The 72089-nt window shown below is 39.5% G+C and overlaps 1 protein-coding gene across 13 annotated transcripts; it reads left to right on the top strand.

The window, feature by feature from the left end:
• The first annotated feature begins 32600 nt into the window (after positions 1-32600).
• LOC114265336 (uncharacterized) lies at positions 32601-66730 on the top strand. Of its 13 annotated transcripts, none has more exons than XR_014333485.1 (4): positions 32601-33736; positions 34650-34821; positions 37549-38278; positions 41404-42795. XR_014333485.1 is itself a non-coding variant. In XM_082875303.1 (4 exons), exons 1-4 carry the CDS (start codon positions 33850-33852, stop codon positions 41468-41470), a joined length of 375 nt encoding a protein of 124 aa, XP_082731429.1. In that variant the 5' UTR covers positions 33743-33849; the 3' UTR covers positions 41471-42795. The 13 variants fall into 13 exon arrangements, 2 of the variants coding, with proteins under 2 accessions (XP_082731429.1, XP_082731428.1); XR_014333483.1 differs by having other exon boundaries at positions 37519-38278; XR_014333482.1 differs by having other exon boundaries at positions 37110-38278.
• The last annotated feature ends 5359 nt before the right edge of the window (positions 66731-72089 follow it).

Genomic DNA, 72089 nt, shown 5'->3' with positions numbered 1-72089 from the left:
CGCCTTGCCTACGAACCAACGGACAAGGCATTAGCAAGGCTACAGACTTCACCGTTTGTTCCGGCGATTGAAAACGCGCCCCTACCATCAGGCTTCCTTCAGCCCAAATTCACTACATATGAAGGGAAAACAGATCCCTACTCACACTTGAGCCACTTTTGCCAAGTCATGGCTGTATACAGGCGAAACGAGGCCTTAATGTGCATACTCTTCCCATCAAGTCTTGGCGATCTAGGCTTGACTTGGTTCGAGAAACTTCCGGAAGGCAGCATAGCCTCTTGGGCACAATTGGCAGAAGCCTTCGTGACAAGGTTCCGAACAAACACTAAAACCCCGGTGGAGATCGATCAGCTACTCTCCATCGACATGGGTGATAAAGAGACCCTAAGATCTTACAACAGTTTTTACTGGGAGAAATTCAATTAGATTGGGGACTGCCCCACCAATCTCGCCATCGCACAGTATAAAAGAGGCCTTCCAGTTGGGAACAGACTAAGGGACTCGATCACCATGACGCCACCCCTCACTATGGAAGCCCTGATGGAAAGAGTGCATCAGCACATCAGGGTAGAAGAGGATGGCGCACGTGCCAAAGCAAAATCTAGTGCGACCGCAGTACCAGAAAAGAAGACCTCAGCAAAGGTCAATGCAGTAGATCGTCAGAGCAGAAACGGACGTGGCAGACGAGATAACGGAGAAGACCCGGATAAAAGATGGTTGAGAATCCGCACTGCCATAACCACGGTGTTCAAGAAATCGATATATCGGATTCTAAGCGAAATAAGAGATGAGCCTTTCGTCAAGTGGCCAGCCAAGCTAGGAGAAGCCCAGAAGGACTATGACGAAAGATCGCGGTGCACCTTCCACAAAGAAAAGGGACACCGCATGGAGAATTGCACACCATTGAGACAACACCTGGAAGAGTTGGTGGCAGCAGGCCACTTGGACAAGTACATTGAAGGAGGAACGCAGCCAGCCCCCCAGGATCACAATAACCCCAACGGAATGCCAATCGACGCCCCACCTCAAGGCATTATCAACGTGATACATGGAGTTTTTGAACCTGAGCGTGTATGCGAGCTCAGGGGATCAATCAAAAAAGCTGAGCACTTTAGAGAGGTGCTAAGTGCCCAACCTGCCATCAAGAAGGGGAAGACAGAGGCAACAAACGTCATGTCTTTTTTCAGATAAAGACTTAGAACGGATATACTGTCCTCACAATGATGCTCTGGTCGTCACTCTCCGAGTCAAGGATTTTGACGTCAAGCGAATTCTGATTGACCAGGGTAGTTCATGTGAGATCATGTACTACGAAACATTTAAACAACTGAAGCTACAAGACAAAGACTTGGCGCCTGCAGTATCTCCCCTAATTGGATTCAACTCCATGCCAGAATGGCCCGTCAGCAAAATAATTCTTCCAGTCAGAGCAGGAAGCGTGACGAAACAAGTGGAGTTCTGGGTATTGAAGGTCCCCTCCACTTACAACATCATCTTGGGCAGAACATGGCTGCATGCCATGCGATCGGTGGCGTCATCCTACCACCAAGTAATGCGGTTCCCCAACGACACCGGTATAATTGAAGAAGTCTATGGAGATCAGATCATGTCAAAGCAATGTTTCGCCACGGTGAATGGCAGCCGCGCAGCCAAAGGATACGTTCATTCAGTGGAAGAACCTGAAAGCAATGAACTATTCGCAGATGTCAGCAAAGAGGCTGATCAGAAAGCAGTGGAAGACTTGGTGGAGGTAAAACTAGATGAAAAGAACCCAGATAAGTTCTTCTTGCTCGGCTCGTCGCTGTCCAGCACTGAGAGATTAGAGGTCTTGGAATTCTTGACCTCTAACAGCGAAGTGTTCGCCTGGACACCCTACGACATGCCAGGCATTGATCCAAACTTCATCAGTCACCAACTCAATGTCCACCCATCCGCCAGGCCAGTCATTCGGCGCACACGCAGATCGACACTTCACCATGCCGAAATAGTGGCAGAGGAAGTAGGAAACCTGCTGGAGGCATGAGCAATTAGAGAAGTGCACTACCCAAGATGGATCTCCAACACGGTCGTAGTGCCAAAGAAGAATGGCAAATGGCGTGTCTGCGTTGACTACAAAACAGTCAACAAGGCATGCCCAAAAGACAGTTTTCCTCTACCACGGATAGATCAACTGGTGGACCTAACGGCGGGGCACAACCGACTTAGCTTTCTGGATGCATACAGAGGTTACCACCAAATCGCCATGCATGAGCCAGACCAGGAGGTCACATTTTTTACAACTCCAAGAAGACTATACTGTTACAAGGTCATGCCCTTTGGCCTGAAGAACGCAGGGGCAACATTCCAACGGATGGTCACCAAGATGTTTGAACCATTGTTAGGCAGAACAATGGAGGCATACATCGACGACATGGTGGTCAAAAGCAAGGATGAGAATGACCATCTCAAGGACTTAGGGGAGATGTTTGAAATCTTGAAGAAACACAAGTTGCGCCTCAACGCTTCCAAGTGCGCATTCGGAGTAGGATCTGGCAAATTCTTGGGCTTTTTGGTGACCAACCGAGGTATAGAAGCAGACCCCTTCCAGATCAAAGTAATCCAAGATTTGGAGAGACCCAACTCTGTGAAAGAAGTACAGCATCTCACCGGCATGGCGGCCGCACTCAACCGATTTATCAGCCGGTCGTCAGACAGACTACGACCATTTTTTCATGCCTTAAAAGCCAAGTTTGAGTGGGATGAAGAATGCGACCAAGCTCTGGAAAGCTTGAAGGAATATATGTCTTCCCCACCACTGCTTGTTACCCCAGTACCTGGTGAAGAACTCTTCTTATACCTGGCGGTCTCTCAGCACGCAGTTAGCGCAATATTGGTTCGTGCAGAAGGAATCCAACACTTGCCCATCTATTATGTCAGCAAGACGCTGCTGGGAGCCAAAACAAGGTATTTTCCACTAGAAAAACTGGCATTAGCCTTGATGATGGCCTCCAAGAAATTGGCACACTACTTTCACGCCCACACCATAGTCGTCCTCACAGCTTTCCCACTAAAAGCTTTGTTTGAGAGGGCGAACTTTTCTGGGCGACTTTTGAAGTGGGCAGTAGAGTTGGGACAATTTGACATCAAGTTCCAACCCAGGACCGCAATAAAAGCCCAATCTTTGGCAGACTTTATCGTAGAATTTACTCCTGGAAGTCATCATATCTGCCCAGTCGACCTAACTGACACAACCGAACTAGAGACGAAAGTTGACGCCGGAATAGCACAACCCCTAGTAGAAGGTACTCAGTCAGACCCCAAGGCAGACCAGTCTAAAGATAACAAGGAAAAAACAAACCAAGGTTCACCAACAGTACAATCAGATGGCGAGGGGCAGACAACAAGCATGGACCTTGAAGAAAACACCATTCTTGACCCCACGACATCATCTGACCTCTCCACTTGCTGGAAGTTATTCGTTGGTGAGATGTGGAAGCTCTTTGTGGATGGAGCATCCAACCGGCATGGTGCAGGACTCGGCATAGTCCTCATCTCACCAGACGGCCTGGTTGTAGAGCAAGCAATCAACCTTGGCTTCCCAACATCAAACAATGAAGCAGAGTACGAAGCGCTTCTCGCAGGACTCAAATCAGCATATTACATGAAGGCCACCGAACTAATGGTCTACAGCGACTCACAGCTGGTGGTAAATCAAATTTCTGGCGACTATGAAGCGAAGGATGATAGGATGGCCAAGTACCAAGAGTTGGTCAGAACAGAGATCAAGAAATTTGAAGTAGTAAGGATAGAACAAATTAGCAGAGAGGAAAACAGCAGAGCAGACGAACTAGCAGGCTTCGCCTCAATGGCAGATTCCTCTATACCTCATCCACTACTAATCGACTACCTACCTAGACCAAGTATTGAAGAACCAAAAGCAGAAGAGGTATGTTGCGCAGAACTAGGCCCCTCTTGGATGGATCCCATCATCTTGTTCTTAAAAGACGGCATCCTACCAGAAGGGAAAAAAGAAGCCAACAGAATAAGAGCGACGTCGTAGCGATTTTGGCTCTCCCCATCCTTGGCATTATACAAGAATTCATTCTCAGGACCTTACCTAAAGTGTGTTCACCCCAGCAAAATGGAAGCATTCTTGTTTGAAATACACGAAGGGGTGTGCGGAAGCCATCAAGGAGGAAGATCGCTAGCTTACAGGGCCATTTCACAAGGATACTGGTGGCCATACATACAGGCAGACTCAGAAAAATATGTGAAGAAGTGTGAGAAATGCCAAAAATTCGCACACCAAATACATCAACCAACCAGAGAACTCCTACCATTGACTAGCCCATGGCCTTTCGCAATGTGGGGCTTGGACATAGTAGGACCACTTCCAACAGCATCCGGCAACAGGAAGTTCTTTCTCGCGGCAACAGACTACTTCACAAAGTGGGTGGAAGCAGAAGCATTGGCATCAATCAAAGAAAAAGATGTGAAGAAGTTCGTTTGGCAGAATATCATCACTCGTTTTGGCATACCAAAAGCCTTAATTTCAGACAATGGCACTCAGTTCGACGGCAGAATCTTTAGAGGCTTTTGTGAAGAATACAAGATAGAGTTCTACAATTCTACACCGGCATATCCTCAAGTAAATGGCCAAGCAGAAGCATCAAATAAAGTCGTCTTGGATGGACTGAAAAAAAAGGTTAGAGAAGGCAAAAGGCAAGTGGGCAGACGAACTTCCTCATGTTTTATGGGCTTATCGCACCACACCTCGACGATCAACAGGAGAGACACCATTCTCCTTAGCCTATGGAATGGAAGCAGTAATCCCACTGGAAGTTGGCCTCCCCACAATTCGAAGCGAAAACTTTGATCCAGACTTAAATGGAGAAGCCATAACATTGGAACTCGACCTTGCAGAAGAAAGAAGAGAAAGAGCACTGGTTCATATTGCTTCATACCAACGAGAGTTAATTAGAAAATACAACAAAAAGGTGCATCCAAGACAATTCAAGATCGGCGATTGGGTACTGCGCAAAGTAATGGGAAATACCTTGGTACCAGGAGATGGAAAGTTAGGGCCAAACTGGGAAGGTCCTTACAAAGTGGTTGGGTTAGCAAGCAAAGGGGCATACCACCTAGAAGACAAGGACAGCAAAGCAATCCCTAGGCCATGGAACACGGCCAATCTCAAGTTATTTTACTTTTAAGTTTTTCTCTTTTAAACATGTGTAATTTTTTCTTTCTTCAATAAAACAAGCGATTCTTTTCAGCATGAGTTGTTCTCTGTAAAAAGTTAGCTTTAGTAAAAGTTAGGAACATTGCAAACACATTATTCTAAGTTAGCTGGAAAAAACTAACTTAGAGGTTGGCTGGAATAAACCAACACCCTTCCCAAGCCCAAGATAAGGATCCAGGCTGCAGGACGTTTGGTCGGAATAACCAAACCTTGTTCTAAGTTAGCTGGAAAAAACTAACTTAGTGGTTGGCTGATTTAAACCAACTCTTTATACTCTTCAGCCGAAGTATGGGTATGGCTGAAGAGTGGTTGGCTGGATTAAACCAACTCTTTGTACTCTTCAGCCGAAGTATGGGTATGGCTGAAGAGTGGTTGGCTGGATTAAACCAACTCTTTGAAACTCTTCAGCCGAAGTATAGGCATGGCTGAAGAGTGGTTGGCTGGATTAAACCAACTCTTCGTACTCTTCAGTCGAAGTATGGGCATGGCTGAAGAGTGGTTGGCTGGATTAAACCAACTCTACGTACTCTTCAGCCGAAGTATGGGTACGGCTGAAGAGTGGTTGGCTGGATTAAACCAACTCTTTGAAACTCTTCAGCCGAAGTATGGGTATGGCTGAAGAATGGTTGGCTGGATTAAACCAACTCTTTGTACTCTTCAGCCGAAGTATGGGTATGGCTGAAGAGTGGTTGGCTGGATTAAACCAACTCTTTGAACTCTTCAGCCGAAGTATGAGTATGGCTGAAGAGTGGTTGGCTGGATTAAACCAACTCTTTGAACTCTTCAGTCGAAGTATGAGTATGGCTGAAGAGTGGTTGGCTGGATTAAACCAACTCTTTGAACTCTTCAGCCGAAGTATGGGTATGGCTGAAGAGTGGTTGGCTGGATTAAAACCAACTCTGAGTATTCAGCCGAAGTAATTATGTCGGCTAAGGAGTGGTTGGCTGGTAAGCATAGTTAGTTTAACCATCTAAAAACCAGAATAGCAGTTGGAGTAATAGAAGACATTACAAGTGCAAGCATACACATTAAAACCGGAATAAGAGTTCAAGCAAAATTTTCATTCATTGAAAAGCAATTACAGAGGGGCATAGCCCGGTTACAAAGACAAAAGGTAACAAAAAAGAGAAAAAGTACAAAATCAAGAGAAAAGGTCTTCAATTTCGGCATCAAAAGCTGCATCGGCATCATCATGAAGACCGGTTTCAACCGGGAGCTCGCTCACGGTCTCAAGGGTGGTCTCGGTCGGAACCACGGTTTCCCCTGGACGTTCAATAGTCAGGTCTTACACCATGGGCTCCAACCGAACTGTCTAATCCGCATTGACAACCGGAGTATCCTCAGAGGCAGAGTCTTCATCAGAGTCTGAGCCTTCAAGAAACTGCTGTTGCATGGCATTAGCATACTCCACAAGGGAGTTCGGTATGAAGTAGGCTGGAGGGTTGAAAACCTCGGTCTGTGGATCATGACCGAGCTTCTCAACGGCTGCCCTCCAGCCGCACTTAAAGAACAGTTCCTTGGCGGCTTCACACTGCTTGACATATACATCCTCTGCCTTCTTGAAGCCTTTCTTTTCGGCTCCTTTTGCGCTCTCTTTCAGTTGGTTTATCTCGGTATCTTTCTTCTTTTCAAGCTTCACCAGCTCGCGCAGGTACTTGTCCTTTAGAGCAATGGCAGCCTTCTGTTTTTCTGCCTCCGCCGAACTAACCAATCCGGCCAGACGGCCGTTCTCGGCTCGGAGCTCGGCCATTTGCTTCCTAGCTTTTTCTAGCTTGGCCGCCTTCACTTCGGCTTCCGCCACGGCTTGCCTTGTTGTTTTCCTGAGCTCTAGCACTTTCCTGTGAGTGATGTGGTTTTTTTGAATGGCCTGACAAAACAAAGACCTCCATTGAGCCGAAGTAAAAGTTGAAAAAGAGTCGAAGTAAAAGTTGAAAAAACTACACAGAAAAACAGACAGAGCTACTTACTAAGATCATGGACTTTGTTGAAGACCGGATGGCCTTCAGTTCGGTGTTTAGTTGTTTTTGGTGGTGCTCCATATCTTTGGGGAGGCACACACTCTTGGCCAGGTTGAAGGCCAACTGATGATCTTTTTCAGCAACAACCGAATCCGAATCTTGGATATCTCGGTCGTTGAAGATAAGCTTTGGTGCCCAGCTGGCGGTAGTTCGGTTGGTAGGCTCCGGTTGGGGGCTCGGTGGCAGGCTTGGTGGAAGAGCAGTTTGTTCTTCATCAACCAAACTTGGTTCGGTTTCGGCGGTCCGTGTGCGCTTGGTTCGGTGGGATGAGGACGGTTGTTGAATAGGAAGGGCCACCACCGTTTCTTGGGTTTGCCTTTCTGGTGGTACTTCGGCCCTGTTGGTTTCGGTCAGGAGAGCCCTTACTCTGTTCTTTTTGGCCATCTCCTCTTCAGTAGTGAGTGGAATGAGTCTGATTTGGGGTAAGGTGGGGTCCGGTTCTGGGGCGTCTTCAAGCAGAAAATCAGTGACTCTGGCTTTTCGGCGACCACTATATCTGTAGGTCGGCTCGAACTTCAGCAATTTGGCCCAACTACGTTCTGGATACCGTAGTGCGGCGCGCAAAGTTGCTAAGTTTGGGTAGCTGTATAAGGAATGGAGGTGGGCAGAATCTGTGAAAATAGACAACTGTTAATTCGGCTGATGGATGAAAAAATCGAAATACAAAAAAGCAAGCAAGAAAACCAAAGTACAGTTACCGGGCTCTCCTTTTTTCCAATTTATACGTTGGCCAGGAATCCGGGCTTGGAGATCCTCGAAGTTCCCAGACACCCAAAAGAAGTCGTCGTCATTTAAGTCTTTATCCGGTGTATGTTTTATTATCTTCTCTCGGTGACGGCGTATTCTTAAATAATAGACCCATCCATCTTCTTTTGAACCAATAGAGTATTGGTGGAAGATTTCGGCCAGGCCAAGGTTTAGTCCGGCTTGGCGGTTCAGTTCGGCTATTCCCATTATGATGCGGTAGGAGTTGGTGGACAGTTGGGTTGGGCATAGTCTAGTTTGCCTAAGGAATTCACATATCAAGGGCTGGACTGAAAATCGTAGTCTGGTCTCGATTATGGATAAGAGGGTGAAGGGAACAAAGCCTTCATTATCCCAGGGAATGACATCATTTTCGGCTAAAGACAGGTGGACGTCATTAGGTATATTATAGTCCTTTCGGAATTCGGCTAGGCCGCCTAGAGTGTCTACAAGATACCTATACTTACCCATTTGTTGTATAATTTACGAATAAGTTATATCGGTGCAAAAATTGTGCTCAGTAGCTCGGTTGAGCGCACGAAGGAGTGCCTGGGAAACCTAAGTCTGCAAAGTAGAAAACAAAGGGGTTAAGCACAGATCATAGGACCGTGCTACAAATTAAAAGCAAGGTAAAAAAGCCCTACTTCGGTTTTGTGGAGAGGTTCTATCTCAGTTCGACAAAATGCTTGGTAGCTCGGTTTGAGCAGGGTTCTTATTAAGCCAGATCTGGGCAAGCATCTCGGCATACTGGCTTTGGAAACAATTTTGTTAGACCGGTTCATCGTCTAGGGGCAGCTTTCTGAGTTCGGTCTAAAGAACTCAGAAAGCTGGTTTAGCCCCACAGGCCTAAATCGGTTGAACTATGAGTTCTGTTACTTCGGTTGAGCCTCTAGGGGCAGCTTTCTGAGTTTGGTTCAGAAACTAGGAAAGCTGGCTTAGCCCCAAAGGCTTAGCTCGGTTGAAGACCGAGGTTCCTAGTTTAATGAGTTCAAACTTCGTTCGGTAAGTTTATCTCGGCTAGAGTGATTCAGGAGTTGGTAACCTACTGAAACTACTGTTATTTCTATGAGTTCTAGTTCGGTTATCGTCTGAATTAATCTACATATGTAGCAAAAACAGTACCCTAGCTCGGTTGCTACATGATTTTGGATCCAAGACTAGTTTTCTACAGAATAGTTTATACACGCATGAGTTCTGATTAAAGTTTTTCCGTGAAAGTACAGAAGCGAAACAGAAATGGAAGAAAATGTTTTGCAAAAATACAGTAAACAAAATGCATAGAACAAATACGAAAGCAAAAACAGGGGAAGGAAAATGGATTTGCTTACCAGATTAAAGAAAAGGGGACTGGAGATGGAAACAGTAGCAGCAAATGAAGAGCACGAGCTTGGCAGTTGAAGAAGTAGAGGCACAGAGAGAGAAGACGAAGAATAGTGTAGATGAATGATTCAAAGATGAAAGGGTTGTTTTGTGAAAAAGACGAAAGGCAAAAAGGGCGGGACTGTTCAAATTTTTCGTAGTATGAGGGCGGCGTGACAGCTGCCTCTAGCCTATCACAGCCTGCCACGTGTCATTGGAAAGGGAAGCGTTACAGTCACTGTGATTGAAGAGACGTTTTGACCGAACAAGTAGAGCACGGAGTGAAATAAGCTCGGCCGGAAGGCTAAAGAGTTTTTTAGCTCGGCTGGAGAAGCTAAAGGGTTTTTTTTTTAGCTCGGCTGGAGAGGCTAAACGGTTTTTTAGCTCGGCTGGAAAGGCTTAGAAAACTTCAGCTCGGCTGATAGACAGGTAATCCCAATCATGCTGTGCAGATGGAATTAATGGGCAATTGAGAGGGTAATTTTTGGTAAAAATTAGGCCGAGCTAGGAGATGGTCATAGTGGCCCACAATACAAAGGGCTGAGTAAAAAAGGCTGTAAAAGTTACTCCGGCCCAAAAGTGGTATGGAATTACTCTGGCCCAAGATACGTATAAAAGTTACTTCGGTCCGGAAGCAACTTGAAGTTAGACCGGTCTTGGAGTTATACCGGTCTTGGAGTTATACCGGTCGCGAATCGTTAGTTCGGTCTAAACACACCATGGTTCATACAAGGAAGAACCGAGATAAGGTGTAATGAAAGGAAGAACCGAACTAAGGATAGTTCGGCCTACTCTGTGGCTTAGCATAACCAGGTTTATCTCAGTGGTATGGTAGTTCGGCCATGACAAAAACCATCCCACTTGGTTTAAGCAGTGGGGGGGGGGGGTGTAAAAGGATAAGCAATATCCTTAGGAGTACGAATCCTAGGAGGACTCTGCATGGAGAAATAAATGTCCTACTAGGATTGTGCCATTCGAAACCTATAAAAGCTCACAAACATCACCTTGGAGGAGGTAACACAACACATAATTTTGTTTTCTGAATACATTGAGCTTTGTCTATTTGTCAAGTTTGCTTACTTAGGCATCAGAGAGGTTTCCGGCACACACCCGCCGGCTAGCTCACGTTTGTGTTTTCAAGCAACAGAGCAACGTCGTACGGAGGAGCGCGGACTTAGTCAACAGGATTATACGAGGAGAATTATTTCCTTTCCATACAACAACTAAATTTTAAAAAAATTGGAGGGGCTTGTAAGATCTACCACGGGTCACGTTTTAATGATTCAAACTATTCATTTTATAGGACACTCAATGTATGTCATTTATGAAAAAAATTAGATCGGTCTAATAATCATAATATTTTTATTTTATCATATTTGTCTCTACAAAATTGGGTGATCTATTTTTTAAAATATACTTGTCATTCATTTTTTCAGAAACAAATGCGATAAAAAAAAAAAAACATGATTATTGAATCAAACTAAATTTTTTTATGAATAATATAGATTGAGGACCCTACAAAATAACGATTCAGATCATTAAAATGAGACTCGTGGTGAACCCTGCCAGTCCCTCAAATTCTTTCAAATTGAGTTATGAACTTGAGAGAAGCCTAATGTTTTAGATAATCTACTAAGATTGCCATAATCTACTTTAATACAAAATTTGTTTGATCCATTGGTTTTGTTAGAATAAGTTCCCCTCCATATATTCATTTCTTCATACCCCTTTATACCCTCTTTTGTCGGTCCCAACATGGACCAATACTAGTAATTCAAACCGTTTACCTCGTCGGCCCCACAATAAAGATTAGCCATTTAAAAACGGTGGTGTGATATGCATCAATTAATGTATTAACTAGTGTACTAACTAGTGTTATGATATTATTACTGACCCTACCTATTATACAAATTACAAATACCCAAAACCTCTAAAATTATGCCACATCATTTATTGGTACACTAATTGGCACACTAATTAGTACATATATCAAATGCTAGAGACCCCAAAAATTCTACCAAATGTCTCATATGGGTGTGGGACCCACATTTCTCACACCAATGTGAGACATTTGATAGAACTTTTGATAGAATTTTTTAAAAAAATTAATTTCATAATAAGACATTTATAAACATAGGAATAAATTATATTTTATTTTATAAATAAACGGCAAATATGATTCTAAACTTAAACATTCATTTTATTTATTTTTTCTTGTGTTTATAGTTGTTTGATAAAATTGATTTTTTACATAATTAACATTTGCAAAACTTATGAAATAGACAGATCAGATCATTTATGTGTATCTAGGATAAGGCATACAAAAGAGGTATAGAAGAGTATTGAAAGATGATATATGGATGGGAGCTCATCCTTCACTATATAAATCAAACTTCCTTCAACTTATAAATGCAATGAACAAACAAATAAGTCAACAACTTCACTTCCATGACTTATTCAATGAATTGTTTTTTTCTCTCCTTGTTCATCCTTGCATTATATTTTGTTTCTACAACCTTGTATGTTGCAGGTGGTACTGATAAATATATTATTTTTATATTTTGTGAAGTTCCAAACAATCTCGAACCCTTGACATTGCGATGCCAATCTAGAGATGATGATCTTGGAACTCATATCCTCAACTTCGGTGAAGATTTTCAATGGAGTTTCAGAATCAATGTTTTCTATACTACTCGCTTCTTCTGTCATTTCTGGTGGGGTTCTAAGCAACAGAGTTTTTATGTGTTTTTTTACTATACATTAGGTGATTATTGCAAAAGCCCAACTGGAATATATACTTGTTACTGGAGAGTGAGACCAGAAGGATTCTATATCGCCAATGGTAATAATGCAACTTTGTTCAAACTACATGATTGGACTTGATCAATATTAATTGTGAGTTAAGAGCCTATGTGCCTCCTTTCTTTTGATGTGTCAATAAACTAAATATGAAGAATTTTATCGTCGTACTTTACTTTTCATATAATTGTTTTAATCTTTTGCAAATGCTACTCAGATTTTTTTTTTTTTTTTTTTATACTGTGTTGTGCGATCTTTTGAAGGGTCCAACTACACAATGAAACTAGTGATTTTAGGTTTATATTTAAAAAAAAAATGATAAATATAGTCATGGTAAGTAATGTTAATTTGGTTATAGTAATAATGTCTGGAACTATAACATAAAAATTTTAGAAATTAAATTTTTTTGTATTTGAAAATAAAAATTTTGTTGTAAAAGAATTAGGAGACCGGTTCCTATCATAATGAGTCATCACCAAAAATCATCTCAAAAAGTCAATACATTTAGCTTTAGCAACAATTTTTTAAAAATATCACTAATAAATATAATTTTATAGACAAAATAATTTCATGTCAAAAAAGTTTATTTTTTTAAACAAAAGTTTTGGTATAAGTATACCCCATTGTGCGGTAAGTAGAATCAAATTTAGTGAAAAGTATAAACCACTCAAATGACCTCATTTTCCCAATGGTGGTACTACATGCATCAATTAATGTACATATTAGTGTATCAGAGCCAAGTTTTAGTTATCACATAATAAAAGTATAAACATAATAAATTAGACATATATGATCACTAAACAACCATGTCAGAACAACAAGATAATACTGTAGAAATACCAGGAACTGAATCAGTTACCACAGTAGGCAACACAGTTTCCTCATTAGCCGAAGCCGCTGAATTAGTAGCCTATCAGGATGTTCAACAGGCCCTTGACAAGTGGACCATACCATCAGTAGATCCATACACTATTTACAGAAAAGGAAAATTCCAATTTCTAAGTAAAACCATAATCAAGACATTTGAACATGCATCTTGTATCTAGAATAATGATGAAATTATTAAACTAATTCATATAAATGACTTTGTTCCTTTCTTAAAAGAATACAAGTACATTCATATAGGATTAGTCCAAATTGCGTTCAAACCTTTGACCCTACTAGGTCAAAACACCAGTATTCAATGCACCCTTCGTGATGGGAGATGCCTTGATTGGCATGCCTCACTTATGGGAGCTATTGAGACAAGTTTGTCTCATGGACTAGTTTATTTGATATCTACCTGAATCTTAGCGTAGCATTATGTGACGCTAATCTATCTGATGTGTTAGAACTTAGGGTTCTTACTCATGGTTATAATTACAAACCAGGCACTCCACCTTTTTCAGTTCATTCCAGAATATACATTAAGGCTTTAACAACTTTAAATCCTTATGTTAAAAAGAAAACTGAAACAGGCCAAACAGTTTCAATTGAAACAAATCTTTACAGTAGTCAAGTTGCTGTCCCAAAGTTAATCCCATGGAAGGATATAACTTTTCCCGACAGATGGGAGATTCCTAATGCTGTTCCTCCCAAACCTCTTATCCAGCATAACATTGATGATGTTATCCAGACACAAGGAGGTCATGTTTATCTCCAATTTCAGAAACCTTTACTTACCCGTAGCAATTCTTCTAATGCCAGTTTCAGAACTGCACCTAGAAGTTTTTCGAATAACAGTTTTAGATCTGTCCCTCCTTATCAAGTGGACTATCCAGAATCTAGTCGACAATCAGTTGACAATTTACCCTCCAGAAGACAAATTGAAAACATTCTTCAACAGATACCTTCTAGGCCTCCTAGTCGACCACCTAGTGATCCTCAGGAAGATCCCATGGCATCAGAAATCCAAGGCGAAATCCAAGGAGTTCGTCTTTCTCAAAATCGAATTCCACATGGTGTTTACACTACACCAACTGCACCAACACCATCACCAGATAGCCCAACGGCCAGTGATATGAATTTTGATATTTAATGGATTTTACACCAGGAAGTGAAAATAGAAAAATAATAAACCAGGAATTTAACCAGACCAGATATAGAGAATTCAGGGATTGGTACTTTGCTAACCATACTCCTGAACAATTAGCAGAATATAAAACTCAATTTTATCAGCATCTAGAGTTACATCAGAAACTTATACCCTTTGTAGAATGGTACAATACAGTGACTCAACCACAAATCATTGCCATTGAAGATCAGTATAAAGCATGGACAACTACGGAAGGACAAGTTATCCATTCTCTCCATCCTCCTCCTCAATCCTTGGAGTTAGCCCCTAATGGAGAAACAACCAGACAACCTTTATCAGCCACTGCTTATATCGATGCTCAATCCGGAAAACTTTCCAAAACTGATTCCTTATTGGTTAAACAACATAATTATACCAATTTAATTTGTCAAACCATAGGAAAACAGTTAATCCGAATTGAAGAAGCTGTCTCTACCTTTAAGGATAGAACCTTAGCTCCATCCATAACAGGTATTTCAAACCTCCATCCCGTATCTATTAAACCACCGTTAGACATAACTAATTTTAAATTAAAATCGTCTAACACTGAGTTTATGGACACCCTTTTACAGAAAATGAAAACTCTTAATGTTCGCCCTCCAGAACCTCCTAAACCTCCAGGACCTTCTAGTGGTTCCATACAGATGTTAAGGGCTGATTTGAGTCCCAACCAGGATAATCAGGATCAATTATCTCCTGCACAGATTCATGAAATTCAAATGAATTTCCAAGAACCTGAATCCGTGAATAAATTACATTCTTATTCCTCTCGACCAGCTACTCTCCCCTATACCAGAAATTATTATTCCAGACCAACTCCTCCAGATATTCTCTATGAAGAGACTTATCTGAATGATCAGGGAAGTTACCATGGTAAAACCATCTATGAATGGAATATAGATGGAGAATCAGAATATGGCATCTACAAGAAGTTACATCAAATGATGATGTATGCCACTGTCTGCCGCCAATACAGTAATAATGACCAAGCCATAGCTAAATTTATTATTAATGGCTTTACCGGTGTTCTCAAAGGATGGTGGGATAATATCCTCACACCTATCCAACAAACTGAAATTCTTACTGCTGTTAAACTTGAAGTAGATCCCACTACTCAGCAGCAAATCCAACAACAGGATGCTGTTTACACCCTCATCCAAACCATCATACTTGGTTTTGTTGGTACCAGTACTTCTACTCAGGATCGTGGCCGCGAATTACTCCAAAACCTTCGTTGTCCCTCCTTGACCCATTTCCGTTGGTATAAGGATGTCTTTCTCCTTAAGGTCACTCAACGACCTGATGCTAACAGTACTCATTGGAAAGCCAAATTTATTGATGGCCTTCCTACCCTTTTTGCCGAACGCGTTAGGAAAAAACTTCGCGACCGCCATGACCGGATGTCTATTCCCTACGAACAGTACACTTATGGACAACTCTGTTCCATAATAACCGATGAAGGTCTTTCCCTGTGTAATGACCTTAAACTCCATCATCAGATGAAATAACAGAATTTAACAGGAAGAAAAGAATTAGGTGAATTCTGTGAACAGTTTGCCTATGAACCCGTAATCAAATATCCAGCGAAAACCAGAAAGATTTCCCATAAAAAATCCTCTAAACCTTTCAGAAAAAAGTCACATAAGACTAGCCATCCGAAAACTACAAAAAAGTTTTATCCGAAAAAATCATCCAGTAAACATAAAGGAAAATCTAAATCAGAAGTTAAATGCTACAAATGTGGCCAAACAGGACATTATGCTAATAGATGTAAATCAAAAGCTAAATCTAAGGTTAATGAATTAAATCTTGATCTAGATATTAAACAACAGCTAATTCACGCTCTTGAAGCTGAAGAAGTATGAACAGAAGAAGATGATCCCTCTGAAGATGAAATCAACCAGTTATATTCAAATTCATCTAGTGACGAAGAACCAGAAGAACCTTGTCCCTGTAGTAGAAATCAGGAACAAATATCAGAAATTAATTACTGGAAATCCATCGTCGAAATGAATGGTTTACACTTAGGAGAACCAAGCAGTATTAATGTTTTAACAGATACCCAAAAAGATATGCTCGCAGTCGCAGATCAAATCCAGGATCCAGAAGTAAAAATAAAATATTTAAAAATGTGTTATGAACACCAGCAAACAGTAACCGAAACTCCTCCTATTCCAGATTATTCTTATAATCTCCAAACTGTAATTAATAGAATCTAGACTAAATCTGTTGTGGAGTAACCAACTACTATACAGGATCTAAAAATGGAAATAAACATTTTAAAAACAGAAGTTAAACATTTGCAAACTGCAAGTGAAGCTGCAACTAAAGATATTAAGTATCTTAAACAACAGATATCTTCAAATCCTCACCAGGCAGGAAAAGAAACTGAACAAAAGCTTGATCTAAACAAGCAAGAACCTGAAACCTCTACCCCTTACCTTTTACTTGTTAACCAGGTCACCTTCCAGAAATGGTATATTAAAATTTCTTTTATGATTAAACCGGATTTTATCATTAAGGATGCAATTGCCTTAGTTGATAGTGGTGCAGATATGAACTGTATCCAAGAAGGTATAGTTCCTACCAGATATTTTGAAAAGACTACACAGAGTCTAACCAGTGCAAGTGGCAATTCTCTCCAGATCAGGTATAAAATCCCAGAAGCATATATTTGTAATGAAGATCTCTGTCTTCCAACATCTTTTGTTTTAGTCAGAAATCTTGCTACAAATATCATATTAGGCACACATTTTCTTTGTCTTTTAATGCCTATCCAGAAAATTGACTCAACAGGTATTTTTCTCCCAATTACAGGGAAAAACAGTTATTTTTGAATTTATTACTCAACCTTATACAAAAGAATTAGATCAAATTCGTGATTTAATTTCTGTAAAACAAAATCAGATAAATTTAATTCAGAAAGAAGTTCAATTTTTGACAACAGAACAAAGGTTACAGCAATCTGCTTTTCAGCAGAAAATTAAATTAATTGAAAAAGAATTTCAAATAGAAGTTTGTGGTACTGTTCCTAATGCTTTTTGGAATCGCAAAAAGTACACTGTAACTTTACCATATGAACCAGATTTTGATGAAAAATATATTCCAACTAGAGCTCGCCCTAGTCAGATGAAAAAGCAATATATGGAATTATGCAAAACAGAAATTCAAAGTCTTCTTGATAACAAACTCATCCGTTCCAGTCACTCCCCATGGAGTTGTACCGCTTTTTATGTTAATAAGAATGCTGAGTTAGAACGAGGTGTTCCACGCCTTGTAATTAACTATAAATCGTTAAATAATAAATTAAAATGGATTAGATATCCAATTCCGAATAAAAAAGATCTTTTAGATCGCCTCCAGGATGCTATAATATTTTCAAAATTTGATCTTAAATCAGGATATTGGCAGATTAAGATTGCTGAACAGGATCGCTACAAGACAGCCTTTACAGTACCCTTTGGGCACTACGAATGGAATGTCATGCCATTTGGTTTAAAAAATGCTCCATCAGAATTTCAACATATCATGAATGATATTTTCAATCCTTTTACAGAATTTACTTTATCATATATTGATGATGTTTTAATTTTTTCTTCATCAATTGACCAGCATATTAAACATCTTAATATTTTTAAGAATGTTATTATCAGGAATGGTTTAGTTATTTCTGCACCTAAAATGCAGTTATTCCAAACCACCATCAGATATTTAGGTCATAATATTTCCAATTGAAGTATTATCCCTATAAACAGAAGCATAGAGTTTGCCTCTAAATTCCCTGACGAAATTAAAGACAAAACTCAATTACAGAGATTTTTAGGAAGTCTTAACTATGTTAGAGACTATTATCATAATTTATCTGCTGATGCTAACATCTTATATACCAGGTTAAGGAAGAATCCTCCACCATGGTCTCCAGAACACACTTTAGCTGTTCAGAAAATTAAAGCTAAAGTCCAACAGTTACCTTGTTTACATTTACCCAATCCTGATTGGAAGAAAATTGTTGAAACCGATGCTTCCAATGAAGGATTTGGTGGTATTTTAAAACAGTTTAATCCCAAAACTCAGACAGAGGAATTATTACGGTTCCATTCTGGGCATTGGAATCAAGCTGCTTTAAATTATCCGACCATTAAACAAGAATGTGTAGCCATTGTAAAATGTGTTATTAAATTCCAGGATGATCTTTTAAATCAGCATTTTCTCATCAGAGTTGATTGCTCTGCTGCTAAACAGATGTTTAAACAAGACGCTAAAAATCTTGTTTCTAAACAAATATTCGTAAGCTAGCAGGGTTATTTATCCAATTTTGATTTTGATATTGAATATATTAAAGGAGAAACTAACTCTTTGCCTGACTTTTTGACTCGTGAATATTTGCAGAAATCCGCAAATGACCAGTAGAGGCCAAAGAGGTCGAGGTCGTGGCCGGGGTTCCAACCCTCGCTATGATCCATCCGAATTTCCTCCCCTGAGAGGACAAACCAGTAATCCCTCGGCAAAGGATGTCCTCCTGAGGCCGGAAGATCCATATACTCCTAACAGTCTTACCAAGGAGACAGTCCTCTGGATTGAACCATCTGATGAACAGTGGATGTCTGACCCGTGGGAGATCAAACGCCGTTATCTCACCACTCAACAGTTACTTCCACACTTTGACCAGTACAGATATATTTATGAACAGATCATGATTGAAACTGGCGCTGCTGAGATCAAGCATACGCTGCATGATGTCAATAAGGCTGCCAGTCCTATTCAATACAATAAACTCGTTATCCGTCATATCATGCCCATTTCTACTTGGGGCATTCATCCGCATACTACCTGGGATCTCGATCTCCGGAATAAACAGTGTAAATATTCATACTGGGATTATATTGATGCCTTTACCCAGGTATTTTACTACCAGAATCCAATCAAGAATCATTCTTGGTTCATCCGTGTTCTGTCCGATGTTCTCAAAAACGATGTTCCTAACTGGTTCCTCGTTTGGTGGGATAAGTTCGGACTTTCTCTTGACATCTTACCAGAATCCGTTAGAACCGAATATAATGAATGGCATGAGGCTTATTCCCGTGCTTATTCATTTTTAAATAAAAACAGAGAATTATCAATCAGTAAATCTATAGTCCATTTCTCTATCCGTTTTGGAATCCCATGGATTTAGAAATGGGACTTTGCTTGTGACTACCAGAATAAGGTTCCCCGTCTAAAAAGAATCTTCTTTGTTAAATGGTGGGATAAGATGGATCTTAAGGATCTCATTCCGAAAATTCAATAGCATACCAAAGCCTGCTGGGACTCTGTCAAACAACCAGCACTTCCAGCACCATCCTCTTCTCCAGTCTCTAATCCTTTTGTCCAAATCCAAAAGGAGTTAAAACAGAAATATCCCCATCTTTCAGACAATGAATTAATTGTCAAAAGTATGGATTATCTTAAGGAACAATTTCTCCAATCTGTTAATCCAGAAGATGACGTATCCATGAGATCAGGTACCAGTCAGTCTCCTTCTGAGCCAGCTTCAGATCCAGCCAAACACGTGTTGGCCGGAGAGTCCCAATCCGAAGATGATGAAGAACCCAATCTTGGCGACTTTTGGGATTCTCTTACAACAGTACTCGTGGAAAAGATGGCCAAAGACAAATCCAGTAAAGGCAAGGGCCCCGAGCTTTAAGCGTCGGCACAACAGGACAAGCAACTTTTGCGAAAAGCAGATATTTGCAACAGTTAAAGGAAGATGCTGTTCCCCATTCCGAAAAGTTGAAGATAAGTTGATATGGAGGAATTTTGTCGGTGCAATCGAAGAACGCCACCTGTCTTTATGTAATAATGTAATCTTATCTTCTTTCTAGTATTTAAGGGGATGCCCTCACCCTTGTTGAGGCTGACTAAGAAATTTTTAGATTTTCTTTTCAGTTTTCCTTCCCTTCTCTCTTGTAATCTCTTTCCAACCCCCTCTTGTACAATATTTTACTTCCTCAATAAAAGCTTGCACCTCGTGTTTAAATATGTATACCCTCTGTTAACTTATTAGAATCTTTAGTACAAGCCCAGCAGTTTTGGCTTACCCAAAAACAGTACTACCGTAGTTTACCGGCCGACCGGTATACGCAACAGTATATCTCTGAACGGATCACCACCTGTGAACAGTATCTCGAGGAGATCCAGGTGCTGATCAACGAACAGCTAGTGGCGTGGGCGGCCAGAAGGCCTCCGCCACCCCAACAGTAAGGTATATGAGATCATATATGTCCTAATTTGTTGTATTTATATTATTATTATGTGTGTATTAATTCTTGGGTTTGCGCTTTTGTAAGGTTAATTAAATGTTAGGGTTAGTGGGACGTCACCCAAGTCGCGTAGGGTTTTGGTCGTGTTGCAGAAAGTGCGTTTGACCGTTTGATGCCCGTAAGTCGTTGACAGACGTGCTAGCCTCCACCTTTAGTGAGCACCTTTCATGGTATCAGAGCCAAGTTTTAGTTATCACATAATAACAATTTCAGGTTGAGTGTAATCAGGATAATTACTAAGGTAACTAGTTGAAATATGATTTAACTTTTGTAGAATTTGATTTCCACTAAGACCATCAATATTCCGTTCATATAATTTTTTAGCAAAAACAGAAAATTGATTTCTAATATTAGTTTCTTCAAATTGAAGATCTGGGGTGTAGGTTTAGTATACTAATTTTTTGTAAGAGTAGTAGGATTAACCTTGGGATGTGTGATTCGATTAAGATTAGTGATTTGGAATTGTTGGGCTAATTGACTAATTTCATTATTTGATGTGTTTGAGTCATTAGTAATGTCAACAGGTGGCTGTTGTGTTAAGACAATAATTCCTTTTTCTGTAGAATAGTAGATATGTTAGTAAATAATTTTTCACTGGCTTCAACCGTAGTGGTATCTTGGGTAACTAGGCTTAATCGTTTCCTAGTACTAAGAAGATAAATAAGAGGTTTGTCTAAAGGTTACTTGTAGATGTATGACTAATTGAGTAATCTTCAAAAGAAGTTTCTATCTTATCTAATTGTTTGCCAATAGTTTTTAAATATTGATTAGTATAATTATTTTGTTCAATTATCTTTTTAATTTTAGATTCTTCGCCAGGAAGTTTGAAGGGAGAAGCATGGACTACGGTACCCTCTTCTTCAATGAGAATTGTTTCTAAAGGAGGATGACTAGAAGAAACAGAAGTATGCGGAGAAGTTTTCTATTTAGTTTTTGTAATAGTATTTACTTTTTGATAATAGTTTTCCAAGTAATCAAAGAAATTGATTTCAGTATTGATTTAATTCATAAGTTTGTACCATTTCTTGATAATTTTAGATTGTTGGTAAGTTTTATTTTATAATTTCAAGTTTGCTTCTGCTTCCGCATATCATATATAAATTGATATTTATATATTTATATATGTAGACATTGACATATATAAGATATTATAAAAGTAATATATGAAATCTTTTACAACAATATAATATAGATGATAATGAAAAGTTAATTATTCATAATTACGTAGTTAGTCATAATATAAATGTTTAGTGTTATATTTTTGTGCGTATGCACTATTTAATTAGATTATTAAATTCACATATAAATTGAAATGAATTTATGAATAATTTGTGTAAAGTTAGATATTAGTGAAGAAAGATTTTTAAAAAATAAATAAAATTATAGTGTTTGGTTTGGTTTGTTTTTTCAAACTTTTGTTTTGAATTTTTTGATTTTCATGTTTTTTTGTCTTTGACATTATTTTTTTTAATAGCCCTTTTATTTTCTTTTTAGATCCACTTAATTTAATACTTCTTTATTTTTTAATTTTACTTTTAGATTTAGATTCATTTAATCTAAATACACTTAGAAAATAATTCGTCATATATTCTTTTTGGGAAAAAATTATTAATATTAAATAATAATAATATATGATAATAAAAAATCAATACATGTTTGAATTTATAAATTGTTTTACCAATATTTTACTTTTTAATTCTATTTAAATTATTAGATATTAGATTGTCATGTCAAAGTATAATTTAAATATAAAATATGAAGATAGTATCTTTAATCACCAAAACTGAGAGAATATAAAAAATTAAAAATTGAAAAACAGATTTAAAAAATAAAACCAACGAAAGTTATTTTTTTTTTAATTTTGACATATATCTTAATTATTAAGTGTGGTGTGGAGTTTTGAAAATACTGTAGAGGTTCAAATTATGTGTTTGGTTTTAAAATTTGAAAATAATTTTTGAATTGAATTTTAAGTTATATGTTTGGTTACAATTTGAGTTTGGAGTTGTATTTTAAATTAAAATATTTACAAATAAAATTTAAAAATATTTAAATAAAAATTATATATTTAAAATAAGAAAAATTCTTAAATATTTTTAATATTTTAAAAAATAAATCTCAAAATACAACTCAAAATTCAAAAACTCAAAACTTAAAATACAACTTAAAACTTTTTTCAAAATTCATAACCAAATAAATTTTTTCTTTTCAAAACTCAACTCATAATTCCACACACAAATTATAATTCCAAAATTAGACACAAAACATAGACCATATAGTCACGGTGATGAGCTCAATGATTTTCTTACCATTTAAATTCATGGTATATGGTCCCACTATTATTCCGTCTAGGAATAAAAAATATCTATTGAAAAATTTGTTTAAGTATACATTAATTCAAATGGAAAAAGCTCAAATAGCTTCTAAATTAGATCAAGGAAAATATTAGGGATCTCACATATTTTATCAATATTTTTATTAAATGCTTCATATGGGTATGGAACTCACATTATGTGAATCTCATATGAGTCTCACACTCATGTGAGATATTTTATAAAAATATTAATAAAATATTTGAAGTCCCCTACGTTACTCTCACGAGGTTCTTCGAGATGGAGTAGGTGTAGATAAGTTCTGATATTGTTGTAGTGTTTGATATCCTTGTAAGCTTTAACATCTTTCTGGGGGATTCTGGAACCCCTTAGCTTAGTCTCTCAACTGTTGGTTGCTGTGTAACTATGAATGTTATGATTGAAAATTGAAGTCCTGTGGATGATTTTGAGTTTTACAATTGATGGCCTTTTTGTTTTAATAAATATTCTAAAATGTGAATTGGGGTTCTATAGAAAATATAATAATTTGCTGATCTAGCAATATTTCTGACTATTATATTGATGAGGAAAAAACTGTGATTTGGCAAAGATGGTTCGGACCACATTGCAAAAGTATACACCAAATACCCAAAACCTCTAAAATTATGCCACATCATTTATTAGTACACTAATTGGCACACTAATTAGTACATATATCAAATGCTAGAGACCCCAAAAATTCTACCAAATGTCTCATATGGGTGTGAGACCCACATTTCTCACACCCATGTGAGACATTTGATAGAACTTTTGATAGAATTTTTTTTAAAAATTAATTTCATAATAAGACATTTATAAACATAGGAATAAATTATATTTTATTTTATAAATAAACGGCAAATATGATTCTAAACTTAAACATTCATTTTATTTATTTTTTCTTGTGTTTATAGTTGTTTGATAAAATTGATTTTTTACATAATTAACATTTGCAAAACTTATGAAATAGACAGATCAGATCATTTATGTGTATCTAGGATAAGGCATACAAAAGAGGTATAGAAGAGTATTGAAAGATGATATATGGATGGGAGCTCATCCTTCACTATATAAATCAAACTTCCTTCAACTTATAAATGCAATGAACAAACAAATAAGTCAACAACTTCACTTCCATGGCCCTATTTGGTACAGCTTAATTTCAGCTTATTTCAGCTTTCAGCTTAATTTAAGCTATTTTGATGTGTTTGGTTTAGCTTATAGCTTATAGCTTATAGCTTTGTGGAAGTCAGAAAACAGCTTATTCTTTGAGTGAGGCAGGAGATGCTTTAAGAATAAGCTGGAAATCAGCTTAAGCTGAAAGTTATAAGCTATAAGCTGTTTAGGCATAAGCTATAAGCACTTTCCCACGGCTCTACCAAACAGGGCCCATGACTTATTCAATGAATTGTTTTTTTCTCTCCTTGTTCATCCTTGCATTATATTTTGTTTCTACAACCTTGTATGTTGCAGGTGGTACTGATAAATATATTATTTTTATATTTTGTGAAGTTCCAAACAATCTCGAACCCTTGACGTTGCGATGCCAATCTAGAGATGATGATCTTGGAACTCATATCCTCAACTTCGGTGAAGATTTTCAATGGAGTTTCAGAATCAATGTTTTCTATACTACTCGCTTCTTCTGTCATTTCTGGTGGGGTTCTAAGCAACAGAGTTTTTATGTGTTTTTTTACTATACATTAGGTGATTATTGCAAAAGCCCAACTGGAATATATACTTGTTACTGGAGAGTGAGACCAGAAGGATTCTATATCGCCAATGGTAATAATGCAACTTTGTTCAAACTACATGATTGGACTTGATCAATATTAATTGTGAGTTAAGAGCCTATGTGCCTCCTTTCTTTTGATGTGTCAATAAACTAAATATGAAGAATTTTATCGTCGTACTTTACTTTTCATATAATTGTTTTAATCTTTTGCAAATGCTACTCAGATTTTTTTTTTTTTTTTTTTTATACTGTGTTGTGCGATCTTTTGAAGGGTCCAACTACACAATGAAACTAGTGATTTTAGGTTTATATTTAAAAAAAAAATGATAAATATAGTCATGGTAAGTAATGTTAATTTGGTTATAGTAATAATGTCTGGAACTATAACATAAAAATTTTAGAAATTAAATTTTTTTGTATTTGAAAATAAAAATTTTGTTGTAAAAGAATTAGGAGACCGGTTCCTATCATAATGAGTCATCACCAAAAATCATCTCAAAAAGTCAATACATTTAGCTTTAGCAACAATTTTTTAAAAATATCACTAATAAATATAATTTTATAGACAAAATAATTTCATGTCAAAAAAGTTTATTTTTTTAAACAAAAGTTTTGGTATAAGTATACCCCATTGTGCGGTAAGTAGAATCAAATTTAGTGAAAAGTATAAACCACTCAAATGACCTCATTTTCCCAATGGTGGTACTACATGCATCAATTAATGTACATATTAGTGTATCAATTAGTGTTATGCCATTATTACTGACCTCCATCTATTATACAGATTAAAAATACCCAAAAGCTCTAAAATTATGTCACATCATTTGTTAGTACACTAATTAGTACATTAATTGGTACATATAGCATTATTCTTTTCCCAATTAGAAAAACAACCTCCCTTTTGAATTCTGTGGTGCTACATGTACTAATTGGTACTAATTAATGAACCAACATATATTATGACATTATTATTGACACCACTCATTATATAAATTATAAATATTCAAAACTCAAAATTTGTGTCACATCATGTAGGTGTGGGTCCCACACCCATGTGAGACATTTGATAAAAATTTTAATAAAATTTTAAGATCTCTAATATTTTTGTTCGTTGATACACTAATTGATATACCAATTAATACATATAATATTATTATTTTATAGTTGGTTCTCCATTTACTCTTTACTAATTAATGACTAGATTCTTCTGTTATTCACATTTAATGATTGATAATGGCTTTGAGCAATGTTATTTGCAATTCGAACCGTTGAGCGAGTTGGGAAAAATATCAGATTAATGTTCTTGCAATAGATGAGGGGGTGCCTGGTTAAGAGAGAGTTGTATTTTCCTGATCATAGTGAAAACTACAACAGCCGTGGACGTAGTCATATTCGGGGGTGAACCACGTAAATCCTTGTATTCTTCTGTGTGTGTGATTTGTTTGATTTGTTCTTCTTCTTTGTTTGTTATTTCGTGTCTCACCGATCTTGGTTAGGAATGGTCAATTCCTAACAACTGGTATCAGAGTATTGGTTCAAGTGGGAGCGATGGCTACAGACGAAAAGGTTAGAATTAATAAATTCAATGGCACATATTTTGGATTTTGAAAGATGCAGATTGAAGACTCTCTGTATCAGAAAAAACTGTATGAGCCCCTTTCAGGGATGAAACTAGAAAAGATGAAAGATGATGAGTAGACTCTTCTTGATCGCCAAGCGCTAGGTGTTATTTAGCTAACGTTGTCTCGTAACGTTGCGTTTAACATAGCGAAGGAGAAGACTACATTGGGTCTCATTGTGGCACTCTTAAACATGTATGGAAAATCCTCTACCTCAAACAAAGTTTATTTGATGCGTAGATTGTTTAATCTGAGGATGACAAAAAGTGCTTCGGTAGCTAAGCATCTGAATGAATTCAATATTGTGGTAGCACAATTAAGTTTTGTATATATCAAATTTGATGATGGGGTTGGGGCTTTGATTCTTCTATCTAGTTTGCCAGAAAGTTGGAATGGTACTGTAACGGCAGTGAGTAATTCTTCGGGAAAAGAAAAGTTAAATTACAATGATATTCGAGATTTAATTCTAAATGAAGAAATTCGCAGAAGGAAATTAGGGGTAACATCAGGTTCTACCCTAAATACAGAAGCCAGAAGAAGATCAGTAGGAAAAAAACCCTAATTGTAACATATCAAAATCCAAACACAGAAGCAAGTCAAGAACTGGAGAGGGACGAAGTTGCTGGAACTGTGGAAAGAAGGGACATCTAAAAGGAGATTGTCCGACATTGAATAAGAACAAAGGTGATCAAAATTAGAAGTCTGCTAATGCTGTAACGGAGGAGATTTATGATGCTTTAATCTTGAGTATTAACAGCCCTAATGAATCTTGGATTTTAGATTCTGGGGCATCATTCCATTCTACTTCACAGAGAGAAATCATGGACAATTACATTGGTGGTGATTTTCAAGAAGGTTTATTTGGTTGATGATGAACCTTTGAAAATTGTAGGTAAATGGGATGTTACAATCAAGTTGCCAAACGGATCTGTTTGGAAGATAAAGAATGTCAGACATGTGCCTGGTTTGAAAAGAAACTTGATTTTTGTTAGACAACTTGATGATGAAGGTCATGTTGTAACCTTCATGGGTGGTTTGTGAAAAATCACCAAAGGAGCCATGATTGTTGCTCATGGTCAAAAAGAAGGAACCCTTTACATGACTACAAACAATAGGGATGCAGTAACAATTGCTGGTAAGAGGGAAGACACAAATCTGTGGCACCAAAGGCTTGGGCATATGAGTCAAAAAGGGATGAAGGTACTTGCATCTAAGGAGAAACTGTCGGATTTGAAATCGGTGGACATTGAATTTTGTGAGAATTGCATCTTCGGCAAACAAAAGAGGGTTCATTTTTCAAAGGATGGCAGGAAACCGAAGTCATAAAAATTGGAGTTGGTTCATATAGATGTGTGGGGACTTGCACCAGTTTCATCTCTTAGAGGATCGTCAAACTATGTTACCTTTATCGACGACTTAACGAGAAAGGTATGGGTTTATTTTCTGAAAGATAAATTTGAAGTTTATACTACTTTTAAGAAGTAGAAAGCCTTGGTAGAGACTGAAACAGGTCTAAAAATTAACAGCTTGAGATTAGATAATAAAGGGGAATATGAGGACAATGAGTTCAAGAAATATTGTGCCGAAAGTGGAATTAGAATGGAGAAGACTGTTCGAAAGACACCTCAACAGAATGGCGTTGCAGAACGCATGAATAGAACTCTAAATGAACATGCTAGAAGTATAAGGATACTGGCTGGATTACCAAAGATGTTTTGGACGGATGCAGTTAACACTACAACATATTTGATTAACCGTGGTCTATCTGTTCCATTGGATGGAGAGTTACCAGAAGAAGTTTGGAGCGATAAAGAGGTAAATCTTTCTTTTTTGAAGGTATTTGGTTGTGTTTCATATGTGCATATAGATTCTGCTGATAGAAGTGGACTTGATCCAAAATCTGTTAAATGTACTTTTATTGGGTATAGCATTGATCAATTTGGTTATTGGTTTTGGGATGATACAAATCAAAAAATAATCAGAAGTAGAGGTGTCATATTTAATGAGAAAATAATGTATAAAGATAGGGATAAGCCTGATGTGAATCTGAATCTGAATCTGAATCTGTTACTTGTCATGAGCATGTTGAGTTAGAGAAGATTAGTGAGAGTGATTTGAATAGTAAGATTCAGAATAATCCCGAAAAACTTATTCCACAAACTAAGCCACATACTCCTACTCCTAAGTTGAGACGGTCAGAAAGAGAGTCTAAACCTACACAGCGTTGGTCTTCATCTTTACATTATTTGCTGTTATCTAATAGGAGTAAACCCGAAAGTTATGATGAGGCTTTGCAAGTTGATGATTCAATTAAGTAGGAGTCAGCTATGTAGGATGAAATGGATTCACTCATGGCAAATCAGACATGGGAGTTGACTAAATTACCAGTAGATAAGAAACCCTTGCACAACAAGTGGGTTTACAAGATCAAATAGGAACATGATGGGAGTAAACGCTACAAGGCTAGATTGGTTGCAAGGGGATTTCAGCAAAAAGAAGGGGTTGACTACATTGAAATTTTCTCTCCAGTTGTGAAGTTGACCACTATCAGATTGGTGTTGGGAATTGTGCCTGCTGAAGATTTGCATCTTGAGCAGATGGATATGAAGACGGCTTTTCTCCATGGTGATTTGGAGGAGGAAATTTACATGAAGCAACCACAAGGTTTCTTGGCACGTGGCAAAGAGGAGTTTGTATGCAAACTTCGAAAAAGCTTGTATGGTTTGAAATAGGCCCCAAGGCAGTGGTACAAGAAGTTTGATGGGTTTATGTGTAGCAACGGTTTTACAAGATGTCAAACAGATCATTGCTGTTATTTCAACAGGTTTGACAAAAGTTATATTAGTTTGCTTTTATATGTTAATGATATGTTGATAGCAGGATCTAGCATTGAAGAGATAAAAAAATTTAAGAAACTTTTGTCCAACCAATTTGATATGAAAGATCTTGGAGTTACAAACAAAATCCTTGGTATGAGGTTTCACAGGGACAAGGCAAATGGTACTTTGAAGTTGTTACAAGCTGAGTATGTCAAGAAAGTTCTCAACAGGTTTAGCATGGATGGTGCAAACCAGTGAGCACTCCATTAGCTAGCCACTTCAAACTTACCAAAGAGCAGTCTTCGAAGACCGAAGAAGAGCAGACTTACATGGAACGTGTTCCATATGCTTCAGATATTGGTAGCATAATGTATGCTATGGTTTATACTAGACCAGACATTACACATGCAGTGAGAGTGGGTAGTAGGTACATGAGTAATCCAGGCAAGTAGCATTGAGAGGCAGTGAAGTGGATCCTTAGATACTTGAGTGGTACTACAGACATGGCACTTTGCTTCAAACGAACCGGCATCAGGTTACATGGTTATGCTGATGCAGACTTGGCTGGTGATATGGATAACAGAAAAAGTACTACTAGTTATGTTTACACATTGGGTGGTACAGCAGTGAGTTGAATTTCACAGTTACAGAAGATTGTGGCCCTTTCTATAACAGAGGCTAAGTATGTTGCTATTACTGAAGCTGGAAAGGAGATGACTTGGTTACAGAATTTCCTAGCAGAGTTGGGTAAGACGCAAGAGATGAGCATTTTGCATAGCAACAGTCAGAGTGCTATTCATCTTGCAAAAAATTCGGCTTTTCATTCTAGGATGAAACACATTCAGCTGCGATACCATTTCATTCGTTCATTTGTGGATAATGGAGTCTTGTCACTTGAGAAGATCCAAGGTAGTAAGAATTCAACAGACATGTTGACCAAGACAGTCACCATTGACAAACTGAAGTTGTGTGCAACTTCAGTTGGCCTTCCAGATTGATGAAGGAAGATCGAGTTGCTGTAGCATTCCTCTATGTGATGAAGATGATGGAGAGCTTGTGTTATTAGGTTCCAAGTGGGAGATTGTTGGGTCGGTCAACCCTGATAAGTAATGTTCACTCAACCCTACTATTCACTCAAACACTGGGTCCAATAGGGGGTTTAGGTACTTCCGTAATTCCCATGTGCTTTCGTGTAACCCTAATTCTATACTTATAAATAGATGAGGGGCGCCTCTTTTAGGTCAAGAGAGAGTTGTATCTTTCTGATCATAGTGAAAACCGCATCAGACGTGAACGTAGCCCTATTCTGGGGTGAACCACGTAAATCCTTGTGTTCTTGTGTGTGTGTGATTTCTTCTTTGGAAAATGAGTTGGACCCCCTCAAGGAAGCACCCCCTTTGACCCCCCTTCTCTCTGATTGGTCAGTTTTTCTTTTTTCTTTTTTTTTTCCTTCTCCTCCAATCACCATCCGCCACATGTGTGTGGGGTGGTGGGGGTGATGATTAGAGGGGGTCTCAATCACTTCCCTTCTTCTTTATTGTTATTTCGTGTCTCACTGATCTTGATTAGGAATGGTCAATTCCTTACAATTAAGAGTCAATAATTCAATCATTATATTATAAATATATTAATAAATAAAATATAATAATTAAAATTACAAAAATACATATTTTTAATATAAATTTGTTATTAATTCTAGATTTAAAATTTCATACTTTATTTTTGCAAGAAAACAATCGTAATAAGTTTTTAATTTTGTAAGAGAAATGATAAATGATATATATTTAACAAGTTAAACGATATCAGTGCATGCCTAAATGGTTGTTGGTTGTGCTGCTCTTATATGATTTGTAGGTTCAAATTTAAGCCACAGCATTCATGGGTTGAAGCGATTTTTAAAAAAGAAGCCGGATGTTTAAAGTATCCAGTTCAAATGATTTATTAATAAAATGAATTATTTATTATATGACTAAAAATTTGAAAGGATGAGATATAAGTTTTAAAATTATAAGAGATAATTTGTATTTAAAATAAATTTTAAGGAATGTATTTGTAATTTATCTAATTTTTAAATAGGAAGAACAGAAGCTATATGCGGACCTGTGGTGGGCTGAGTTTGGGTGGCCCGATGGGCTGATATGCGGGTTCTATCCTTCATTTTAGGCCTAGTTCATATATTTTAGGATTGTTGAGCCGGCCCATACTCAGGCCTATCGGAGCTAAAGCCAGTAGAACCCAGACATGGGCTCTAAGGTTTCTGATGAGGCTTACCCAAAAGGCCAAAAATTATATGGGCTTCAGTTGACCCAAAAGGTGTCAACGCTTGAATGTTTATGAACTTTTAGATGAATATTTTGAAATATTAAATACATATGAATTTGATTTACTGTTGTTTAGTTGATTCATTTAATCACACAATCTAAATCGCAATCATAAAAATAAATCAAGCACACATAAAAAGCTTGCTATTTTTAGGAGTAACGCAAGAGTGATCATCTTTATTTATCACATTTGGTTTGTTATGTGATGTATCAATAATGTATTATTAACTTAATTATAAATGCTGAAATCTATTCAACTAATATAATTATGACAAATGAGATGGTAAATTTAATGTAACAAATAAGCATGGTCATTCTAGTATTACTCAATTTTTAATGTGGAAAATAAAATTAAAAAAATTACATAACCTAGTCCAACTAACGATTCACTAAAAAAAAAAAAAAAAAAACCAATTATAATGAGTTGAAACCATCTCAAAATTTATAAAATCAATGCCTCTCGCTCAAGTTTGTAAAAATCCATTTACATAATATTTGTGAACCATACTTTCCCTTAGAGTATGGATCATCTGTCTCACTCTTTATTCTACATTTATCTCATATTATGAAGTTCTTAAAATTATTGATTAAAAAAAATATGTGATAGAAGATAGTACAAGGAGTGAGATATATAGAGGATCTCATGACTTTTCACTCACTCCAATAATTAATGTTCCACCCTGATATTTGGGGTTGACTTTTTTAAGTTATTTTTTGTTGATTTTTCTTAATCTTTAGTGAATTTTTTTTATAAACAAAAAATTAAAATTTTCACTTTTGAGTTTTGAATTCTACTTGAATAGACTAACCCAAAAAAAGATAAAAAATTTAAAAATATTGAAAAGAAAAAGTCCAAAAAGGACACAAAAAAAATGGCCAAAAATTGTTGTTGTTGTTTTTTTTTTTTTTTTAGTGAAAGAAATTGCACAGATATTAGGAATGGCAACGGGCCGGGGCGGGGCCGGGGATCATACTCTCCGTCCCCGATCCTCGATGGTAGAAATTTTCCCGTCCCCGGCCCCAATCCCCGACGGGGAGCGTATCACCGCCCCCCTAACGGGGATCAGGTTTTCCCGACCCCGAAAATTCTCCGGCCAAAAAAAAAAAAAAAAAAACAACAACAACAACATCATCCATATTCAACAACAGCAGATCTTATATATTCATCAACAACAGCAATATCATATATGTTCATCATCATCATCATATATGCGCAAATCAGATTAAATATGAAGTTTGAAAACAGATGTGTATAATGCAAACAAATTAAATTTGTGTATAATGAAACAGATCAAATATGTAGAACAACAAATATATGTACAATGAAAACAGATTAAAAAAAAAAAATTATGTTTGATGAACAAAAATTAAATCAGTATGTGTATAACGAACAAATTTTTTTTATTTTATTTTAATGTTTCATTATCATCATCATCAACAACAATCATCAACTTAAAAACAAAAAAAACATGGATCAGATAAGAGAGAGAGAGAGATGAGGTAGGGCGGTGGTGGTGGTGGATCTAGGTCTTGCACACACGGATCAAATCAGATCTGATCTCACGGTCGGTGGTGGTGGTGCATCTGAATCGTGTGGTTGAGCAGCTCCGACGGCTGAGAGAATGGACGAAGTCGAAGACATCATGGTGGAGATGGATGGTGTGATCAGCGGCGAGATGAGAGAGAGGAGAGATGAGAGAGAGAGAGGAGATAGTTTTAGAGCGGTGGGATGAGCGAGTGAAGAGATGAGAGAGAGGGGAGACAATTTCAGAGAGGAAGTACATAGAGGAGAACGAGAGTGAGACAGTGAGAGAGAGAGAGAGAGATACATATATAAATATAATATAATATAATATAACCTAAACAGCATGCCTAAACACATATAATAATATAATATAGATAGATATAATATAATATAAACACATATATTATATACATACGGGAAGTTTCGGGGAAATTGCGGAGCGGAGCAGAGCAGGGCCAGGGCCGGGGATGAGAAACTTATCACTGTCCTCAGTCCAAAATTGATTGGGGATTTAATTTTGAATACCATTCTCGTCTCCACTGGGGTATTTTTCAGAAAAAAATCATTCTAATCGGGGTCGGGGGTCGGGTCCTGTCGGGCCGGGTTCAAATTGTTATCCCTAACAGATATGTGTATGTATTCCACATGATTGTAAGAGAAGAGGTAAAATTGATCTCTAAGATGTGGCTATGGTTTTGCCCCAAAATCTGTAGATATAATACAGATTCCAGACTGTGGGAATTGGTTGGACCTCCAGATTGGACAAGTGGTGTGTCCATGTGCTTTGTATTAGATGCTCAGATGTAGAAAATTATATATATACGGCTCTTCATTCTGTAGTTAGGTGTCATCTGCAACAAACTAAAAAATCTGGTATGTTCTTCTCTGTCTTATCCTATCTTCAATGATGTATATGATTCTGTTTTCTACCATACATTCATGCTCTTGTTTTATTCATATTTGGTTCCCTTTAAGATTTGCCTACCATGTGTTTGCCAATATGTCCAAACCATAAAAAATTTCATAATAGGGCAAAATGTAATAAATTAGCATTAACCGTAACTGGTAATTGCCATAAGAAAATTCCATTGGTTAGTAATCTAGGTATCCGCATTGATCCTTACTACTCATCACTTATTATTGGATTTTTTTTTTTTTTGGTAGATATTCATATATTTGTTGTTGGGATGCCTGTTGTGTTTCTTTATGGTTGAGATGTTTCATGCCTACACTGAGATTGATTGGAAATGGGCATAACCATGATTTATTGAAATCAATTATATACCCTACTATCTGATTCCTAGGCAAATAGCAGTGTTATAGGTAGGCCATATGTTATCTTTGTGAAATTGTATAATTGAATTTGGAAGATTATTTTTCGGGATAAGTGCGTAGGGATTTATTTGATGAAAACAAGGGCAAATTGAAGTTTTAAGTAGCCGAATTGTAGGAATGGGGACTGAGAACAACAGCTGCATGTTATTTTCTCATTCTCTGATGAATGGCTTTCTTATGTCTCAAAAAAAATTTTTTTTTTTTGGGTAACTCAAAAAATGGCGAGCGATGAAATCATTGCCTTTTATTGCTTGGCTTGACTATTATTGCATTAGAATTGAAAGCTAATGTGATTCAAGATTTAATGATTCTTGGTAATCAACAAACACTATGGCGTAGTTCTGAGTGATCCTGTTAGAGTGCCATTGTGAACTATATACAGTTTTTATTGACTTTGTGAGCAGATAATTTCTTAAACCACTTCACTAACCTTTATTCTTCAAATATCCAGGGTGTAGGAGGGCTCACCACATGGGTTCTAATTCTAAATCAGCTGTTGATTTCATATAAGGTTTATCAGGGGTTTATTTTTCCTAGATTTCACTTGGATGGATTGGAGCTAAGAAATTCAAAGGTGGAGCAATCAGCAGCTGAACATGCACATAAGCAACCTTTTGTCATTGGTGAGTTTAGGCACATCATAGAAGATCTTTTTTTTTTTTTTTTTGTGATAAATATCATATTAGATCATTTTAATCATTCCCTCATATTGTCTTGTTCATTGCACTACATAATGATTTTTTTGATTTGAATTTTGAAAATTGAGATGTCAGTCTATTCTCTTATATGATTTGCACCCCCTTGGTGCCTCTTTTGGCATAATCTATTTTGTTGATTTTGGAGATCTCTTTCCCACCATTGGTACACCTCTTTTCCACTCTTTCTCTCTCCATATAGACATATATACAAACAAACACATGGGTGTGTTTGTGGGACTTGATTCTTCTTGGTTTATGAATATTTGTAGTTGTTTCTTCAATAAAAATGGTTTAAATTCTGGGTTTATAACAATTTTGAGTAGAACATTTGGAAATTTTGATTGAAGGTTTGTGGGTTCAGTTGTAAATTTCTATGTTGGTAGTTTTAAGATGTATTTAACTGACATAAATAGGAGAATCAAATTTGATTGCTCTATTTTTGGGTTAGCTAATAATGGAAGTACACCTCATTTTTTCATGATGGTGCTGAGGATCATCGCTAGTTTCTTTATGATTTCAAACTTGTGCTCTTTTAATTGTCCATTTGGGAATCCTAAGTTTCTGTAAGGGTTTTCTCATACTGGGATAATTTGTACTTTCTTGATTTTGTTTTTTTGTTGTTTTATTTCAATTAAAATACTAGAAGGAAAACTCTTTTAGAGATTAGTTTTTCTTTTTTTTTTTTGGGAGGGGGGGGAGCCTGAAAATGATACATATTCACTTAACTCAAACTATCAAAATATTTGAATGGGTGATTAGGGGGAATAGATGGAATTAATATTGTTGTTAAGAGCAACCCCTAAAAAGAAAAGAAAAGAAAAGAACCGAAAAGAATTGAAAGGAAAGAATAATGTATGTCATATTTCTATTGCTTGACATGATTGTTGGGGCATATATTATGTAGAAACTTCATACGACTTAGTATGTTATTACAATTTGTTAGGTTTTATTTCTTGGCAATCCCGTTTGACAAAACTCCTTTGAGTTGTAATTTTATTCGCATTTTTTATTTCAGTGAGGCTATGAGTTTATTAGATGTGAATCCAACCCGAATTGTGCTTTTCAGAGAAGTTTGTGATGATAAAGCGTTCAAGATTGCCACTTCGCTGATTATGACGGGGATCGAGCTGCCCGGTCAGCTCGCGGGGGTCCAGGGGGCAGCACCCCTTGGCGGGTCCGGGGCAGCGCCACGGCGGGGTCGAGGGGCAGCGCCCCCGAAGCAAAATGCAAAAATGCATTCAAAGTTGCCAGTCCGAACATGTTATATTTTTCCAGTTTTTCTAGTTTTGGCCTTCCCGCTCGAGCAGGGAAAGGGACGCTCGAGCGGGGATTGGAAGCTCTCAGCATCTCTGCAGTCGCCTGAAAAAAATACTGGATGGTGTGATTCGCCGCTCGAGCGGCAAAACTGACGCTCGAGCGTGGAGCTTGTATGAAATCACAGAATTTGAAGTCTCCGCTCGAGCGGGGAAAAGGGCGCTCGAGCGGACCGCGCGATCCAGATTTCCAGATTTGATTAAAGAGTTGGTTTTCTTCTGAAATTAGGATTGCTTTGGTTTTCTATAAATAGTTGGTTTTCTCCCAACACTAAAAAACTTCTCCAGATCTTATTTTTGGATCTTAAGGTTTAGATCTGGAGAGATTTTGCTAGTTTTCTTTGATGTTTTGATTGAGTCTTCAACTCATGTTCTAAAGAGAGTACATCAAAGGTTGTGTTTTGTTCTACAAAAGAGAGTGTTGTTCTTCAGTTGTGTATTCTGAAGAATTCGAGCCTGAAGCTGTGGTGGAATCCAGAGTGGCTCATCAGAAAGACAATTTCGTGGTGAAGATGGGGTTGGAAGTGGCACATAAAGGTTGGTTCAATTAGGCGTTGTGGATTCGCTAGGTAATTGAGAGTATACCTGTGTAATTCCTTTAAATCTTCTTAGTGGATTGTTCTTGTGGCTGTTGCCCGTGGTTTTTTGATCACAGTTGGAGGTGTCCAATTGTGGTTTTTTCCACTTTAATCGTTGTGTCTTTTTGTCTTAATTGTTTGATTGGGATTGTTATATTCTGCTTAAAATTGATACATAATCACAAATCAACATCTAGGGGATTTCTAGATTTTTCACAATTTGTAAATTCCATTTTGATGATTTGGTTTGGATGATCTAGATGCTCAGCATCAGCAATGCAAAGCTCATGTACACTCAAAGTTGCATTTCTCTAATTTGCAGAATTAACCAGGACAGTAGATTTCAGGGGGCTTTAGCATTGGAATCAGTACCAATATGCTTTCTAATTGTGTAGGAAGGCTTTGCTATCTTAATGGGAACTTTCCTGATATAGAATATGCAATACACCCTTGATATACTTGGCATTCTCTAGATGTTACCTTTTATGGGATCAGTAGCAGTGAACATCCTCTATGCCTCACAATTTTTTTATCCACTTGCGTTTTTTGAACTTCCACGCAGCAATTTGGCTTAGAAATGTAGTTACTTTTTGCTTGTTTAGCTAATATAGTTTTCATGTGAAGAATGGAAATGATATAAACTGAAAAATCAATGTGCACTTTATTTTTCTTTTGATGGGCTTTACTCATTTTTTATTTGAATTCGTTAAATATTGAGCTTAATGTCCTAGCTATGACCATTTCCACATATGGATTTCAAGATCAAGCTGTTAATAGTTGGTGGAAAAAGACTAAAACTTACGATTTGGGACACAGGTAATTAACATAGATGACTTGTTCTTTGGAACTATTTTGTTTATGCTATGTGAAAAATTTCTTGGATCCCAATAGTATTTCCTTCTCATACATGCAACAAATTTTTTAGTTTTTTCTTGGATGTTTTTGTTATAAACCTCTAACTCAAGGCAGGAATGTTTATTTTTTGGTACAAGTTTTCATTTTCACAGTAACCTGGTTTGTTAAGCCTTTTAAGCTATTTTTGGGCTTGAAACGAAAAAGCCTATAAATGGTGGTTTTTCAACTTTCTTACACAATACTTCAACGAATTTTTGAATTTTACAAATTGTCCTTGAGCAATATGATAAAAAATGTGGTTAGGTAATCTAATGTTCCATAAACGATTTTTTAAGCAATTTTTTACACGTGAAACGCCTAAAGCAATTGCTAAAATAGCTACTTTCCAATACCAAAACCCTACAGCTACCTTTATGAAAAGTTGAAATAAAAATAGCTGTTGAAGTGTTTGTGCAAGTTTGACTGGTTTCGGAGTTGTGGAAGGAGAGCCCTTAAATTAGATATTGACATGTACCTATCCTTCAAAACAGAAACACAAACAAAAACAACAATTTAGAAAAGCATTTTTTTTTTCCTGGACAAGCTTTATTGAACCTATTTTATTCAAACATATATTATTCAATATTCAGATATGAGGCTGTTAAACCCTACCATCACCTACTCCACCTACTACACCTACCACCACCTACTACACCTACTCTACCCACTTCACCTACTACATCTCCTATATAAGGAGCCCCTCACCATTTGTAATTTACAACATACATCAATCAATAATACAATTCTCTATTTCTCTTTATACATTAAATTTCTTCATAGTATCAGAGCCATAAGATTTAGGCCCGTATTTTGTTTTCTCACCGGCAGGCAGCCGGCCGGCAACCTTGCCTTCGCTGCCCGCTGGAATTTTGTACACATACCTTCACTTTCCTGCATCTTCCAACTTTCTTACAACTGTTGTCCCATAGATGGGCTTCATATCTACCAGTCCATCTATGCCTTGTGACACCTCTATACTGTGAAGTCCTCTGTCCAAATGTATCAATGGACTTCCTATGGCCAACCTGCTTCTGATCAAGCTTCTCAGCCCTCTCTTCTTCCCCTCCTTGAATGGTGTTTGGTACACCTCATGGCCTCTAAATGCATAGTAATTTGACTATTGTTGGTCTCATGATCTGGGTTGTGGTGGTAGTACATGCTCTCTTCTTACATGAGAAGGTAGTCTTTGATTCGCTCCAGTTTCAACAGCCCCATATCCCTCTGACTGACCAGTCTGCTTACTGCGAATAACCTTGACAGAGTTAACCTCGCCAGTGTGAGCAAAGCAGATGTTGATGTAACCTTCGTCCATCCATTGTTGAAGATCACCAATCCAGATCGTCTTATTCTCATCACTCGAACCTTGAATCTGCTGTTGTTGTTGTTGATGATGTATCTGTTGTTGCCGTTGAATCTGCTGCTGCTGTATCCACAGCTGCTGTTGCTGCTGTTGATTCAGATCAGCACCGTTGGTTGTCGATGGCATCATCTTCACAGCCTCAATCTCTCTCCTCGAAATCACAGTGAATTGAAATTCGGCAACAAATGGTAGAGAGAGAGTGTGGTTGGGAAGAGAGAGTGGTAGTGGTACTGTTTTTGTGCGAAGGGACAGAAATCATCACATTTCTCACCTTTTTTTCTTTTATTTTGTCCTCCACTTTACACCTCACATGCCTTCTCTCTGTCTAAACAATAATTTTCCACCACCCAACTTTCTTTTTATTTTATTTTCTTTTCTTTTATTTTATCACCCACTCACTTCTTATGATGAAAACACAACGGACCCAACTTCATGCCAGCCACATGGGCCTGTCCCTCCGCCAATGCTCTCATCCTTTTCCTTTTTTCATATATATATTTATTTCGCCAACCAATACCACTTTTTTTAATTCCTTAATTTATTTTAATAACATGAGTGGCCTCCTTTTTCCACCATCTCCCTCTTTTTCTACACAATATTTTTGTACCACCGCCCACTCCATGATACCCATATTATTATTATTATTATTATTATTATTATTATTTTCACAAAAAAAAAAAAAATTCATTCTAGTTGATTTTTCTGCATTACCACACCTACCATTCGAGTTTGCCAAACACACTTGCTTTATTCATTTCAGGGATCAACCCCGATCACAATTTTACACCAAAAAAAAAAAAAAAAAAAAAAAAAAAGAACAAACAAACAAACCAAAACAAAATAACCACATCCACAAGCAGGCCTTTTTTTCTTCTCTACTCTGCCGCCGGTCTCTTCTTCTTGCCTCCGTCCTGAGCGGCCCTTGCCGGTGCTGCCTCCGTGTTTCCCACGCCACCGAGCACGTTCACTCCCTCCTGCTATTCCACTACAGCATATGGCGGACCTCCAAATCGGAACATCACGGTGGCCTTCCGCTTCAGCTCCTTGTTTTCCGCTTTCAGCACACTTATCTCTGCTCGCGCATCCTTATACATGCGTTGGAGCAGAGCCAGTTGGGCGTTTAACTGCTGCACCTCATTTGTCCTACTCTGCAGCCGATGCGACAAGTTTGTGACCGCAGTCATGGTTTCAACACATGACTTCAATGTATACTGATTCGCCCCAATATCTGATTGCGCTGGCATTCTTTGCGCCACAGACCGCATAGGAAAGGTCAACGGAGCAAACTCAGGGGCGCTTGGTTGAGGTTCACGGGCAACCGCACCAGTTACCTCTCTTGTGGACTCATTGAGGTCGGGAAAGAGAGTGAGCAGACTACGGGACGAAGAGGCCATGTTATGGGTTGCTGAGTGTGTCAGAGAAGGGTTGGTTACAGAGTGTTTACAGAGTGTTTCAGAATGCAAATGTTCAGCGGTTTCAGACTGGTTTGCACAGCCTCCGCCTCAACCTTGGTTAAATAGCCAAGGCAGACACGCGCATCGCGCGCCACTTGATGCCAGACGACAAAACGGGCGCGCAAGCCAATGTGGTGACGCGCCTCGCCATCATGTCCGGTACATCTTTTTATGACTTGGGCTCGCCTTTTGATGGCACGCCTTTTTATGGATTGGGCACGCCTTTTGATGGCGCGTCTTTTGAAAGATTGGGCACACCTTTTGAGGGTCCGACAAGACTCTGTAAACTGTCCTGACATTGATTCCGGTTAGCTCCTTCATGGGTCCGACAAGACTCTGTAAACTGTCCCGACATTGATTCCGGTTAGCTCCTTCATGGGTCTGACAAGACTCTGTAAACTGTCCCGACATTGATTCCGGTTAGTTTCTACAAGGGTCCAGCAAGACTCCGTAAACTGTCTTCTACACCGGTCCGACATGACCCCATAAACTGTCTTCTACATCGGTCCGACACGAGCCAATGTCCTCTACAACGTTATGACACCACCATACAGTGTCCTCTACAACGTTATGACACCACCATACAGTGTCTTCCCCAATGGTCTGACACGACCATACAGTGTCTCCTATCCTCTTTTATTTTTATGTATTAGTCTATTTTCTTGTTTTGTTACTCTCTCCAAACTCAAGTTGGTTAGTTCCTATCCCCCTTGAGTTTGCGGGGGGCTGTTAAACCCTACCATCACCTACTCCACCTACTACACCTACCACCACCTACTACACCTACTCCACCCACTTCACCTACTACATCTCCTATATAAGGAGCCCCTCACCATTTGTAATTTACAACATACATCAATCAATAATACAATTCTCTATTTCTCTTTATACATTAAATTTCTTCAGAGGCTATTAAATTTTTTGGTTTGCAGCTGGACAGGAGAGGTTTGGAACATTGATAAGCTCTTACTATAGAGGTGCACATGGAATTATCCTCGATAGGCTATTTACAAATGCAGAAAATTTGCATTCTAGTGTCATTTATGTGGTAGTTACACTTTTGACAGTATTTCACATGGAATAGTTCTTTGATTTTTTGGGGGTAACACATGAATTCTGTTGAAAATTTCTGCTCGGTCACATGCTTCTTCCTACCATTTCAATTAATTTAAATAGTTTTAATTATTGATGCGTTGTTGTCATCTTTCCTCTACCTAATGTTTAAGAAACCACTTTTGTATTTACTTTTTGTTTTAGTTTATGATGTAATAGTGATGGCCAACTAGTAATTAATAAAATGGAGACATGTTAGCAAGATGAGGTTCACAGCATCAATGGATTAGAAAACAGGTAGGTCCAATTGATCTTACGCTATTAGTGTGCACAAAATGACCTCTTTGCAAGCAGTTTCTCAAACTTGGTTTGATAATTACAATTACTAGTTCAAAATTAGTTTTTCTCAAATATTTATTTTACACATAATCTACTTGGCTTGCCAAAATCTGGTTTCATTTACAAAATCTATCTTCACTTTAATACACAAAATCTACTTTCACTGACCATTTGATCCATTGATTGTTTCACTACATAAATCAAACTTTCTCTAGCTCATACATGCGAGTAACAAACAAATAAGGAAACAACTTCACTTTCATGCCATATGCAACGAATTATTTTTTTCTCTCCTCACTCATCCTTGCATTACATTTTGTTTCTACAACGTTGTATGTCGAAAGTTCTGTTACTGAATATATTGTTTTATAGTTTGCTCAGTTCCAAACAATCCTAAACCCTTGACAGTCCATTGTCAATCTATGATGATATTGGAACTCATGTCCTCACCTTTGGTGAAGATTTTCATTGGAGTTTTAGAATTAATATTTTCTATACTACTCGCTTCTTCTGTCATTTCTGGTGGGGTTCTAAGCAATTGAGTTTCGATGTGTTTTATTACTATACAACAGCCAATTATTGCAAAAGTCCTATTGGAACATATACTTGTTATTGGATAGTGAGACCAGAGGGATTCTATATGGCTAATTGTAATGCAACTTGGTTCAAACAATATGATTGGGCTTGATCGATATTAGTTGTGAGCTAAGAGTTTATGTGCCTGCTTTCTTTTGATGTATTAATAAACTAAATAAAAAAAATTACATCATCGCACTTTATACTTTCCATTCAGTTGTTCTATTGTTTTGCAAATATTAAGATTAGTTGTGAGTTAAGAGTGTATGTGCAACCTTACTTTGATGTATTCGTAAACTAGATGCTATGAAGAATTATATGTTTATATATTATGTGTACTTGTGTTTTAAACTTTTGCAAATATTACTCACAAATGTTTTTTTTTTTTTTTCCTTTTTTCCACTTATTATGTTGTGAAAATAATCACTATATTTGAATGAATTCAATCGTAGTAACCAAAAAAAATAAAAATTAAGTGCATATATAATTTAATTACATATATAATTGAATGCAATACTCTTATTATGTACAGTGACGGAACAATTAAGGGACCAGGAGGCATGTGTCCCCCTTATTTTTTATTTTATTTTATTTTATTTTTTGCATATAAGGAAAATAATTAATAAATAGGAAATTTATACATTTTTCAAATTACAAAATAACGATAGTCGTTTTGATTAAAAAAAAAAAAAAAAACCACAACAAGCCACATTATTATGTAGGAAAATTTTATAAAAAAAATTTCAATGTAACAGTGATACAAAATTATCACTTACATGTAAACATAATTAACCCCACTCCGAAAATATGAAATTATTAAATTGTTTAATTATATTTGACAAGTGAAATTAGCCTTTCATGCGCCATTTTACTATTGGTTAGTGATACCGTATATCAATGATTGATATGGAATTACTATTATTTATATATTATTATATAATCTATCATAAGATATACATAATTTTTTTACATTGCTTATAATATACTAGTTATAAGTAACACTATATTTTCACTTCTAATTTTTTACAAGGTCAATTGTAAAAACAAAAATTTTAAAACTTTTATATTAAATATTTAATATTTTATACTTAATATTAATTAAAAAAATTATTATCTACTGTTATTGATTATAAGAAAAAAAAATTAAAATTTTAATTAATAAATACCTCTCTAAACTATTTTTCCAGCTCCACCATAGCTTATGTGAGATGAGAAAGCTGATTTTGTCATCGAAATATGTTAAATAGCTATAAATAAGTTTTACATACAAAATTGTGGAAATTGTTTGCTAGAAGTGGCGGGTGACAATGAAGTGGTCTGCACGACGATAAATACTAAAATAAATAGATTTTTTTGTTTCTTTCTTTTCTTTTTAAGTCTCTTGGATGTCTTGTCAAAATATAAGAAAATTTTTAAATTAGTAGTAGCTTTACAAAATATTTATAAATTTATGAAAAAATTTATAACTTTAGTTCTTAAAATTGATGAAGTTTACTATTGATTTGTAATTTTTTTTTAAAAAACATGCACTTCAGGGAGGAGAATAATTTATTTATTTACTTGATAAGAGATGCATTGAGATCGGATTATCTATTTATACTTTCTTTGTCTTTTATTCTAAATTATTTTTGTATTTATATAATTAGAATTTGAGCTCATTATGGAAAAAAAGAGAGAATATTATTTAAATAGAATTAATAAGTACAAAATTAAATTCTACATCAATTTACTGGGTTCAAAATATAATTTATTTTTAATATTTTTTATAGGAATTTTTAATTTTCTTAAAAAAAATTACAGATAAGTGGTAAACTTTGTATACATTAATAGTTAAAATCATACATTTTTTCATAAATCTATCATAATTTTCTGATAGTATCATGTGCGGTAATTTCCTTTTTTTTTTAAGGGAAAATTAATATATATGTATTTATTTATATATTTAAAAGGATAAATTACAAACACACTTCTTGAGATTTAGTTAAATTACAAATAACCCTGTGCTTCTAAAAATTACGTTATGCCCCCAAGGTTTCTAATTTCATAACACATAGGTCCTTTTATTAATAAATCATCGAGTTAATTAACAGTTTTTCATAATTTTAAAATTTTATTTCAATTAATAATTCAGATAATTTTATTATTGTATAGGTGAACAGTTAGAAATTTCACTTTTTTAATTAATTCTATTAAATAAAAAATTATGACAGGAAAGTATTTTCCAAACCATAGGGAACAATTCATATTTTATACAAACCTTAAGGGGTGTATTTGTAATTTACCCTATTTAAAAAGAAGAAAGTTGATTTGGAAAAAGTTAGAGAATTCATAAATTAGTTACAATTAGGACCCTCTCTCCTTGGTTGATGTCGCTTTATTCGAAGCAATGTCCCTCCCTTTGAAAAAAACTCTGACCTGTATGCAACGCCCTCTCTCTCTCTCTCTCTCTCTCCCTCCCTCCCTTTCTCCCCATCAATCTCTGTAGCTCAAACAAAACTCAAAATTCAAACACTAATTTTATCCAGAAAGGTAACCTTCTGAGCTCAAATCAAGACAAAAACAAGAAATTCTAAGTGAACAATCAGGTACCCTCTTCACTATTCCTTCTCTATGTTTTGTAATTTTCAATCCCCTCTTCCCGGGTACATTTGATTTTTGTGTAAAACCATCTTGGTTTCCATTCTTTCACATGCCCTTTGTTGTGGATCAGGGGCACACCAGGAAACACACACAAGTAATAACACAAGAGATTTAACATGGTTTGGCAAATCGCCTACGTCCACGGACAGCAGATTCACTATATTGAGAAAAGTATTACACACTCTCTGTATTCTCTCTTCCTCACAACTCAACACTCACCACATCTATATTCTGCTCTCACCCTCTTTATATACACACACAAATGGGAGAGAGCTGGCTGGCCTTGCACATGGCCAGCTGGTTAGTCAAAGGTGGATAGTCTTCCTTTGCGGCTTGTCGGTTGGCAGCTGCAATCAAGGAACGTTGGTGTGATGCTTTCATACTGATGAGAATCACCCCTTTCACATGGGGTGATATCAACAAATCACCCCCTCAACCCATGTGAGGTGATCTGTTGCACACATTGCTGTTAATCTTGTCACGCCCAAAATTCAGCATAGTCTGCATCTCCTGAAGCTAGAGATAATACACCAGAGATATAAGAGGAGGAGGGAATCCTACATCCTACATCCTCAACTCAACTCACACCACTCTCTGATTTGGAGAGAGCCTCTGCTCCTATCTCCCACAGATCTCTTCCACGCTTCCTGTCTCGGATGTCTTCACCTGCTATGCTTGAACTTGCGTAACCAAGATATTCTACACCCCCTGATTGGATGTCCTGTACCCCCTGCTAGGATGCCCTTGACTATCATGCCTTTGCCTTTTGTCCATAGTGATTGATCAACACTGCCTTGCACCTGAAGGTGCTTAGTTCCGAAAGATGTTGACCAAGTCCAAAAATGTTGGAACTTGATCCCAGAAACCACTTTTGTGAGCATATCGGCCGGATTATTTGCAGTACTAATCTTTTGAAGCAGAATATCCCCTTCATTCACAATTTCTCGGATAAAATGGAAATGGACATCAATGTGCTTGGTGCGGGAATGATGAACCTGGTTCTTTGCCAAACAAATGGCACTCTGACTGTCACAGTACACCTCAACGTGCTTCTAAACAGTACCCAAGTCCTCAATCAACCCGTGTAGCCAAATAGCTTCCTTAAAGGCTTCCGTCACTGCCATGTACTCTGCCTCTGTAGTAGACAAAGCCACCGTTGACTGAAGCGTTGACCTCCAACTCACCGACCCTTTAGCAAGCATAAATACATCCAAGTCACCAGCATAATCTGAGTTCACATATCCAACCAGATTCTATCCAAGTCAGTTATCTTTCTCGAACTTCAATCCCAGATTGACCGTGCCATGTATGTACCTTAGGATCCATTTCACTGCCTGCCAGTGATCTTTTCCTGGATCATGCATATACTGCTCACCATACTCACAGCACGTGAGATGTCAGGCCTTGTACAAACCATAGCATACATTAATGCACCAACTGCATTTGCATATGGAACCTGTGTCATATGCTTTCGTTCTTCTTCTGTGCGCGGAGACATCGGAGCACTAAGCTTGAAATGAGGGGCCAATGGTGTACTCACAACTTTGGTTTTCCCATTTATGCCAAATCTGTCTAACACCTTTTTTAGATACTGGGTTTGTGTTAGACAAACCGTGCCCTTCTTCCTGTCTCTCTTGGTCTCCATGCCAAGAATTTTCTTTGCTTCTCCCAAATCCTTCGTTTCAAACTCTCTTGCCAACTGTGCCTTGAGTTTGTCAATCTCCACCTTGCTCTTAGATGCAATCAGCATATCATCTACATATAAGAGCAAATAGATGAAGGAACCGTCGGGAAGCTTACGGAAATATACACAATGATCAAATTGACTTCTTGTGTATTCTTTTTCTATCATGAATCGATCAAATCTTTTGTACCATTGTCTCGGGGATTGCTTCAATCCGTACAGCGATTTGTTCAGCTTACAGGCCCAATTCTCTTTTCCAGCAACTTTGAAACCATCTGGCTGGGATATGTATATCTCCTCTTCAAGATCTCTATGTAAAAAGGCAGTTTTGACATCGAGTTGAGCGAGCTCGAGATCAAACTGTGCAACCAAAGCTAGCAAGATACGAATAGACGTGTGCTTTACAACAGGTGAGAATACCTCATTGTAGTCTATTCCTTCATTCTGAGCATAGCCTTTAGCTACCAATCTAGCTTTGAATCTGATATTGTCTTTGCCTGGGATGCCTTCTTTCTTGGTGTAAACCCACTTGCACCCAATTGCTTTCTTTCCCTCTGGAAGTTGCACTAACTCCCAAGTCTGGTTCTTGTGAAGTGACCCGATCTCTTCATCCATAGCCTCCCTCCAATTAACACTTTCTGCATTCTGCACGGCTTCTTTGAAAGTGCAAGGAACATTGTCTTCAATGATTGGAAGTGCATAGGCTACCATATCGGTCATCCAACCGGGTTACTTAGTAACCCTTTTTCCTTTCCTGATTGCAATGGGTTCTGACTGTTGTAGGGCCTCTGGATCTTCATTTTCATCTGAACTCTCTTCAGAGCTATCCACTGAGACTTCTTCAGGATGGTTGATTGTTTGAACAGTCTTTGCTGGAGTCTCAAACTCCACCTGAACTGACTTCTTCAATGCTTCCTCATTCTGTTGAGGATTTGGTTGCTTCAGCATTGTAGACTCATCAAAGGTAACATCTCTTCTAGTGACAACTTTCTTTGATTTAGGGCACCAGAGTCTGTATCCCTTGACACCGTCACTAAAGCCCAAGAAGATGGCTTTCTTGGCTCTTGGATCCAACTTAGATTCTGTAACATGAAAATAAGCTGGACATCCGAAGATACGTAACTGATCATAATCAGTAGCTGGCACTTCTAACCATACCTCCATGGAAGTCTTGCCATCTAGTGCTGCAGTAGGTAGTCTGTTGACAAGATGACGAGCATAGTTCAATGCCTCACCCCAAAATGCTTTGCTCAATCCTGAATGTGACGAGCATACACCAGACTTTCTCCACCAAAGTGCGGTTCATGCGTTCTGCAACTCCATTTTGCTGCGGTGTTCCAGGAACTGTGAAATGTCTCACTATCCCTGCATTCTGGCAAATCTCTAAGAAAGGATCTGATGTGTATTCCCCACCATTGTCAGATCTGAGCTTCTTGATCTTTCTGCCTGTCTGGGTCTCAATCATCTTCTTCCACATAAGAAAGATGTCTAAAACTTCATCTTTGTGCTTTATTGTGTAAATCCAAACTCTTCTTGAGAAATCATCAATGAACGACACAAAATAGTGTTTACCTCCCAATGAAGTATTCTTGGAAGGACCCCATACGTCGGTGTGAACGTAGTCTAGAATCCCTTTGGTACGATGAATAGCAGTACCAAACTTGATTCTTGTTTGCTTGCCCAGTACACAATGCTCGCAGAACTCAAGCTTCCCTATTTTGGGGCCTTTTAATAGGCCTTGCTTTACTAATCCTTGTAAAGTCTTCTCACCGACATGCCCTAGGCGCATGTGCCAAAGTTTGGAAGTGTCTGATGCATCATCTTCTAAGCTGGTAGAGACAGCCACTCTCTCTGTGACTGTAGAGCCGTCTAGGAAATATAAATTTCCCTGTCGAGTACCCTTCATTGCAACAAATGCTCCTTGAACAACTTTGAGGACTCCACCTTCCATAGTTACTCTGTAACCTTTGGAGTCTAAAAATCCCACTGAGATGAGATTCTTTGTTAGATTTGGTACATTCCGAACATCTTCAAGAATTCTGATTGTTCCATCATGTATCTTCAGTTGAATTGTTCCAATCCCCTTTGTCTGGCAAGCTTGGTCGTTGCCCATCAGCATAACTCCTCCATCGAACTCTCGTAAGCTTGAGAACCACTGCTTGTTAGGACACATATGGTAGGAACATTCGGAATCTATAATCCATTCATCAGACTGGCCATATGACGAAACTGTGAAGGCTGCTCCTTCACCATTATCTCCATCTCGTGCAACGTTCACCTTTTCTTCTTTCTTGTCTTCATTGGGACAATCTTTTGCCCAATGCCTCTTCTGGCGACAAGCAGCACACTCGTCTTTTGCAAGACGTCTTCTATTTGATGATTTCCCTCCGGATTTTGAGCGAGACTTTCCTCGCCCTGCATATCTTCTGTTATTTGTTCTGCCTCTGACTGTCAATGCCTCGGATGCTGAGTCCCTGTTTGCAGACTTATCTTTCCTTCTAAACTCATTGTTTACCAAGGCAGTTGCAACATCAACATACTTGATCTTTTCTTTACTATACAGTAAAGTGGTAGTGAGATGATCGTATGAGTCAGGCAAGGAATTCAACAATAACAATGCTTTATCTTCATCACCAATGTGATCATTCAAAATTTTCAAATCTGTAAGAATTTTGTTGAAGTTGTTTAGGTGTTCGTTCATCGAAATACCTTTCTTGTAGTCGAAACGAAACAACCTCTTCTTCAAGTAGAGCCGGTTCTCAATGCTCTTTGTCATGAACTTATCTTCCAGCGCCTTCCAAAGCTCCTTCGCAATATCATATTCTATGAAGGCGTACTTCTCCTCTTTTGCAAGGCAAAGTCGGATGGAACTGCAGGCCAAGAGATTCACCTTCTCCCATTCTATCCCGTCCAGATCATCTGGTTTGTCTCCCAGAGTGAAGTGCAGGTTCATCTGGACAAGCATATCTTTAACTTCGCATCTCCACATGCCGAAGTTGTTGCTTCCATCAAACTTTTCTACCTTGAACTTAGCATGGGACACCGGGGTCCAATGCCTAGAGTGGCTTGTACTCACTGGATTACTTACGGACTCGGTTCATCTGGTCTTGGTTGCCCTGGTGTTAGTAGATTCTGCCATTAAACTGCTTTTTTTTTTAGAAACTTCGATTCAAAAAACTGACCATACGGATGTGTCTGGAATACTGCAAATAGTTGGAAAACATTATTGGATCATCAAAAGCGGACTCCGAATAACTTAGTTTTGGCCAAAACAGTTTAGACGGTACAGATCTGCAGAATCTGGTACGTCTGAGAAGCACCGAATAATTACTCTGGCACGGTGCGGTCAACGACGGCTTGGCAGCTCGATCAACGCAGCTCAGTCAACGGCTCTGTGATGACGTGGTTGACATGTGGCCTGTCTCTCTGACACGTGTCAATGACGTGGCGAAATGATGTGGCGGTGACGCAGTGCTTGCGTGGCGCTGACGCGGCGCCACGTGTCTCGTCTTCTTCTTTCTGCCGTGCGTGTGGCGCGTGCACGCGACTGGGCCGACGCACCGGTGGACTGTAAGGCGCGTGGAGGCGCGTGCAGAGAGTGGGCCTCACGCGCAAACTTCATGAGGCGCATGAGGGCGCGTGGCTACTCTTCTGGGGCTGTGCTTTGCTTGGTTGGACTCCTCTCGTCGAGATCTTACTCCTGGTATGCTCAAAAGTTGATTTCGAGCACTTCGAAATCTGGGCACTTTCAAAAAAAATTCGATTTTTCACTACCCGAGCTTTGATACCAATTGTTGTGGATCGGGGGCACACCAGGAAACACATACAAGTAATAACACAAGAGATTTAACGTGGTTCGGCAAGTTGCCTACGTCCACGAGCAGCGGATTCACTATATTGAGAAAAGTATTACACACTCTCTGTATTCTCTTTTCGTAATCTCTCTTAAGCTCACCATTCACTACTCACTGTAATCTCTCTGCTCTCTCTACCTCTATTTATACATGAGAAGGGAGGGAGCTGGCTGGCCTTGCACATGGCCAGCTGTTGTTCAACGAAGGTGGATTGTCAACCATGGCGGCTTGTCGGTTGGTAGCCGTAATGGAGGAATGCTATGGGATGTTTTCAGATTGAAGAGCATCACCCCTTTCACATGGGGTGATATAACACCCTTTTCTTTTTTGTTGAAGAAATCTCTTGATTCAATTTTGTGGGTACATTCATTTTTTTTTTTAGGGGTTAATTTGGATAAAAATGTGCTTTTTTAATTCATTGGTTCATTGATTATCCTCAATTTTTCGCACAGTTGAATTTGTGAGTTTGTCAATGGAATACTACCTGAAATTGGCGAATGTTTGATCAATGTGGGATTGTAGTCAATTACAAAGTTTGTGTTTTTGTAATGGTGTGTGATACTGATGGACATCCAAGATAGCCCAGCCCATGGTCTGGGTAATACTGGACGAGGACTAACAACATAATGGGCATCAAATAGGGTCCGGCCCACGACTAAGGACCCAACCCACAAACTAGATATTAAAGCCCGGCAACCTTGAGAAACCAATGATGGACCAGGACCAATAGCATTCAAACACCTGTCAGGTAGGGAATCAGCCATGTGAACAAACAAAGATCCTAAAAAGTTATTGCACCCACACATCAGTCGTTAATAAGGCTCTCATAGCATTAAATATGACAACCCCTTCACGTCGGAGGATACAGATTCACCATGAATGATGCAAGCTAGAATATAGACTTTCGACCAACAAGACAGTTTGGAATGAATAAGGAAATGATGAACAAAGGATATAAGGAAGCTTTCGAGATACGTTAAAAGTTAATTTCTTCTTCTGTCACCTCTATCTATCAACAATCAATCCCCCCTAACCTAACTTGGTCGTCAGAGAGTTTGTCGGGGGATCCCTTCCTCCTCTGGACCTTTCTGCAGGCTCGTCTGGGAAACACCGAGGTCAGCAGACCTGTTGGAAGCGTGGATCAGTCTGGCCCATCCTCCGTTGGAATCGCAGCATCATCAGTTGGCACCGTCTATGGGAACCCTTCTTTGCAAAGACAGTTGTGTTCACTGTTACCGGAAGGAACCCAGTTATCACCCACCTCTTACTTTAGGGTGGATGGTCACGACCAGGTCCATGGCTTCCCAATACAATGCTGGTAACCTTGAAGCTGAGTCCTCTAATCCAAACAACCCATCCACATTTTGTCAAACTCGCCAACAGCATCAACTATTTAACCGAGCAAAACCAGGACTTGATCAATGCCTTGCTCCAACAGGATCTCCCCATTCCTCCTCCACTATCACCAGACATCCCTCCAAATTGGGAACAAACTCCAAGCCACCCACTCCAACCACATGCTCCTCGAGGACCTCTTTTCCTGCCTTTCATCCCACAAGCTCACTTGCCAAACTCGGAGGGTCTACGACCCCTGCCTCAAGAACATCTTCCCCCGCCTCAGGGTTCGCATCCCTCACACTGCCCTCCCGTCCCCGAAAATGAGGCTAGCAGCGTTCAACCCCCATTCTCCTTCGGTGGTGACAATGTCCCAATTTGAGACGCAAAACTGCGAGCCATGAAGCTCCAACTTTAGGGGGTCAGGCAGAACATGCAGAACAAACCTTCCACAACAACCAACTCCTCTTTTGCCGCATCTATCAGGAATAAACCCTTACCCTCCAAGTTCAAGATGCTGCTGATTGACACCTTCGACAGCACAACTGATCCGGTCGACCATCTAGAAGCTTACAGGACCCTCGTGATCCTCCATGTTTTCCCTGACGAAATCATGTGTCGTGCTTTTCCCATAACGCTCAAGGGGTTGGCGCGACTATAATTTAGTCAATTACCACCGGACTCTGTCACCACTTTCCAGCAGCTAAGTGACTTATTCTTGAGCCATTTCATCGGCGCTCAGGGTCAGTGATGACCAGCGACCCAGCTGTTGAACATTCGGCAAACTGACGGGGAATCGTTGCGCAGTTTTGTCACTCGCTTTAATTCAGAAGCCCTCCAGGTTGAAGAGAATGATGATAAGGTCATCTTAACAGCCTTCATGGCCAGTCTATGCCCATCAGATTTCCTTTTCTCCTTCTCCAAAAACCCTTTGGTGACCATGGCCATCCTTCTTACCAAAGCCCAGAAATATATGAATGCTGAAAACTCTTTAGCAGCCCGCCAAGACTCTACACCTAAACCCTCACAACCCAAAGATAAGAGAAAAGAGTCAGAACCCAGACATCCCCAATACACTCATCCTGACTAACCTTTACGCTCCGACTGAGCTGTTTCTCCTCGATCGCCCGGCTGCTTTGAGCTGTACACCCCTCTCAACACGCCCATAGAGCATGTCCTAAACCAAATCTAGCAGGATTATAACTAGAAATGGCCCTAACCTTCCAAGTTTCCTTCCAATTGACGGGATCAGTCCAAATACTGTCGCTTCAATCGTGACCATGGCCATAACACGGATGAATGCATCAACCTTAAGGATCAACTCAAGGACATGGTCCGTCAGGGATGCTTGACTCGTTTCACTATGCCCCAACCTCACCAAAGGGCCAGAATCGACCCCCCAAAGCGAAACGACAGACGCACCCCACCACGATCGGATGATCAGCCGACCAGCCTCAGTAGGAGGGTGACAAGGCCCAACACTAACCTCGAGCTCCAAGAGCCCCCGCTCCCCTAGCTGGTGAAATAAAGGTCATTGCAAGTGGACTTGCGTGTGGCGGACCGTCATGGATGGCACAGCGAGCTGAGCTCTGATGAATCAGGTAGGGATCGGACAAGGAAGTAACGTTGGTCGACTGACCCCCTAAGAAACCAAAGCAATGGTCGGAACCGATTACCTTCACAGATGCAGATTACGAAAACATTCGATACCCCCACGATGACCCACTTGTCATCTCCTCTTTCCTTTCCAACTACAAGGTTCAATGTGTGCTCATCGATAATGGCAGCTCCTCAGATATTATCTTCCTCAATGCTTTCAAGTAGCTCTAGATTGGTGAAGAAAAGTTATCGCCCCTGCAAACACCTTTAGTTGGCTTCATTGGGGACTGGATAATTTCTATAGGGTCCATTGACCTACCAATCACTATCGATGAGTACCCAAGGCAAAATACGAAGATTCTTACCTTTCTGGTTGTCAATTGCCCCTCCGCTTACAACGTTATCCTTGGACAAACAGCACTCAATGCTTTCCAAGCCGTGACATCCACTTATCACCTGACACTCAAATTTCTGACCAATCATGGGGTCGGCACCATAAGGGGTGAACAAACTGTGGCTAGAGAATGCTACGTCGCTTTGTTAAAAGAAGTAAAAATGAAAGAAGCTATGATCATAGAAGGTCTTGATGTCAGGGATGAGGAAGAACTAATCAGGGGGGAACCAGTGGAAGAGTTAATCGAAATGTCCATCAACTCTAACGATCCAACAAAGACGACTAAGATTGGTAGCCAGCTGCTTTCTTAGGCCAAGGCCAGCCTCACGGCACTCTTAGCTGAGCACAACGATGTCTTTGCTTAGACTCATTCAGACATGCCAGGCACTAACCCTGCTTTTATCACTTATTGCCTCAATATTGAGCCTCAGTTCCGACCGTTCCGCCAAAAGCAACGTATTTTTCATCCAGAGCGCAACTACCTCATCGCCACTGAGGTGGACAAGCTGTTGAAAGCACAGTTCATCAGAAATGTAGACTATCCCAGATGGTTGTCTAACGTAGTGGCGACTGTGCATCAACTACTCTGACCTCAATCGAGCCTGCCCCAAAGATAGCTACCCACTTCTTATAATAGATCTATTGGTCGACGCGACCACGGGACATCAGACGCTTAGCTTCATGGACGTTTTCTCCGGCTATAATCAGATCTTAATGCATGCAGCTGACTAGAATCACACCTCTTTCATTATTGACAAGGGGACTTATCACTACTGCGTGATGCCATTCGGTTTGAAGAATGCGGGGCCATTTACTAATGCCTGGTCAATGCCATTTTCAAAAACCAAATAGGTCGGAATATGGAGGTTTATGTTGATGTCATGCTCATCAAGAGAAAACTCTTCTCCGATCACTTGGCGGACCTAGGACAGAATTTCCAGACCTTGCGCAAGTACCAGATGAAGTTGAATCCGAAAAAGTGCACCTTCGGCGTCAGATCTGGTAAATTTTTAGGGTTTATGGTCAGCCACCGAAGTATTGAGGCCAACCTAGAAAAGATCAAGGCACTAATAGAAATGTAATCTCCCTGAATGGTGAAGGAGATCCAATGGCTCATAGGCAAAGTCGCCACCCTCCACCGCTTCATTTCCCAAGTAACTAATAGACGCCTTCCATTCTTCAAAGTTCTCCGATAGGCCTTTGAATGGAGTACTGAGTTTTAGGAGGCCTTTTAACAACTACAACAGTGCCTAGCCAATCCCTCTCTCATCTCTCAAGCATTGTCAGGAGAGACCCTTTTTCTTTTTTTTTCTTTTTTTTTTTTGTGGTCTTTGTATAAAGGTTTAGGTTGTGTTGATAAAAAGTTGTACAGTATTAATGAAATGATAAAACTTAGCTTTTGTTATAAATTGTCGCTTTGTTGGTTTTGCCTTTGAATTTGCCAATCATGAATTATTTTTGAGGTTGAGTTGAATATTGCACTTGCAAGTGTGGCTGAGCATGAGACTTAGGCTTGGTTGAATGCTTCAAGCTCAGGCTGGCTGAGGCTTATTGTGCTTGGCCTGTCTGAGGCTTATGTGTCTCAATCTAGCTGAGCTCTTCAGGCTCAGTCTGGTTGAGGCTTATGGTACTCAGTCTGTCTGAGGCTTATGTAACTCAGTTTCACTGAGCTCTTCTGGCTTAGTCTGGCTAAGGCTTATGGTGCTCAATCTGGATAAGGCTTATGTAACTCAATCTGGCTGAGCTCTTTTAGCTCAGTCTGGCTGAGGGTTATGGTGCTCAGTTTGGTTAAGGCTTATGTAACTCAGTCTGGCTAAGCTCTTCTGACTCAGTCTAGCTGAGGCTTATGGTGTTCAGTATGGCTGACGCTTATGTAACTCGGTCTGGCTGCGCTCGCAAAAATAATGGCAAGTGGCGACTGTGCGTCAACTACTCTGACCTCAATCGAGCCTACCCCAAAGATAGCTACCCACTTCCTAGAATAGATCTATTGGTCAAAACGACTGCAGAACATCAGATGCTTAGCTTCATGGATGCTTTCTCCGGCTATAATCAGATCTTAATGCATGCAATTGACCAAGAGCACACCTCTTTCTATACTGACAGGGGGACTTATCACTACCGTGTGATGCCATTCAGTTTGTAGAATGCGGAGGCCACTTACCAACGCTTGGTCAATGCCATTTTCAAAAACCAAATAGGTCGGAATATGGAGGTTTATGTCGATGACATGCTCATCAAGAGCAAACTCTCCTATGATCACTTAGCGGACCTACGAGAGACTTTCTAGACCTTACGCAAGTACCAAATGAAGCTGAATCCGAAAAAGTAAAAGTGCACCTTTGGCGTCAAATCTGGTAAATTTTTGGGGTTTATGGTCAGCCACCAAGGTATTGAGGCCAACTCAGAAAAGATCAAGGCACTGATAGAAATGCAGTCTCCCCGGAACGATGAAGTAGGTCTAGTGGTTCACAGGCAGAGTCGCCGCACTCAACTGCTTCATTTCCTGAGCAATTGACAAATGCCTTCCATTCTTCAAAGTTCTTCGACAGGCCTCCAAATGGAACACTAAGTCTGAGGAGGCCTTCCAACAACTAAAACAATGCCCGGCCAATCCCTCTCTCCTCTCTCAAGGATTGCCAGGAGAGACCTTTTTCCTTTACTTAGCTGTCTCCACCATGGCGGTCAGTGTTACTCTCATCAGGGAAGACGACTCAGTCCAACACCCAGTTTACTACATCAGCCGTGCACTCCGGGGGGCAGAACATAACTACCTGTTATTAGAGAAGATGGCTTTGGCTCTGGTCATCGCCTCCAGACACTTGCAATCCTATTTCCAGGCACACCCAATTGTGGTCTTCACTGACCAACTGTTAAGGAAAATTATGCAACAATCGGAGTCATCAGGCAGACTCATGCAATGGTCTGTCGAATTGAGTCAATACGAGATCTCTTACTGACCTTAGACAGCCATCAAAGGTAAAGCCGTTACTGACTTCATCTTGGAATTCACCAACCTTTCCCCGCACATACACCTTCCATGGCCATAAGCCATTCTTGAGACAACCGATCCCCATTTTTGGACTCTTAACATTGACGGGTCATCCTGCAAAGAGGGTAACAGAACTGGTTTAATCCTCATTACCCTAGAGGGCAAATACTTCAAGTGTGCTCTCCGTTTTATATTCGACACAAGTAATAATGAGGCTGAGTATAAGGCCCTCATAGCGGGTCTTCGACTGACTAAGGACATTGGGGTCGACCACATCTACGTGTTCAGTGATTCCCAATTGGTTGTCAGATAGATAATTGGGGAGTTTCGAAGGAAAAAACGATGCGAGCCTACAGGGACATCAGTCTTCCTCTCACTGACCTTTTTAGTAGTTTCTAGATCTAGCATATCCCCAGGTCAAACAATTCTCAGACGGATGAAATGGCTCAATTAGCTTCGGCCAACTAGTCGGATCTCAATCATGGCATCCGAGTAGAATACCCGACTATTCCCGCCATTTCGTTAGATCCACAAGAGGTTTACTTCCTCCAGAACCAGCCTATCCCATGGGCCCAAGACATCATCTCGTTCTTTGAAAACGGGGTGTTACCAGACGCCAAACAAGAGGCCGATAAAGTCAGGGCACAGTCATCTCATTAAGTCATCATCGTAGCCTGCTATACAAATGGGGATTCTCACGCCCATAGCTCAAGTGTCTCAGTCCTGCTCAAGCGAACTATGTGATGAGAGAAATACATGAGGGCATTTGTGGCAACCATTCAGACGGATGGTCTCTGGTCCATAAAATTCTCCGCACATGCTACTTCTTGCCCACAATCAATCAAGACGCAATTGACTTTGTGCTTAAGTGTGATAAATGCCAGTGCTTTTCTAACATCCCTCATGCACCGCCAGCGGAACTGATCACACTCAACAATCCCTACTCCTTTGCCAAGTGGGGCCTCGACTTAATCGATCCCTTAGCCACTGGCAGGGGCCAAGTCAAATTCGCTGTGGTTGTCATTGATTACTTCACCAAATGGGTGAAAGCAGAACCTGTTGCTACAATCACTGAACAAAACACCACCAAGTTCATCTGGCAATCAATTGTGTGCTGATTCAGAATTCCCTAGGCCATCGTCTCAGATAATGGAAAACAATTCGACAACGCCAAATTCAGGAAATTTTTTAAAGAGCTCTACATCAGACCATGTTTTTCCTTTCCAGGCCATCTCCAAGCTAATGGGCAATTCGAAGTCACCAATCACACCCTGTTAAAGATCATTAAGACTAAATTAGAAGCCGCCAAAGGACTCTAGACTGAGGAATTACCGAACGTACTCTGGGTCTATCTAATGACAGCTTGCACCCCTACAGGAGAGACCCTTTTCCACATGACATACGGCGCCAAGACGGTCATCTCAATAAAAATTGGTCTGCCGACTCCTTAGGTGCTATATCCGAACCCAGAACTAAATAAAGAGCTGCAACGGGCCGAATTGGAGCTAATTGAAGAGCTCCGAGAGTCAGCTGTTGTTAGGCTGGCATCATACCAACAGAGAATGAGAACACATTATAACCGTAGAGTCAGATCCTGAGAATTTGCAATAGGCGAGCTAGTCTTACGTGAAGCCACTTTCGCCACCAAAAACCCAACCAAAAGAAAGCTAGCAGCTAAGTGGGAAGGACTTTATATCGTCACAGCCAGACCCCGTCCGAGCACTTATCGTCTCCAAGACATGACGGGTAGAGACCTCTTTCATCCATGGAATACAGAGCACTTAAAAGCCCTATTATCAATAAAACGGTTTCTGTTGCTTTTTGTATGGTTCAACCTGTTGTATGGTCCACTTTGCTATTCAGAACACTTGTTCATTTTTGCTTTTTCCATACAATGTGTAAATCTATGATTGTAGGACTATGCTTTAATGACAAACATTTTCAACCCACATTTTTGGTGTTGTACCTCTCTTCTTGAAGAGCTCAGCCAGACCGAGTTACATAAGTTTTAACTAGACTGAGCACCATGGGCCTCAGCCAGACTAAGCCAGAAGAGCTTAGCCAGATTGAGTTACATAAGCCTTAGACAGACTGAACACCATAAGCCTTAGCCAGACTGAGCTTGAAGAGCTCAGCCAGACTGAGATACATAAGCCTCAGCCAGCGTGAGCCTAAAACGTTCGACTAAGCCTAAGTCTCACAGTCAGCCACACTTGCACGTGCGACATTCAACTCAACATCAAAAATAATTCATGACTGGAAAATTCAAAGGCAAAACCAACAAAGCGACAATTTATAACAAAAGCTAAGTTTTATCATTTCATTAATACAAAGACCACACACACACACACACACAAAAAAAAAAAAAAAAAAAACAACAACAACAACAACAACAAAAAAACAAAACAAAACAAAACAGCAACATAATGCAATCCACTCCAGCCCAGGCCAAGTCTTCAATCTCCTTCTTCTCCATCCCCTTCACTGGATGCCAAGTCTTCCTCCTCCATCCCTTCATCCAGTGAGGTCTTGGCGATGTCCTCCTCTCCTGGCTTCACCAGGTTAAAGTCCACGTCTGGGAACGGCTCATGCCTCCTGTACTTGAAGCTTGTCCAGCCGCTGTCCCAGTATTGGCTCATCTCATGTTTGTAGTAGTTTGACTGCTGAAAACTATGGATTATTTCTTCTTCGGTCCGTCCTACAACAGCCACCTCTGACGGCCCAGCACCACCTTCTCCCTCTCTGGCCAAGCCCCTCGCCATAGTTGCGTCAATGGCCATTTGGAACTCAAGTGATGACTTAAATTGTTCCACCACCGCGATGCATAGGTCTGGATAAGCAGCCCTCTCAGGCGCCATCATCCTGGCTAACTCCATAGTCTTGGCTTTTTCTTCTCCCAAGGCCCTCTCTAACTCAGCGACACGCGCATCTGCCTCTTCCTTGTCTTTCAAGGCCTGATCGCGTAGCTCTTCATTATATATGAGGGCGTCTTCCAATCTCTCTTTGGCGGTGTCGTAGGATTCTTGGACGTCGCCCATCTTCTTCTACTCGTTCACTAGCTTAAACTCTAGTGATACCATCATGTGGTGCACCACTTCAAGTTCAGACTTGGCGACTGACAACTCGGAGGTGACGTTAGCCTGGCCTACCTTGGCGTGCTCAGTCAAGTCACTCTGCACCACCATCAATACCTCCATCGTTTTCACCCTCTGAGCATAGGCTAAGCCTTTCGCATAGGCACTTCTCGCCGCCTTCCTCTAGCTTGTTGTTTCCGCTCTCACACTCTGCAAATGTGCTCGCGCCTCCTCTAATTGGGCCTTAAGCGGTTCTATTTCTATTATCGCCCCCATTTTCTTGCCCCGTAATGTAGCCACCAGGGTCACCGTTTCCATCTGTGCAGAGCAGAGCCCTCTCATGAGATTTGCTTCCGTGAACTGTGACACCCCTCGCACGACTGCATCCTTAATGCCTTTAGCACGTGGTTTACAGCGGCCTTGGCCTTACCACAGTCACCAACCGTGCTGCTAACCATGACGCGCAAATGATGAGTGGCGGTCCCCAACGACCCCAACTCCGGTCTTGGGGGCTCTTCTCTTGAGGGCACATCCTTATGGGGCAGGTCAGTAGATTGGTCAACCAAACCTCCCTCCGTCTCTGCCCCAACCGTAACCTCTCCTTTCTCTATTTCTAGGGGCACTTCTATTACCCCCTCTTTGGCCTTTTTCGGCAATGGTCTTTCTTCACTCCTCTCTGCCACCACCCTCTATTTCTTCTTCTTCTTCTTCTTTACTACCAACTCTATCTCCTTCTTACTCCTCTCCCTCAATGGATCCACCGGCACCCATAGAGGCACAAATGTTGCTAAGTCCTTGTCTCCCAAGGGCTGGGGTCGTGGTTGGACAGACCTCTTTGCGACCAGCTTTGGCGCTGGACCTAAATTTTTCTCCTTATACTTGTCTGCCATGGAAAATGCTCGTGCATCCTCCGCCTTCCTTCTTGCCTTCACCTCCTCTAGGGCAGGATCTTCCCCGATCGGCTGAGGCCCTAAATTCAGCACAAACAGGGCTGAAGGCTGGATAAGGTCGTCCCATTTTAGGCCTTCATTCTCTCGCCACTCCTTCACCTGTTTGACCCTCCTCTCAGCCGCAGCGTCTAACTTTGGCTCCAACGACTTACTAAAAACCTTCCAAATTGTGCGCACTCCTATTCCGCCACTAGCTGACACAAAAAATCATTTTGATCGCTAACCCTTCACCGACGAGGGTAGTCCCGCCACAAATCCCCTTTTTGCTTTGGCTTGAAGGGTCACCCAAGTCTCTTGTTGCCCTGAAGCCTTGTAGCAGGAGAAAAATTCATCCACTGTCATTTCCTCTCCTCTGGTCGCCCGTGGCCACGCGATTGCACACGCAAATAGAATTTTCCATGTCTTCGGCATTAGTTATCCTGGGGCCACCTCCAAGCGATTTAGTACGTCAACCACTAGTTGTGGAAGGGGCAGCCTCAGACCTCCCCCCCTCCCAGCAGCGCTTCTTCGTACAGAGCGAACTCCATTGGCCGTGCATCAGATGTCCTCTCCTTCGCCGTGGGCACTCTCAACTCTACCTCTGCCAGAATCTAGTATCTACAACGCAGCTCCTCCAGATCCTCTACCGTTAATGTGGATTTGTCAGCCTTGGTATGCCAGTGGTCCGACGCCACTTGGCTAATCGATCAGACCGCCGCCATCATTGTCCTTGGAGAGGGTTGTAGTGGCTGCTCCATAACCCTCTCTTCACGCCTCTCTACTCTATATTGCTCCGCCAGTGCCACTCCGTCATTATCTCCTAACGCATCCGATGTCATCACCAAAGCTTTGTCTTGTGCCATCTCCTTCATGTTTCTGTATATCGCCTTGGTTGCGGGGGCGAGAAAATCAGCGATGTGAAAAAGAAGAGAGTCCACTGTGATGTAAGAGCTAAAGTCTGGAATGTGTTGATTCTTTGCAATAAGATAAGTAAATCGCACAAGTCCAAATGCCCAGGGTTTGCCTGTGTTTCAAGGATTGAGGTTAAATTTCGCCAGTTTGAAAATCTCACAAAAATTTTAAAATCCCCGCCTCTCCTCTTATCCACCCCTTCCACTCCTACAGTCGATTTGACATCCGTCACTACGGACTTTGATTGCTCCACGTGTACGACCACGATCCCTCCCTTCTCCACGAATTCTCTTTCCTCTCTCCCGTCTATTCACTAATTCTCTGTCCTTTATCCCGCCTATTCTACTTCACTTCACTATCTGCTTGCTTACTCCTCGACCCCCCTGTACCATCAATGCACTTATGGCAGCCATCACGGTCGACTAGCCCGACTGTCATCTTTCACGCTCGGCTGCCTTCACAGTCGGCTAGCTCGACCATCAACCTTTACGATCGACCGCCTTCACGGTCAACCAGCTAGACTGTCATCTTTTACACTTGACCGCCTTCATGGTCGGCTAGCCCGATTGTCAACCTTTACGATCAGCTTCCTTTACGGTCGGCCAGCCCAGACATCAACCTTTTACACTCGGTTGACTTTACGGTCGGCCAGTCCGACTGTCAACCTTTACAATCGGCCGCCTTCACGGTCGTCCAGCCCGACAATCAACCTTTTACGCTCAGCTGCCTTTACGATCAGCTAGTCCGACTGTCAACCTTTACAATTGACCGCCTCTACGGTCGACCAGCCCGACCATCAACCTTTCACGCTTGGCCGCCTTCACGGTCGGCTAGCCCCAACTGTCATCTTTTACGCTCGGCCGCTTTTACGGTTGACTAACCCGACCATCACCTTGTATGATCGGCCACCTTCATAGTCGACCAATCCCACTATCACCTTTCACGCTTGGCTACCTCCACGGTCTTTCGCACTCGGCCCCTTTCAAGGTCGGCCATCTTAGAGTCCGGTCAGCTTTTTCTCACCACTCTACCAGCCATGCCTTCTTCCCAACCCTTCGCGACTCCTGGAACCTTCCTTGTTTCCTTTGTTGGACTAAAGCTGCACTTGGAAATAAGGGACTACTAATACTGATGGGTATCCAAGAGAGCCCAACCCACGGTCTGGGTAATACTGGACCAGGACTAACAACATAATGGGCATCCAAAAGGGTCCGGCCCACGACTCAGGACCTAGCCCATGGACTAGATATTAAAGCCCAACAACCTTGAGAAACCAATGATGGACCAGGACCAATAGCATTCAAACACCTGTCGAGCAGGGAATCGGCCATGTAAGCAGACAAAGATCCTGTAAAGTAATTGCACCCACACATCAGTCATTAATGAGGCTCTCGTAGCATTAAATGCGACAACCCCTTCATGTCAGAGGATATAGACTCACTATGAACGATGCGAGCTAGAATATAGACTTTTGGCCAACAAGAGAGTCTGGAATAGACAGGAAATAATGAGCAAAGGATATAAGGAAACTTTCGAGACACGTTAAAAGTTCTTCTTCAGTCTCTTTATGTATCAATAATCAATCCCCCCCTAACCTAACTTGGTCGTCGGAGAGTCTGTCAGGAGATCCCTTCCTTCTCTGGACCTTTTTGTAGGCTTGTCTGGGAAACACTGAGGTCAGCAGGCCTGTTGGAAGCGTGGATCAGTCTAGCCCATCCTCCGTTGGAACCGTAACATCATCAGTGTGAAATCATGAAAGGGCATGGAAACATTTTTGTGTAAATTTATTGGACTTGTGAAAGATATTTGTTGTCAAGGATCAATTCTAAATGCCTATAATTTTTAGGTAAATTTTACATGCGGTCCATCGTAGAAGTTGAAAGATAAACGATTGAGGAAGCCAATTACACTGTATTTTGGGTTGAATTTGTACATAGCATGAGCTTTATGTGTCCTCTTCTTTGACATTTGAAGAGGCACTTGCACAAGAAGTGGTGAATTTTGGTGAAGCATTCAAAAATAAAGCTAAAATACCCAGAAAAGATATTGGGTCATTTTAGACCATGAAAGGTGAAATGTTCATAAAGAGTACTTGAAAGATCTTTTTATTTTGTTTAAGACCATGACAAGTGAGGTTCCCGGTACTTCAGGCCGACAATTCAAAAATGATTTGGCCAAGGTTGTGCCAATTGATGAACTTTATGCAAGTCAAGGTTTACATAATATTTCTTTACAGACAGGTGAGGAATTTTTGCGAAGTTTCTTCGGGATCGTGCCACACCAAGAACAATACCCCTCATGACTGATATGGATCAGCGTCAACCGAAGAGAGTGGGGTTTAACTTTATTCAAAATAATCAAATGGTTTATGAGGATCTCACTGGAATTCTTGGGATAAGAAGAAGAGATTCTGAAAGTGGGACATATGATTCAGATATCAATTCTGGGGAAGTATATACAACCGAAGAAGAGCAAAAGGGTTATTCGAATATGGGAAGCAGGTATTATAGGGACTATAGTGCCGATGGTCAACAACTGGATGAGTTTTCTGATGAGGTTAATTTTAATCTTGGCCTATCTTTCCATGCATCAGAGTCCCCTCATTCGTATCAACCTTTTGGTTATGGCTCGGGAGTTTCAGATGGTTCTTTTCCTGGAAAGATTAAATTCCTCTATAGTTTTAGGGGAAGAATATTACCAAGGCCACGTGATGGGAAGCTTAGATATGTCAGAGGAGAGACACGGATTATATCCACCAAGAAAAACCTAACTTATAGCGAACTTGTGAGGAAAACTTCTGCAATTTGCATTCAACCTTATTCGATCAAGTACCAACTCCCCGGTGAGGACCTTGATGCACTTATGTCACTACAGGAAATTAGAGTTTTAGCGGCGTTTCAAAAACGCCGCCAAAAGCCTCAAAAACGCCACCAAATGTTACAGCGACATTTAATATTTTCGTCACTGATACGGCCGCCGCAATAGCTTTGCAACGTTTGAAAAACATCGCTAAAAATATTAGACGGCGTTTTTGAAAACGCCGCAAAATCTTTGACATTGTTGGAACTTCCGTTAGTAACAGATGACGTCACAATGACGTCATTTAGTGCCGTTTTTACCAAAAATGACATTTTTTTTTTGGGTGTGTGTTATCATATAAAACTGAAAAAACAGACCAACTCAGTTCCCATCAGTTGCTTTTGCAACAACACATACCAATGAAGCAAAGATGACATACTATTCAATCCAAAGTACCAATAAAAATTAACAGCTTTAAGCATCAATACAAATTAACAACTAGTAGCAAATCTAACAACAATACACAATACTCTAAATAGCAATTCACTACATCAAGCAGTTCCAACAGCTGCTTCTCACAACTGGTCACATCAACCCAAACTTTCACCTAAGTTGTCGGCTTGTCTCCAAGGTGTTTAGAATTTGCAAGTGTATGCCGATTAGCACCAATATTGACATCTAAGATTTCATTTCACTGCATCACATTGATTAATCAAATGCACAGAAATCTCCAGCTTAAAATCTTACTGTATGTTAACCCCAAAAATAATGAAATCACAGATTTCAACAATGTATTTCATAACTATAAATTACATTAAGTGAAATGATACACCATGTCTTTTGATTCTAAATATGATGTAGAACATGCGGTGTCAGTTAGTTTAGGCATCCGGTCAAAGTTGAAAATTTGGGCCAGAACCACCCATGTTCGATCTGAAATAGCCCAACAACAAAAATTCACTGCTTCACCGTGACCTAAGCCACCAAAGTCTCTCATTTTGGCTCTCAAATTCACATTTGTTCCCCTTTCTAGAAAGTTTTAATTTAGTTATGACTTAATTTAGGAGTTTTCATTTTTTTTTTTTGACATTTTTCTTATACTTTATAGTATCTCAGTTTGAATCTAATAGAAATTTGCAATTGTTGGTACTTTTGTTCATTATTCTATGTCTTGTTAGGAATAGGATTATTATTTTATATCAAGGGTTGTAAACCTTCACTGAAGTATCTCAGTTTTAATAATTTTGGTCTTTCAGTGAGGCTTATTTAATGGTGGATCCTGGTCCTCAGAATAATATGCAATAAGGTGTTCCTACAATCAACATAAAACAAACACCCACAGACTATTAACATTTCAATACTACCATCCTTAACCCAAATCGGTTCTAACATTTCAATACTGCCACAGTTGAACCAGAGACACTCCATTTATATATTAAGACCAACATTACCTTCAACGTGGAGCTTTCAGATGATTCAGTAAGCAATGCTTGCATCAACTCTTCCTTCTCCAATGCTAATTGCAAACACAAAGTCCAGAACTCGGTAATTCTAAAAGTATACTCAATAATATTACTTCAATTATTTCATCAGGAAATTAAAAATATCAAATATGAAAAAGGGAAAAATATAGATATCAGAACCTTACAAAAATGAAATAAAAAAGGTTCATCCTGCAAGAAACAAGTGAACTGAAATCTATATAAAGATGGAACACATGCTACCTTGGAAATTAATGTGTTAATGTTTTGAATCGTTTTCATTTGATCAATTGGAATATTTAAAGATGAGACTTCAAGATTGAACTGTCTATTTTTAGGGAGCAACAAGGAACTGGAGGCTTCACTTCTGAGAAAAGGTGCAGTACTGTGCATTTCCTGGTTTGAGGTGTCCGCTGTAGCATCTGCATCATCCTCATGGACTAAATTAACAATAAACACAACCAAAAGAGTGATCAAATTCATAGAATGAAAACGACTGTTAAAGCACGATCAATATCCAATAATCATTAGTAATGATACAAATCCATCCATGGCTCGCATGGGAGGCAGAGCATGTACACTCAAGGGTATTCAATAGAATACCCTGATGTTTTTTTTTTTTTTTTTGAGGTTTCATATATGTTTATCAGTAATGAATCAAGATTTTGAATACCCAATTCTTAGATCTTGAATACCTAATTTGTTGATTCCAATTTTTGCACACCCAACTCACATTCCACTTGAGTAATATTCAAGATCAAAAAACAATCCTCAAACAAAAAAGAAACAACCTAATACTATAGAAACCAAACATAAACTCGAATTGGAAGATTGTTTAGCTACTTACATTGAAAATAATTTATTCAATAGTATTTTGCTTGTGATTTGAGAAGTTCAAATTGGAAGATTTATTAGTAGTGGGAAATAACCACTGATAAGTGTATTCTTTTTATACAAATTCTAATTTAAGTTCAAGTTTTTGAATACCCTAACCAAATTTTCTGGAGCCACCACTAATGGCTCATCTGTCCGTAATTGAATCTTATACTTAAAGAACTTAAAGAATAAAATAGTCCATTAACATCTAGCATGACAGATATATAATCACAATGCCAACTGCAATCATCAAAAAATAATTCTTGGTTTCGAAACTATGCTGTAAGAGCATTGAAACAATCCTTGGTTTACAAACTCGCTCTGATACATGCGATTCTCTTGGCAGCAACATAAAAATAGGTTCCACTTAAGCTTTAAGCTTCAATTATGCCACAATCTAATAAAATTCATACACCAACACTATGTATATATAAGGTTGACGAATAAAAATAAATAGATATACTCAAAATAACTCATGAACAGATTTAAACTCCTAAATAACTCAAACTCCCAATTATTGCTGCCTTATCAATCTTCATCAATTCTCCCCACTAAGAAGAACTCCCATATGGAGAATAAAGAGAAAGATAGCACTCAAATCATTCAGAATTAAAGTATCAAAGATTGTCCTTAACAATCGGAGTGGCAACAGTGATGAAGCCAGAGCATATTATTCATATATTTCAAATCAATGATGAACCCAACACCATTCCAATTAGAAAAACTTCAATCACTTCCAATTCCTTTGAAACCAAAAATAAAAAAATAAACTAAAATAAAATAAACTTGAATAATAATTTGAATTTTATTTAAAAAAAAAAAACCCCACTCAGAACACCCTAAACTCCTTGACATAAATTTACACCAAATTGAATTTTGCTCCAATATTTACCAAATCAAGAAATTCTCAAATCTATATTCAAAATTAAATTCTAAACTAAGGTCTTAAATTTTCCACTCTGCCATTAGTTTTTACAATACAGATTCAAATAGCTCCCTTCTTTTATGATTGAAAATAAAGAGCAAATCCCAAGTAATATTGCAATTCTAACAGCATATATATATATATATATATATATAACTGTATACACAAAGAAGAGAGAGAGAGAGAGAGAGAGATCTAATAAAAACTTACAGATTTGAGAAACCAAATCTCAAATAGGTTTCATGTAGATTAATCGACCAATTGATGAACGATGAGATCTAATAAAAATAGAAAATCAGAAGTGAGAAGCCAGATCTGAGTTAGAATGTAAAAAATCTATTAAAAATAAAAAAACCTAAACAAATTGAAACTCACAAAATCGAAAGAGACAACTGCAAATCTGGAGAATCAACCTTCGAATCTTCAAGAATTAACCTTCGAATCTGATGAAGAGATGAGTACAGAGAGTGAGATAGAGAATTCGAGCAAGAGCGAGAGCGAGACTGCGACAGAGAGAATTCGAGAGAGAGCGAGAGTGAGAGAAACTGCAAATCTGGAGAATCAACCTTCGAATCTTCAAGAATTAACCTTCAAATCTTCGATAAACTTCATAGATCTGATGAAGAGATGAGTACAGAGAGTGAGACTGAGACTGAGAGAGAGAGAATTCGAGCAAGAGCGACAGTGAGACTAAGACAGAGAATGAGTGCGAGAGCGAGAGTGAGAGACAACTGCAAATCTGGAGAATCAACCTTCGAATCTTCAAGAATCAACCTTCAAATCTTCGACAAACTTCATAGATCTGATGAAGAGATGAGTACAGAGAGTGAGCATGAGACCGAGAGTGAGAGAGAATTTGAGCGAGAGTGAAAGTGAGACTGAGACTGAGAGAGACTTCGAGCGAGGGTGAGGGTGAGAGTGAGAGTGAGAGTGAGAGTGAGAGTGAATTCGAGCAAGAGTGAGAGGGAGGGAGAGAGTGAGATAGGATATGTAACGGTGTCAGATATGCACCCACAACAACATTGTTTTAAAATTTAATTAACACAACACTGCAGTTTTTAATTTTTAATTGATCAATGATGGCGTTTTAATAAAAATGCCATAAAAAAAACGTTGCCGTAGCTTGTTTTTGTTGTTGTGTATCCGTATCTTCTGATGAAGATCTTCATCATATGCTAGAGGAGTATCATGATTTGGAAAGAGGTTCTCAAAGATTACAGATATTTCTTGTATCTTCCAGTGAAACCGATAGCCCATGTTCGTTTGAGTCAAGGACTGTGCAACAGAGTGATCCTAATTATCAATATCTTGTTACAGTTAATGGCATGCTTGACCCAAGTCCCCGAAGGAGCTCTAGTGGTCATAGTCTGTCAAGTCAATAGCGAGCTAGTGGGGAAGTACCTTTGACAATAGTCCAACTTTTCAAAGAGACTCGCCTACATCGTTTCATCCATTGGAGATTAGAGAAAGAGGAAGCTTCCCTAATTTGACGATGATGCTCTCAAATCCTACCTCTCAGTTTTTAACACACCTCAGAATGCAAACAAGTCATATAGTCAATCTCCTCCTTTGTCTCCAGTGCCAGGTCAGCATAGAGATCCTAAGAATGCCCGTATGCAAATGTATGAGGATCGCGCAGTTGCCGATGGTCATAACAGTCCACGTGTTATGGACCAGCCGGCATATGACAATGCCCGTAAGCCATTACTATAATCAACTTTACGAGCCTCGGCACAGGTGATGAATTACCATCATCATAACCAACGTTTGATAGAACCCAACCGGGCTCATGAAATGCATTTTCACAATCATAGCCCCAGTGATGATTTTGTTTATTCTCCACTATATAGTCAAAATGATATGGACTTTGGGAGGCCCATCGTTAATGAAATGGGATTGCAGTCTGAAAAGTTCCTGTCTTCTCCTGAAGATACAAGGGGTCTTTTTCATGGATCTGACATTTCATTTGGCTCTCTAAATGGAATGTCTCATGTGCAATCTGAGTCACAATTACACTGTGAAGAGTGGTCCAATTACCCATTGGAACAAGAGAACGTCTCATGGTACCCATTGGATTTCAAAATGAAAAAATCACCTTCGCTGACATTGTAAACTTTATCAAGAGAATTCCAAATGCAACAACAAGAGATTAGTGGTGAGAAATGCGAATCATCTAAATACGAGAATATGCCCACTTTCAGGCCAGGGGTTTACAACGAGGAATATACGGAATGGGGACAAGATATGTCGATGCGGATGGGCAAGAAAGTTGTTCCTTTGAGTCAGGATGCAAAATTTTATGATGGAAAAGTTAACCCTATTTCGAATGCTAATGACATGGAACATAACTTGATTAACTTCTATGAAAATGCAATACCACGACTAGAGCAACAAGAGTTAAAAGTCCCTGAAGGCACAAACTCTGTTTACCTTGCCACTGCACCGGAAGATTTTGCAAGTACTATGAGAGAGCGCCCTAATGATCACAACTTCAATCCGTCAGCACCTAAATTTCTTAACAAGGATGTTGTAACTGGGACAATAAGAACTGTAAAAGTTTCTGATGTATCTTCTGGAGGACCTGGACAACAACTTGTTGTGGCTCAAGGCATGAATGGACAAGAACCCATTCTGGCAAACCCTGTATATCTAACTGCATTTGCACAAGGTGTGTCTCGTTCAAGCTTAAACTTGTATAAGAATGACCCTCATGTTACTGGTGTTTCAACTCAGAATCCAAGCACAAATGCTGCTTTAGGAAGGGAGATTTCTCATCTTGGGGAGGGCCTAGTGAAACATTGTAGTAATAGTGTTGGACAAGTAGGCTCCCAGGGACACATTTTTGAGGGATCGAAGCTTGGAGATGCCGTCATCATCCGGTCAAAACACTCAGATATTCATTCTCAGAATGGTGTATCGGAATCAGCAGTCATTGTTGAAGATGTAACCGATAGTATTCCTTCTTGTTAATATAATATTGCTAATTGTTTAGATATAGATGCTTTCTCTTTTCACTTTATTCTTTCGGTGGTGATTACCAATCATCCTTTGGTATCCAATGTCATTTCCTCTCTCTATAAAGAGAGAGTTCACTCTTGTAAAGATACAACATATAATAGACAGAAACCATTTTGCTCTCTAGCTTCTCTCATTCATTGCTCTCTAGCTTCTCTCTCAAACTAAACTTACATGGTATCAGAGCACATCAACCTGTGCGAAATTTTCTCCTGAGTCCAACGGCACCAAGCCCGTTCTCAGAAAAGCCAACACGCGCCCACACGCGCCACCCTTAGCCTCTGCGCGTCAACACGACCGCCACCACTCTCACACGCGCCCACACGCGCCAACTCCTGTCGCTCACTTCCGCCACGCGCCCACACGCGCCCACACGTCCGCGGCTCCCATACGCCGCGCCTGCTACCATACGCGTACCGTGCGCCGCTTTGCTAGTGTGCACCCGCGTGCGCCAAACCAGCTACCGTGAGCCGCGCCTGCGCCTGTCTGCTAACGTGCGCCGTTGCCTTCCTGCTAACGTGCTCCTCCCTGCACTCTGCTAACGTGCGCCGCTGACATCATTGCTGACATCATCTCTGTCCAGCATACCTTTCCTTGCTATTTTCGACCTTCCGGACTCACTGGTACACTCTGTTTTACCTAATTTTGCTCCTACGGATCTATTTCTATTACTTTAACCCTACTCAACTAGTATTATGGATCGTCATGATGCCTCCCATCCCATTTCCGTCATTTTAAATGGTTCAAACTATGTTCTGTGGGCCCAAGCTATGTCCTCTTTCCTCAAAGGCAAGAAGCTCTGGCGAATTGTCACCGGGGATGTGGCTAAACCAGTAAAAGACAGTGCCACTACTGAAACTCCTGTTCATACTGCTACATATGAAGACCGACTTGAGGAATGGGACAGTAAGAATTACCAAATCATTACCTGGTTTCGTAATACCTCTATTACCTCTATCAGTCTTCAATTTGGCCGCTTTCAGCTTGACTCTGTAACTACTCCTGCGAAAGACATCTGGGAGTTTTTGAAAGAACGATACCAGACTACTGGTCTTGCCCATCAATATCAACTTCAGAACCAACTTCACCGCATGCGCCAAGAATCCACTCAGTCCAT

Source organism: Camellia sinensis, chromosome 6, assembly GCF_055761805.1.
Source record: "Camellia sinensis isolate YWXY chromosome 6, ASM5576180v1, whole genome shotgun sequence".
In the NCBI taxonomy this organism is placed as follows: domain Eukaryota; kingdom Viridiplantae; phylum Streptophyta; class Magnoliopsida; order Ericales; family Theaceae; genus Camellia; species Camellia sinensis.
Note: the sequence above shows the minus strand (reverse complement) of the source record. Positions and strands in the feature narration are given on the sequence as shown.

Excerpts from the sequence above, each read along its gene's own strand:
- LOC114265336 (XM_082875302.1), top strand. The coding sequence starts at position 33,850 with ATGTGTTTGCCAATATGTCCAAACCATAAAAAATTTCATAATAGGGCA. Across the intron at positions 34,822-37,518 it reads TAAGCAACCTTTTGTCATTG|CTATGACCATTTCCACATAT; the intron begins GTGAGTTTAGGC and ends TTAATGTCCTAG. Across the intron at positions 37,604-41,427 it reads ACTTACGATTTGGGACACAG|CTGGACAGGAGAGGTTTGGA; the intron begins GTAATTAACATA and ends TTTGGTTTGCAG.